We start from the raw sequence: 68,472 nt of genomic DNA on the forward strand, positions 1-68,472 counted from the left end.
AAGCGCCTACAGTTTGCCAAATGTTACTCGGACTTTCAATGGGACTGGGTTATATGGTCAGACCAAAATAGAGCTTTTTGGCAACAAACCTCAAAGGTGGGTTTGGCGTAGACAGAAAGATGCCGATCAGAAAAGTATCTCATACCCACTTGTTTAGTATGGTGGCGGAGCTTTGATGTTGTGGGGCTGTTTTTCTTCCAAAAGCCCTGGACATCTTGTTAGAATACATGGTATCATGGACTCAAATACCAGCAGATATGAAAAGAAAACCTAACAGCCCCTGCCAGGAAGCTTAAAATGGGCCGTGGTTGGACCTTCCACCAGGAAAATGACCAGAAGCATACCTCAAAATTAACACAAAAATGGTTCACCGACCGCAGAATAAAGGTTTTGCCATGGCCATCACAGTCCCCCGACCTAAATCCCACAGATAAGCTGTGGGATGAGTTGAAGAGGAGAGTCTACAGACGTCGACATCGGAATCTGAAGGATCTGGAGAGATAGTGTATGTAGGAATGCTCTCAGAGCAGTGCCATGTGTTCACCAACCCCATCACGAATTATAGGAAAAGAGCTGTTATCTTGGCAAAGGGACGCTGCACAAAACATTAAATGAAGGGGTGCCAATATTTGTTCCATGATAAGAATGTAATGTTTCTTTCAATTATGTTACTTCAATTAAAGGTTAGATTTTTGTGAATATTTGGAATGAAAGATCATGAGGATAAACAATAAAGGTTTTTTTTCTCGTTTTGCTCATTTTTACTAAAGGGTGCCAATAATTCTGGGGGGCACTGTAGCCTATAGGCTATTTCTCAGTCAGTTGAGCTGAAAATCACATTTCAATATAAAGTAAATGCATCAGTAATTAGTTCAATAAACTATTTCAATTGTATGTACCATCATAACCTTTCCTTGCTAAAAACTTGTATTAAAATCAGACTGACACTGACCCCCAGTCCTTAATCCAGAAAGTAGATTTTGTAATTATTTCGGAGTTCAGTCCCCACTTTCCAAGCTTCCACCAGAAGGGGTCAGTAGCGTTCACGCAAACATGCATAGCTGCTACCCACGTGACTTAAAGTGGAAGTTGGAAGAGATACATGCGTTCTCTCAAAATGTCCGCGCCCGGGGAAGACACGTTTCCTTGCGAAGATGGAGAGGCTGAAGATATGGAAGGGAGTGGGAGCGATGAGGATGAAATGGATGAAGAAAGGGAAGATGGAGCAGGAGAAACGAAAGTTTATGTGCCCGGTATGCAGCCGTTGCAGCCCGGAGAGGAGCTTGAAATGGATCGATCCGCTTACCACATGTACCACGAATGCCAGACAGGTTTGTTGCTACACCTATGGGAACTATGGAATGTGGTGTTATTCAGTATTCAGTGTCATTCAGTGATGGTTTTTGGGCAAGCGATTCGATTGCCTGTCAACGGGAATATCTGTTCTAGTTAACTCATATAGCCTCTTTAAGTCAGAGGCACAGATTATTCGTCACATGAATTGCTAGTAGTCCTTTCTCAGCATTCATTGTACTTGCTGGCAAATACGCTTTGGTGAGTAGTAGATGTGACGAATAACGTAGTAATGTTTCTGACGAATTTTGGCAGCGCAAGATTGTACTCCCCCATTCTTGCGTGGTTATTGGTTGACGTGAACCTTTGCAAATCCCTTAAGTGACCATTCTTCTGTGTGGCTGGAAAGCAAGCTGTAGCTTTGTTACTGATTTTTTTTATTTTATTTCCCTGCAGCAAGTTGATCCCCATGTTTACACCTACACAAATTGGTAGAGATGAACTCAAGCTGGATTGAACATTTTTGCTGTTTAAATTGATTGATTGACACTTGATTTTGATTTTTTCTTTTCTCTCTGAAGGAGCACCTTGTCTAAGTTTTGATGTTCTGAGAGACGGAGAGGGAGATGGAAGGGAACAGTTTCCTCTGTCAATGCTTCTGTGTGCTGGAACACAGGCTGACGCTGCGCTCAGCAACAGGTACGGATCTACACTTTTCCTTTATCAGGTGTTAATCCAACACAAAAATAAAGCATTGTCTGCTGGTTTGGGTAACGTTTTAATACGATTGTGAGATCGGTGTCTGTTTTGAATATGCACACATATGCCTCTGTTTAAAGTTTGTGGTGTTTTCCCTGTGTATATCCTGTGTGGTGGCTAAAAGGAGAAGATAAATAAATGTCCAAGGGCTCTAATCGAATCTCTGCCTTCCCCGTTTTCAGACTCATTGTCATGCGAATGCACAACCTGTATGGGACACAGAAGGCCAAGGAGGGGGAGGCCGGCAGTGATGAAGAAAGTGGTGATGATGGTGATGAAGAGGAAGAGGACAAGAAGCCCCAGATGGAGCTGGCGATGATGCCGCATTATGGGGGTATCAACAGAGTTCGAGTGAGTGTTAACATCTCTGTTAGGTTTTCTTGGCAAAGATTATTTCCTGTCTATTCTCTGGTAACACTTTGCCCTTTCTTAACCAGGTGACTCAGCGAGGGGAGCAGTCACTGGCTGCTGTCTGGTCTGACAAGGGTCAGGTGGAGATCTTTGACCTTCGACCTCAGTTGGAAGCCGTTCACAGCTCTGCAGCGATGGCTGCATTTATTAAACGGCAGAAGGAGGCAACACCTCTCTTCAGCTTCTCGGGGCACATGTCGGAGGGGTTTGCCATTGACTGGTCACCCAAAGTACCTGGTGAGTGTGCGTTTCTCCTGCATCTGTAAGTCATGGCAATTTCAGCCTAAATATTAATGGGGTGCATGGTTATGCAACATTCAGTGCAGCTTCTGTTCTCTATCACTCTTATCGAAGGGCGCCTGATCAGCGGCGACTGCAAAAAGAACATTCATGTCTGGGAGCCGCGGGAGGATGGGAGCTCTTGGCAGATTGACCAGCGGCCGTTTAGCTCTCACACGAAATCTGTGGAGGACCTCCAGTGGTCACCCACGGAGGCAACGGTATGATGGCCTCCTGAGGTTAATCCTATAAAGTAGGAGATTAATGGTTCCTTGACAGTACCACAATTCCTTGACAGTACCAGCAATGTTCAGTTAGGTATTTTGAAAATGAGAAGGGGCCCACCTGTTCCACAAACATGATGACAGAGACAGAGACAGAGACAGAGACAGAGACAGAGACAGAGACAGAGACAGAGACAGAGACAGAGACAGAGACAGAGACAGAGACAGAGACAAAATTGGTTAGTGGCTATAGTTACTATAGTATAGTGTACCTGCAAGGATTTTGCATATTGTTTTGAAAAAGTGATGTGATGAACATTTTATCAGACATTTTTCTTTTACATTTTATTTATGCGAGTTGCTTCAGGTGTTGCTGATTTTCAAATTTATAATCAAACCAAATGGAGAAATGTATGTATTAAACTTTATAAAAAGAGGTTCACAAGTGGAAGAACAGTATGGATTAGGGTAAATTTGTGTTGCAAAGTGACCATTTCCTGTATTTTCTTTTTTCTATTCTTTCCCCAACCCCAAGGTTTTTGCTTCCTGCTCTGTGGATCAGTCTGTCCGTGTCTGGGACACCAGGGCGCCACCAAACTCCATGCTTTCAGCTAACGAGGCACACTCTTCAGATGTCAATGTCATCAGTTGGAACCGAAGTGAACCATTCTTGCTTTCAGGAGGGGATGATGGACATCTGAAAGTATGGGACCTAAGACAGTTCCAGGTCGGTACCTGTTGTGAAGTTTAACAGTCATATTAATGCACCCTGTGTCACAGATAGCTTCTCCAGCTCCGTCTCCAGTGTTGGCATATCACTTGAAGTGAGACTAGAGCCAAGACATAAATGGCCAAAAATGTTTGCACTTTAATGTGCAAAAAAGTACAATTAGAAGTGTGTGCACTCTTGGCCCTGCTGTCATTAAATCTGGAATGACCTCTCAAAACCTCTACTCAGTCATACTCCTAGCCTTGGGGCGCTGTGGCACTGATTCATTCATAAAACTGCCGTTACCTTTTAATATTACTTCAGTAATATCTGGCTGCATCAGTTTCATGGACAGCTCCTATTTGGCAACGTGCATGGTATGAAAAATGAGATCTGATGGTATAAAACATGAATGTGAATTATCACGTTACATTGTTATCCCTTTCCAACATTTTTATTCTTGACTTCCAGCAACCCCTCAACTTTAATTTTTCAAATCTACTGTAATCTGCCCACAATTCTTTCTTTCCTTTGCTTAAGTTTGTTTGTTTGTTTGTAGTGAGTTCTTACATCGTCTGTCTTTGTTTATCTTTCTCTCCACACTCCCTGTTCCAGTCTGGCAAACCTGTGGCCACATTCAAGCAGCACAGCGCCCCCATCACCTCAGTAGAATGGCACCCCAGTGACTCGAGTGTTTACGCCGCCTCTGGGGCGGACGATGTGGTCAGCCAATGGGATCTTTCTGTGGAGTCATGTGATGTGGGAGCGCGGGCAGAAGGGGTGAAAGATCTGCCGCCACAGTTGCTCTTCCTGCACCAGGGTCAGACAGAAGTGAAGGAGATCCACTGGCACCCACAGATACCCGGAGCCCTCGTCTCCACAGCACTGTCAGGTTTCAACGTGTTTAGGACTATCTCTGTGTGAGGTGTGTGCGTGTGTGTGTGCGTGTGTGCGTGTGTGTGTGTGTGTGTGCGTGCGTGCGTGTGTGCGTGCGTGCGTGCGTGTGTGTGCGTGTGTGTGTGCGCAGGTGGGCATGATGGAGAAATGTGCTTAGAGGAAGTATATGGTTGTGCGCGCGCAGGTGGGCATGATCGAGAAATATGAAAAGTGTATGTGTGTGTGTGTGTGTGTGCGCGCGCGCCTTGATTTCATTTATTTTCTCTATTCTCTCATGGAAATCAGCTCAGTACATTTGGACTGTCCTCACTACAGCTTGTTCACTTCATGTGAAAAATAAAATGTATTTGATTACATTTTCACTCTGTCTCAAAGCATAATAGTCTTAATTAGTTAATAGTCCTTGTCTGTCATGTACCACAATGTGGCATACAGTTGCCACCAATACAAAGGTTCAACTTGTGTGTTGATAATGTTGATTATTCCATAGCTTCAACAACACACAGACAAGTGATAATATGAAGCAAAAACTTTTTTTGCATCAAACTAACTTGAGAAACCTATGAATATACTTTTAAGTGATTTTTCCTGCCTTCCAACAGAGAACAGTCAGTGTGGGAATCCTCCTCTTATGTACAATGCACACTTAAAACAATTGCCTGGTAGACATGCCCCTCTCTTCCCAATATCTTGACTGGTTGGTACAGCTGGATCGGGTCTTAATTTTAGTTGCTGATAACACATCATACATCACTACACAAATACAGAAGTAGACGTACCGCATAGCGGTGTGTTATATGACTGCAGCAGAAAGGGAGAGACTGAGCAAGAATTAAGTGAAATAAGATATTTTATGTTCCAAGAAAAGTGTGTTATCTTGAATGATTATTGTTGCCAGAAACGTAGGCTCAAAAGTTTGTTGTGTATCTTATTCTGAATGAAAATGTAAGGAACTATAGTTTGTGGAGGTTTTGTAGAGATACATGTATAACCAACTATATGAGCTTCATTGTGTAACTGTACTTGCGATATATATATATATATGTACAAAGTTTTGAAAAATATACATGTCTTTATAAAATGTAGATATGCATATCCATATAAGGCAAGAATATGTTTGAATACAGTACTAAATGTAGACTAAATGCTGCATATAGAGGTAACGGTATTGATATTTATAACAAGGCAGGGGTATACACTGTTCTAACCAGCAAGCCGCAAGCACAGGCATGTATTGGCTGCTGGTGGACATTTTCTCGAGCAAGCCAAATGGAACTTCAGATATTGAAATGTGTCAGTTGCAGTGCCACTTATGGAGCTAATGTTATGAAATTGTATGTGCATCGAAACAATGCAGCCAAGTATAAGCATACCAATCTTCAAAATTTTAGCTTAAAGTCATCCGTGAGATATTGAAATAATATAATTGAAATTCTATAAGAAATGTGGTATCGACGCAGTGTGTCATGAAGTTTGAACAACACATTGGCTAGTGAAGCAGTAAATCTTTACATTGAACATTATTCTGCATGTGGCGCTGATAGGTGAAAATTCACCCTAGTTACCTCAGGACTCCAGAGCTGCATATAAGTATATTTATTAGACAAACAACAATTGCAATCGGGCTCACTCCCAGCACAAGGCTGAAAGTGAAGCAATGATAAACACATCGCACAAGGTTTATATAGACAGAAGTTGAGCGTTCAGCAGGGATAATCACGTGGTGGATTTCTCACGTCCGAGGCAAGGATGGAAGTTTTGCAAGGTCGGAAGAAGCACAGTTCGACCCTTCTTATCACTTCTGGTCTAAACATGCTCTTGTACATATGCAGACTAAGTGGCACCTAATATTCTAAGTTACACACGCACACAGAAACACAGAAAAGCCATGTTTCTGTTTTCATAAGCACATGATTCATACAAGGAATTAATAATACAAGGCACTTGATTATTATATTCTTAAGTCATTAACAGTGTTTGGAAATTATCTCCATCAGGCGCTACACTACATCATCTGTCATAATAAGTAAGTCATGACTGATGCACATCCTAGAGGCCAACTTGCCATAAAAATGTTGTAATTTTTGATGAAGCAATTGTTGAGCTATTGGTCAAAAAGTGCTTTGAGCCTAGCCCACTTAATGGAGCCCTAGCATGGACACGCCCACCTAGGGGGACAACCCTCAGATATGATGTCATCTACCAAAATGTGTTGGGGGACCACCCTGCAAAGCATTGGCCTTCAGAATAAGATCGACAGAATCCACGATCTATTCTGATTTGGCAAATCAGCTATTTTGGTCCCTTATACAGAAGTGGGAGTTTGATTACCATACCAATGTTAGTGGTCAGATAGTTGTGTACTTCTGTGTTCCTTGGAAAGGTTAAATATAACAAGATTCAAAATTATAACCAGCAAGGCAACAATTGGTCAAAGCTGATGGTGGGAAAGAGACTATTTATTTATATATATGCTCATCGTGTGGTCCAGTGTTAGAATCTGAAGGCTTTAAAGACAGACTAACCACCAAAGGAAAGATGTTAAATTATGTAGGCCTGGGAGAGGAGAGGTTTTAATGAATACAGTATTTTTAGTCATATGTCAAACCTTTCTAACCATTCTAGTCTGTAAATTGGTCAACATTTAATTTCCCTTTTTAATGTAATGATTGGAGAAGGGATGAAATTAAATCATAAATCTTCTGTTAATAAAACATAATTAAATTTTTCTTATTGTGCATGGCCATGATTTGGACAGACTTCCCATACCTAAAATAAGGTATAACACATGACACGTCTGCTCCTGGACTTGATCCTCTGACATCCGCTTCCCTGGCTTTGAGGACTAGGAAAATCTGGGATTTTGTCAAATTGTTTACAGTGACATCCTGCTTAATCATCCAGCATTAATCCAGCAGGGCAAAGTTGTTTTTTAAGAGTGCAAAGTCCTCTTAACAAATCAGGGATTAAGAAGATGCAAGAGTGTGCCACTCTTGGATAGTCCTTATAAGGAAGTTGTTATGAATCTAGTTATAGAATATCAAGAAGTTGCTTTCTTGAGATATAGGCCTAAAGATTATGTTTCACAGCAGGCAGTCACAGTCATCAGTGAGTTATTTTGGAGTGCTGTGCAGAACACCTAAGGTATGTGTTCTGATTGGATCCATTTTACTCCCAACTCCCTTGCTGTCATACTCAATACCACTTGCTTTGTCCTAGGGTAAGAAGGTAAAAATTCTATAAAACTCACTATAACTCTTCTGGGATTTTTAGAAAATGCATGGATGTAGAAACTTTAACCATGGTGTGAGAGTTTCTCAGCTTGCCTGCACAAGGCAACCATCCATCCATCATAACTGTCTTACCAATGGCCACCTTGCTCTTTGTAGACTGTTATTTAAGGTTACAAGCGTCAAAACCACTGTGGAACTGGAACAGCTCAGCCAGCCTTCAGAGATTGGATTTGTCTTTACACATGAATGAAAAGCGTATACATTTTCATAATGAATTTTATTACAAATTCTGTTACATTTAGTTGCCGTTTCAGATGGCTCATGTGGATGTATCGAGTTTAGAACTAGTACAATGAGTAGTCCAGCCCCCTGAAAGTCATCACCATTTCCAAAGACAATATAACTTATTTTTTTGCTTCCGTTAAAATAAATACATTAAAAACTGAAATTCAAACCCCTGTGCTTTTGAGGTCCAGATTAAGGCAGTCGGATGACAAATTATTCACAAATGATACAGAGGTGCCACTTATTTGACCATAACTACTCATAAATATCACTTCCTTTGAGTGGTCAAAGTACAGATCTCATTCTGGATATAAAAATCACTCTAAGGGTCATCTACCATGTGAAATAACAGGAAATGACTAAAGAGACAAGGTGATTCAAATGTTTAAGTGAGGAAAAGACCCCAAGAAAATATCCAAGTGTTCTTATGTCCAACTGAGCACCACTGGATCCATAAGAAGAAACTGGGAATTGCATCACACCACCCAGATGTTGTGTAGAAAAGGGTGTCCCCTATACAAAGTATCCAAGGAAGATATTACCTGCTCAGGGAGGCCACCACGGTCAAGCTATCACCCTGAAAAATCTACAAAGTTCAGTTGCTGGAATTAGGGTGCAGGAGTTCACAATCGTAAGATCTGTCATAAAACTGGTCTGTACTGGAGGGTGGTAAGAGAATAGTTTATTTTTGAAGCTCCACATTGAAGCATGTATGGAGGTGTGGGGATATTTGTCATCTGCAGGATCTGGAAAACCTTTTTAGAATGGTTGGGAGAATGAATGGAGAACTAAAACTGAGGCTTGAGAGAGGGATTACCTACCAGTAGGACAATTACCCAAGACACAATCCTAAACCAACACTGGAGTGGCTCAAAAACAGTAAAGTAAATATTCTAAGTCCTGATCAACATCCTACTGAGAATCTGTGGCAGTACAGTCCAGGACCACCATCCGATGAACATAGGTGTTCTAAAGAAGACAAATGGGGGAAAACACTGCAGAACAAATGTGCAAAGCTGGTACTGATTCGCTTCAAAAGACTTAAGGCTGTTACTGCAGCAAAGGGGCTTTCTACCTAGTATTTATATAGGTGTTAAATACTTATGCAAACAGATTATTTTAGTTTGAAGTTGATTTATTTTTATGTGATTGAAATACCTTATTTCGCTTTTAGAAATATACTAGCATAAGTGTTCGCAGTGAAAATACTGATTGGGAAAATATGTGGAAGTATCTTTAATAAACCTGGAAATGGTATTGACTTTCATGGGGGTTGAATACTTTTGCAAGCCGCTATAGATTATACTGTATCTTAAATAAACTTGAAAAGGATGTGGAAACAAATGGTTATAGCTATGAAGCAAGAAAGATTTATTTATGTAACCGGCAGATTTTAGAAGATCACAAGTTTAGGTGAGTTACCAAGAATATAGAGCTTTAAACAACACAGAGCCTTGCCATTGATATAGCTTTAAACACAACACAGCCTCACCATTTAGCCAATATAACAGATCTGAAAAAAAAAATTAAATAACATTTTATATTAACATTGTTACCAAAGCCCTGATCTGACTTCATACTATGAACCCAAGCTAAACAGTTTTACTGTCTTAAAAATGGCTAAGTTTTGTACAGATTTTGGGGAGAGGTGAGTTGGCACACAAAAGCCTCTGTACAGCTCGACACACTACATTCGCATAAAAGTGATGATTCAGGGTGAGTCACAATGATCGCTTTCAGAGCCAATACGCACCAGAATGTTCAATTGTGTAAACCATTCACAGTTTCCAAAATGATATGTACTTGGATAAAACTGCTCTCAAAACAATGTTTGACTAAAAATAACTTTTCAGCACAATTAAAGCATATTTCACCCATGAAGGTTATGTTTTGAAAGACAAAGTAAATCACTAGGAATGTACACAGGTTTATCCTATAGTGCCCCACAGGTATGTCCCAGGAGCATTCCAGCATTCACAAGAAATAATTCCTGCTATTATGAGAAAGTTTTACCCTCTGCGTCCATCTTTTAAATGGTGGACTCTGTCACATCACACACTTTGTACAATATACCAAGGCAACTTTCAGTACAAAAATAGAGAGTATGGGAGAATACAGAAAAAAAAAACATTTTTCAAGGCACCAAATATAGCATACTATAAAACTATACATGTTTATTATGCGTTTTCTTTTCTTTAGAACTAGACTAACCTTTGGTTTAAATGCTATGACTATAATACTATTAAGGCATCTTTATTTGTTTGGAATGGTTTAAATTGTTACACATGTATTTTCCACTGAGCATTGATCATGAAACTTCCAGTTCACTGAAAGAAACTAAAGTGCCCCAAAACTGCCCTCTGAGAAATGTTACTGTGTCACAATTTTCTAAAAACAACAGGTAAGACTTTTATCATTTTGTATTGATATGACTGCTCCAATATCTACACAAGAGAAACAAGAACAGCTGATGTATCTAATGTTTAGTTACTGGAATAACCTGAATATACAAATGTATTTTCTCAGTTGTTCAGATGCTGTCCTTTCAAGATCCTGTTTATGGAGAGACTGGTTTGTAAACTTAGTGTTACTATGATTTTTAAAAAATGTTATTGCTGCTGTGTCAGAGAACTTTCAACTAAGCTTTGGTTAAATCTCCCTTTCTTGCAATTTGTTGTTTAGACAAGTATACTGTACATGATTGACAACCCATCAGAGATCTTACTCTATCTCCTCTCTGATTGGGTCCTGTGATATCAACTCCTCACATTTTACAGGCCGATCTCATCATCAAACTCATCCTCAAATGTGTAGCCACGCTGGCCGTCAACTCCTCCTTCCTCTTCCGAATCTGTCTCTGACTGCTGCTCATTTTCCCTCCTTCTATCCAATGGGGCAACTCCCTCATATTCGGAACTGAGAGATGAGGTGGAGCTCGGTGGGGATTCAGCTCTGTGATTGGCAGGCTCTGCTTCTCCTGACACCTTCTCAGGAGACACCATGCCATCTTCCTCATGCTCCACTTCTGTGGGGCTGGGGCACTCCATCTCCTCACCCTCCACCTCCTGGCTGTCTCCTTCATCCAACTGACCGATGATCTCCTCCCTTTTCTCGCTGAACCTCACTTTGGGCTTGAGGCCTTTTACCTTCCATCCATTTTCATCGTTTAACTGATCCAGGCCCTTCTCTCCATTTTCTTCTCCATCTGCACCCTCCATCCTCTTCTTCTCGTTCACTTCGTTCTTTGAGTTTACAGTCGAGTCCACTCCGGCCATCTCCATATCCAGGGTGCCTTGGCTGGGACTGAAGACCTCCTCCTCATCCCCATTGTTGGCTGTAGTCCAATTGGAGTCCAAACTCAACCCATCCATCACTCCCAGAACATCCCCCATGATGGAGGGTCCCAGATCCAGGTCCAGGTCAAATGATGACACAGACTCTGAGTGCTGTAGCTTGTATGAATCTGGGGTGTTAAAATTACCATCTGGTGAATCATGGTTCAGAAGTGCCTCAGAGTCAGTGGTTGCCCCTGTAGATGCTGGGTCAGGGCTGGAGGAGTCTGCTGAGGCGGAGCCTTGGGTGGCAAGAAAGGAAGTATCTCCAAAGGCATCACCACCCCGACCAATGTGCATGGTGTGGCGGAAATCCCCAAGTGGGGCGGATATCATGGTGGGGTCTAAGCGCGCCCGTGCAGACTTATGGAGAGGCATGGTAACTGTGTTCACAAGAGAAGGAGAGGGAAGGAGATTGGTTGAGCATCATTTGACAGCTTGGTACGGTAAATATTTTACATGAGGCCTAATTGCTTTGAGATTTTTGTTTTTGTTACAGAGAATTCAGAGAAAACATCCACAAAAGATCACTTGGGCTGACAGCTCATAAACCATACACACGCACATGAAAATTAAGATCAGAGTTGCGCAAGAAGTGTGAGAAACGAATTGCGCTGTAAGCTGCTGCCATGCTCAGACTTGTAAGTGAAACATATGCATGCAACGCCAGCACATACTTCTGAAACCTTTCCCCAGGGGTGAACCGCGCATCAGCGTCTACAGTTTCAAGGGAACCATATGAAAGCGCTCTTAGTGGGTCGTTATAAAATAAAACGATGCATTAATGTGTGATTAAATCAGTGATAACACGGTAAATCAGTAGGAGTATGGTTTCAATTTAAAGCACGTCGAATGCGGTCTCTTAACTGCCAGGCACTGTCAAAACTTTAGATGCAAAAAAACTTTCTGTTCTAGTAAAATTTAAGATACAAAGTGTTACAAGTTATCATTCTATCGCCTACACAGTCTAAGATCTGAATGCAACAAAATGAACTAGCGTACTGAATTCGCCATTTTAGTGAACCTTGGCTACCTGAGAAATAAATCAACAGCAACAGCTGGAAACATAATCCTGGTATCTCGGAGACAACAACTGGAATTAAACCGATAGGCTTTCTGTTCCAAGTGGAATATTTTCATTTCGCTATGGTGTTGGCTGTTTTAGAAGATAAGACAACCCAACCGTATTTACAAAGATATCGCTGGCTACTATTTTTTTTTAAAGTTACACCAAATTTAGGCAAGCGTTTCCTTATTCGAATATTCCCTCTCCCACACCCTCCCATATCTTAAATGCGAATCTGCAGCATTAAGGCTACAGCCTGTCCCGTCGGAAAGACGACAGTGGAAAATAGAAATATTGAAAGAAGTTGACCTCTTTGGTCAACTTTGAGATAGGAATTTTTCAAAAGCCAAATAAGTTAACTTACTTTTCTGTGTTTATGTTTGTGATTCGCTTCCGCCCTCCTCTCTATCCTGCTTTTCATCTGGCCTTCTTACCCTATCTTTACGTTCTTTTCTCGCTCTTTCCAAACGTCGTTTGCTTCTTTCTAATATTTCTTTTTTTTTCCCCACTGGGATGGGCAAGGAAGTGACGCGCCTTTCCTAGGGAGTGAGGGAAAGAGTACTACGTAGGCTAGGCTACGAGAGCAGACGGCAGATGTTGGTGAATGCACTGCAAGGCAAAACGACAAATTCGAATTTATTAAGGCTACCAGAACGTCCATAGTTATCTTCTTCCTGAAACAGCATTCATGGCTGAATTGTTTATGCTTAAGAAATAAGTTTAGCCTTACCCTTTTCTTTCACACTAAAAAGAATACGATGTCTGCTTTTTATTGCACGCGTGCTTTACCAACTACAAATAACGTCATAGTATGGAACGCTGTCTGTCAACATTGCTCTCCTGTTCAACCATTTCTATGGGTAAACACTGTGTAGGTCTGTATTTGACCTTTTATTCAAACTAACTCGAACTTTTTTCTTCTAACTATTTTAGCAGCCTCCTCTGCGTTCTTCTCAGTTGGCAGGAGTCACTGGGACATATTTCCACTTCTACTCAGACAATGATAAAGGATGGAAATATGTATATTTCAAAGAGGTAGGCCTACCCTCAGATGCACACATAACCCTCAGATGCCCAGGGCAAGTTAGTTGACTACAAAAAGAATGAACTGAAGTGGAATTATGGAATGAAAAGGGTGAAGCTTTGAGATAAACATTTAGTGTTGACTAGCTTTCACCAAGACCGAAAGGGAACCAAGAGTATTCCTTGTATTCCCATATGTTAAAGCAGCCAAAAACAATACAGGATACCCCCACCTCCCACCCCTTCTTTCACTCTCTTACACACATGCACAAACACTCGCTCAGTCTGTCTTTTCTTTCTCTATGTCTGTTAATGGTAATGTATATTTCTGTACTGTATTTTTTGTCTGTTCCGTGGGTCCTATGTCATCTATATAGCCCAAAGTTAAGGAATTGAATTTGAGTTAAGACATACATCCTGGAAGTGGGTCTACAGCTGTGAGAGTTTGGACAGGAAACAGGCTGGTGTGGGGATTGGGGTTGAGGCAGAAAAGTATGTATTGTGTGTGTGTGAGAAACGTCATCTTAGTATGAAAGGTATGGTGTGAATAATCCTCTATTTTAATCATACAATAAACATGCAGATAAAAACCCAAACAAAGAAACAGAGAGTGTATTATTGACAATACGAAAGCACAGTAAGGGCTAGATAAGAGCTCAGATGTAAGGAATTTATGTGAATAGCAGGAGCCATGCTTGATCTAAAACTACTATGTTACATGCAGTTAATCAAGCTTTCTTTACTACTGCCGATGCATTGAGGATTCTGTTCAGATGGCTGTGACCACAGGGGGGTAACGTACTTGTTTTCTTTATCATGCACAGATCATAATAAAGGTAAAGGGTCAGGTATTTATCAGACACTTTTGTCCAAGGCAACTTACAAAGACACCCTGCCATGGTCAGGACTCAAGGTCAACCGCTTAGAAGGCAGCGACGCTAACCACTGTACCTCTATGCAACCAAAAGATTGCTCAGAAATGCCATGGAGTACATGACAGTGCCTTAACCATATATGTGTTGTAGGCCACTAGGACCTCTTCTTACCTTGTGAAGGGGAGTGTTAACCTTCTCTTCTTTCATACAATACAAAATAATAGACCTGTCATGCTTAGAATTGTTAAATTGACATCTGACATAACCTAAAACTTAATTTTACTGAAGGGGATGAGTTTTCAAATGAATTTAATGGATACATGTGCATTTGGATTCATAATCAGCAAATGTGTTACCAAAAAAAGCCATTATCAATTACAAACAATACAGAATGCAGCAGCACGAGTCCTCATTAAAACAAGACGGAGGGCGCACATCACACCAGGATCAAAATCACTGCACTGGTTACCTGTTAGTTTCAGAATAGATTTCAAGATTGTCCTACTAGTCTATAAATCACTCCATAGTCATGCACCTGAATATATAACAGACATGCTCTCAAGGTACACACCCAGTAAATACCTGAGGTCTTCTGGCACTGAACTCCTAACAGTTCCAAAAGCCAGGACAAAGAGAAGCAGCTTTTAGTTTCTATGCCCCCAGCCTTTGGAATACTCTGCCGGAATACCTAGAATGGCTGAAACGGTTGAAACCTTTAAACGTGCACTTAAGACATACCTCTTTAATATCGCATATCACTCGCTCTAATATTTTTCTGTTTTTTTTTTATCTCAGGAAAATCTGTGTCTCCCCCCGTGAGGCGCATTGTGTTACCTCCTGGTATGAAATGCGCCGTACAAATAAAGTTTGATTGATTGATTACGTAGGCCCTATTTGTAGGGGAGTTAGTGAGGAGTCTGATGCTGGGGGGGAAAAAAACATGGGAGTAATAATTGTTAGAAAGTTGCACGGCTGTTGCAAAGGGTGTGTGCTGTGCATCAATAAGTCAATCAAAATGATGATATCTATCGCTATTGCGTTAATGGAACTAAATATCTGGACCCAAACTAAAGCTGGCCCAGCAATGGTCGTCATTGCAGTTTGCTTCATATATCTCTAATGCAAAAATATATTTACTCACATGACTGTCATGTAGTGCGTATTTTTAATTATGAGTTTACGTCATTTTGTGATTTTTTTTTTCATGAATATCACTTTGGCAACTTGAAAATAGTTTCACTAGTTTCGAAGAGATTCTAAGCCTAGCCTAATTTTTTTAATTCAGTGAAGACTACTCCACTCAAACCCGTGTGAGAAGTTAGTACCTCTGCCTTGGTACTACAACGAATAGCAAAACACAATCTCATCATTAAGATACTTTCAGATCTTGCCAACTGTTTTTACTTTGAAACATAAAAAACATTCTATCTATCCTACAATAAACCCGTTCTAGCATTGGATGGAGCGATGGGAACCATCGATAGGAACGCCCACAGGCACCCTCGATACAGTGATCTCGAAGCTCCTCGTCACGTTTAGCAACCATTTTGTTCATGGTGCAGTTATTCGAAGCTGTAGAGCTATCTTCCTCTGTGTTTACGTCCCGAAAAGAGCTGAGAAGATGGCATCACTCGGATAACAGTTACGGAGTCGATTATATATATATGAATTCGATATTCCCATAGGTTTTGGTTAACTCGATAAACTCAAAGATAAACTGTCTCAAGTGCAGTTTGTTTTTCTAGTGTTTTTTAGGTCGTCAGACTGAAAAAGCTCAAGTGCTAGGTTTAGCAAGCTAACTGGCTAGTTAGCTAACTTGCTAGTGGCGAAATGGCGGCGAATACAACGCAGTCAGCACCTCCAGCTAACTGGTATGACCCCCGTATTTTGTTCATGCTTGATGGTATTTAGTTATATGGGTGTAAAACGGACCACATTAACGTCACATGCAGTGTTTCATAGTTAAAAGGCAGCTAAGGGTAAGATGCATACCTTGAGCTCAACGTTAAATTGGCTTGCAATGTAACGTCATTACAAGCTAACGTTAGCTTATTACGCTAGCCATCCTGCTATAACAGTTTGCCATGTTTGTCGGTCATTACCAACTGTAGGATAAATGCTAGGGCCTGTTACTCATGGCTAATATAATCTTCGTGTTTTCTTCATAAACCCACTTATTGCTTCGTAAATAAGCTACTAAAGTAAGTGCTAGGCACGTAATGTATGCTATAAAGGAAAGGAATAACGTTAGGGAGTGCATGTTGCTGAAGCTAGCTAGCTAAGGAATTTGTACTAACGTTACAGAAATATCTCTAGCATTAAGTTACCTCGTTTAGGGTAATGGCGTTACGTCGGTGTTGACCTTGTTAAGTGTACTTTGCCCCGATGGCGTTTTGTTTTAGCATATTATGTAAACAAAGCAATATAACGCCTGTAATTCATAGGAAAAATGAGCGGAGTCGTTAAGAATTAATTTATCGTATTAAGGTCCAGACGTACCCTATTTTTTGACAGCTAAGTTAAAACTTCCTTTTGACAAGTAGAATCATCAATACATCTACTAGTTAAAATAATTAATTTACCTATAGGGACACTGCCCGTTTTCTATTTTGACGTTAACTAGTCTATTTGATGTACAGGTCTAATTTAGCAGTTCTACATTTGCTTTACACATATCCTCTTCATTTACGTGTTTCAGTCATATCTTAACTTAAGACACAACTTATTACAAACGACCCTAGATCATGTCCAAATCTTATCAATGTCACGTCAAAATCTCGTGGACATCAATGTGTATCATTGGGTGGGTACCAAGCACATACCAGGCTCGCCCGTTAAACAGAATGTAAACCTGCTTCCCCAGTCTTTTTGAACAAGGGAGACCTGATCCAAAAAAGAGCAGTGTGTTTTTAAACGCATAGTTATGCCACAGGATTGTGTCCCATTCACATGTCAATGCATTGATGTGTTCACCATTTTTCAAGTAATAGGAAAACTCTAATATGGAGGAGCATGTTTTTTCATTACTGATTTAGATTAATGTAATATTTAGTTTTTTGTATAATCCAAGATTTTTAAAGTGATTGCTGGGGTTGCTGTAAGTTAATGTAAACATTTTCAGACTACAGTTTATGTTGTCTGTAGCACATAAGTAACCTTTTCCTGAATACCCAATTCTCTCTACGTGGATATAATAAGAAGTTGAGTTCACCGGAATTTTCAGATATATCCCGGAAAGAAACAGAGTACCTAAACAGTTTACTTGGCACCACTTGCCGTACCAGTGTAGTTGGTACTACAAATCTCTGTTTGGCTCACTTAAAATTGAAAGTAAATATATACAACCTGGCTAGACACTGGTAAAGTACTATGAAATTAGAATGATGTGAAATTAGCAACACTATTATATAGGCACACCTTATTTCACATACAAATTCATCACCAGCTTTGTCTCATGCTAATGAAGCATTTATATAGCCGGTCATGTATACTGCTACATGATTGAAGGACAGCCTTTTACAGAATTTCTATGACGTGATATTGCTTTTTCAGTTTGTACAATGCCTTCTGATTGCTGTGTACTTTGATGGGTAGGTTTTTGTAAACCTTGTTTTCTGCCACTGTTTAGGCCATTTTCTGGTGCCCCAGGCACAGACACCCCTGTACATGAGAACCCAGAGTGGGAGAAGGCCAGGCAGGCCCTGGCCTCCATCAGTAAGAGCCAGAAAACAACTAAAGCCGCTCAGGCAAACCGCCCAAACGTACAGGTGAGGGAACCAATGGCTTCAATGTTTTTTGTCATATTCATTGTGGTTCATGTTGGTTTGGTTAATCTTCTAGTTCTTATATCTAAGCTGTGAATGTCAATGTCTAGGCTGACTTTTGTGTTATGTTTGGTGTGTTTTAGGCTGGGCAGTATCAGCCCTCTGCAACTGATCCAGCTGCACTTCAGCAGCAACAACAACAGCAGCAGCAACAACAACAACAGCAGCAACAGTATTTCCAGTGGTACCAACAGAACCAGCAGCAGCAGCAGCAGCAGCAGCAGCAGCAGTACGGCGGGTATACATACCCATACAACTACTACTACCCTCCCATGGCTCCGGTAAGTGTGTGTGTGCATATCTAAATGATTATGGTTATTTCCCTGTTTGCCATAAATCATGTTCTGGGTTTAATTTGCTAATAGTCCTGTATTTTCAGTCAGTTTTTACAAAGTATCCTTACTTGGTAGATTTTACATTCGAAGAATTAAATCACATAAATCAGATGATTCTCCATTTGATTCAGAACTGTGTCTGAAGTGTCTGTGCTTTCCTTTCTTCAGTATGGTGGAGGTTATCCTCAAGGTCAGTATGGTGTTCCCGGGCCGTACCAGCCACCCACCACCCCAGCTGGACAGGTAACAGTTAGTCTTTAGCATCAGTTTCTAAACTGGTTCTTGTAATGGAAGACATACAATATGATTTCAAAGTTTACATGCTCTCTATGTTAACGGGTTTGCTCATTTCCCTTTCTTTGTTCTATTGTCTACACAAGCCTCCTGTCATGCCCATGATGGAAGACCAGTCTTCCAGTTACCCTTCCCAGCCCCAGCCCCCTCTGCCCTCTGCCCCCCAGCCCCCTCCTCAAAGCCCTACCAACTCAGACAAGCCCCCTCCCCCTCCACCCCCTACTGCCCCCCCTCCTCCCAACTCCCAGTACCCTCAACCACCGTCCCAATCCCCTTACACTCCCAACGGAGCCATGCCCTACCAAGGGAACTACAACCACAACCAGCCTCGCTATGGCCAGGGCTACCAGGGCCAGGGCTACCAGGCCTCCCAGCCAAACACACAGCAGCAGGCCCCCCAACCAGGACCGTACGGAGGCGCAGGAAGGGGTGAAGGAGCCAAGAAGCCCAACAATCTTAATAATGTCATCAAAGGAGGACAGCCACTCTGGCAGCGAATGAAACGTGAGTATTGATATCACGCTGAGCATAATATATTGAATATAATGGACTTAAAATGCTAGGTATCAGTTGTTGTAGTGTGTAGGTTTTCTTTCCTGGGTGGTTTCATGGTAAACATAGTCTTACGTTGATTACTAGTTTGACCTTACTTGGTGTGAAAAGAATGCACATACTTCATTTGATTACTGGGTTGTAGTCTCTCGTGTGCTGTGGTTGACATTCCCCCTCTGTTGTCTGCAGAGTCTCCTGGAGCTGGAGCAGTTAAGTTCAACATTCAAAAACGCCCATACGCTTTGACCGATCAGAACTTCCCGGCAGGCGAACAAGACCCGGCATTGGCTGCCGCCACGGGAACGGTTGCGTCAGTTACTACTGCGGTCACGGCCACAGCTGCAGGAGGTGTTCAGAAAGGGTGGGTGTGTGCAGAAGCTGTAGTGAGATTAGGAGGTGTGTTTTGGATTTGAAGGAGTAAAGGCAAGCAGAAACAACTTTTCAAGCCCAGACTTCTAACATGTCTGTTCACTGTTGTCAGGCCAGCCCTTCTGTTTCTGAAAGGGTACAATATGCAGTTCTATTCAGATCAAGCATGTCTGCCAACAGTACAAACCTTGTTTTGAAATCAAAACGGTAGACATCAGCAGGTCTGTTGTCTTGTCATAACCTGCTGCACAAGAACAAAGATTATCCCGCTCACACAGATATCCTCTTGCTGTGTCGTTAAGTGACCAGGGGGTTTGTTATCTGGACACAAGTCAGTTGATGAGGTTTATGTAATCAGAGGGCAGTTGTGGACCTTGGTCCATTTTAAGTGCAAAAAAAATCATTGAGAGGTTAGTTCAGTGATATATTTATTCTTACTCATCAGTTGTCACACATTTGGTATCGTAGTGGAGAGACATCTGGCTTACAAAGGACAGCAGAATGTCAGCAGAAGGGCAGGTTTTGTAACTTCTTTCTTGTCCCTCTGAAGGCCTCAGGACTGGCCCCAGGCCATGAAGGAGTACGTGCAGCGCTGCTTCACTGCCTGTGAGTCCGAGGAGGACAAGGACCGCACTGAGAGAACGCTGAAGGAGGTCCTGCAGAATCGCCTGCAGGACGGCTCAGCCTACACTATTGACTGGACCAGAGAGCCGCTGCCAGAGTGAGTCCCCTCCACAACATTGGCTGTTCCCATTCATTGTTATGTGACTTTTTATTTTTTTTTGCATTGTTTTGTTCTTTTTTGTTTGTTGAATTGCTGTATTGTATTTCTCTGGCAGGCTGAAGACCAAGCAGTCCCGCTGGGAGGCCGTGACCCCTCAGCGCAACCAGGACATGTCCATGGGCAGAGGTGGAGCCACACGAGGTCGTGGGGCCGCAGCCCGTCTGGGGCACTACAGGAATGTGTTCACCCAGAGAAGCCCCTCCTCCAGCTCCTCGCGCTCCTCCTCCCGGTCGCCCTCCCCCTCACACGGTCGCCATCGTGACCGAGACAGGGGAGACCGACGCAGACGCAGGTGAGTGAGGAAGAGAGGGGGAAACTCTTATTCTGTGATTCTAGACTGACTGGCTCAACCATTAGCAATGCTTATGGTTTAGGAGATGGTCATCGTGTACACAAATACAGTTCTTTCAGTGTATGTGTATATACGCTCACCAACTGATGTGGTTAAAAAGTATGTCAATGCTAACATAAATCTTATTGAAGAGTAGAATACAGGAATATGATCATTTTAGTATTTAGGCACAGTTAATTTGCAAGCCCATATGGATATATTCATAACGTCAGATAAGCTAATAACTAGATTTGCGTTGTGTATTGTGAAGATGTCCGGGACACTTACACATTTGCTTCCTCTCCCCTTAGTGACTCAGATTCCCAGTCTGACAGCAGCTTTTCCAGCGACCGGCCGCAAATCTCCCGCCGGAACCAGAAAGGTGGGCGAGGTCGCGGAAATGATCGGGATCGGGGCCGAGGTGGCGATAGAGGAAGAGGAAGAGGAGGGAGAGCCAACAGAGGAAGGAGGTAAGAACATGTGCTGAAGCCATGTTGGATGAATTATATCTTAAATTAATTCACATGGTTTGTTTGTGGTGTAAAATGAAATTGCGCAAGTCATTAGAATGAACTTGCTAGACAAGCTATTTGTGCCCTTAATCTTATTCACAATTTTAGTCCATGAGTGGAGCGCTTTTCCACAAGTTTAAAAAAAAAAAAAAAAACCTTATTGCCATCTGTTTCTCTTCCCAGAAACAATGATGACTCCACTGGGATGGGCAAGAAGCGGAAAGGCGGGAACGCTGGCCTGGACTTCCATGACCCCATGCGGGAGGCCAAGAAGCAGAGCCGTGCAGCACGCTTCCAATCCAAACTGCGCTCAGAGCCACTGGTGCTGAACATCAACTCCATAGATATGCCCAACGCCACTCAGGAGGGACTCAGCTGGGAGGACTGCCCAATTGTGGGCACCTGCCAGGACATCACCAAAATCTACCTGCGCCTCACCTGCGCCCCAGACCCCTCCACCGTCAGACCTGTGTCGGTAAGTCAAGAGCTGGACACCTCATGGCCAGCCTCGGTGTGGTTTAGTAAGTCGTATGAGACAGATAATTCATAGATTTGCAACCACAATGTATGTGAAACGACATACAAAGTTTGTAGGGGTGGTAGTGTGCATCTTGTGTCATTTGCTTGAGCTTGGGGAATATAAATAGGCACATGGTAGGTGTTTGACTTCAAATCAGAGCCCTTGTCACTTCTGTTCTTTTTATTTATCATAAAAACTAAAAAAAGATGGAGCCTTTCTTCCCTCTTTTGTAATGATCATGTTGTGTTTTCCTCTTCAGGTTCTGAGAAGGTCTTTGCCTGCAGTAAAAGCCCACTGGAAGACTAAACAGGATTACCAGTATGCCTGTGAACAGATGAAGTCCATTCGACAGGACCTCACAGTGAGTCTCCTGCTCCACACAGTCAGCCTCATCTGAGTCCCTTAATGCACCACCTCATGTCTGACTCATTGTTCTGTCTGCCTTTAGGTTCAGGGTGTGAGGACAGACTTCACTGTCGAGGTCTACGAAACCCACGCCCGCATCGCCCTCGAGAAGGTAGGACTGATCAGAAACCAACTCTCAAGCCAGGATGCATCTAAAATACAAACAGACAGACGGGATACTGGGCCAGTGAGTCATTTTGGTGGGGGCGGCGCTAATGCGTGTGGTGTTCTTTCTCATCAGGGTGACCACGAGGAGTTCAACCAGTGCCAGACGCAGCTGAAGGCTCTCTACAAGGACTGCCCTTCGGAGAACCTGGGAGAGTTTACTGCCTACCGCCTGCTCTACTATATCTTCACGAGAAACTCTGGAGGTATGCCGGTCACACCGTTGGCTAAATACCGGCTCTTACTTGTGTGGATTTCAAGTTGTCGCAGTTTTCCTCATATTAGCTCACAGTTGCTGGAAAGGTTATTGGAGCATCTGGGCATTTCCCAGCAGGCAGTTTGTTGTGCTTTGGTCTTCCCATTGCTGATATACCTCATACAAGAAAGGCCATTATGACTGCTTGGTCACTCTAAAAAAAAAAAAAAAAAACCTTGTCTTAGAAATGTTCAGCCTCCATTTGTGAGGTGTTAAGTGTAATTTTCACATCCTTTAATTCGACGTGTGTGTTTGACCCTCAGACCTGACGACTGAACTGGTGACCCTGACCCCTGCTCTACGAGAGGACTCTTATGTGTCTCATGCTCTAGCGCTCCGTGCTGCCTGGGCCCTAGGAAACTACCACCGCTTCTTCCTGCTCTACCGGAAAGCCCCGCGCATGGCGCCTTACCTCATCGACAAGTTTTTAGAAAGAGAGAGGAAGCTGGCACTCGTAGCCATACTCAAAACGTGAGTGAAGCAAGGAGAATCTGATTTTACTCAAAACTTCTGGTTTAGGGCATATTAAGGAAACCAGTTGAAGTGGATTAAAATGACCATATTTGTACTGGCTTTGGAAATGTTCGTAATCCTCAGAGGCTAAACTTTTCTTTCTTGTCCTCTCTCAACCCTTTCCCCTCCCCCTGTTTTTTCTTTTCTACAGATTCAGACCCACAGTACCGGTGGAGTATGTCCAGTCTAGCCTGGCCTTTGATTCTTTAGACACATGCCAGGCCTTTCTGACGAGTCTTGGGGTGTCTTACCTGCTCTCTGACCCCACTATGATAGACTGCAAAGCCAGTTTTCCCTGTGTGGCTGCTTCCTGATCTAGGGGGCTTTTGGGGAATGGGATCCTGGGAGGGGGGGAATAAGAGCGCTTTCACAAGAAGAGATGGCAAGGCTATAAAAGGGACCTAGTTCAGCACTGCCTAAGCCTGGAGGGACGTAGTCTCACACACAAGTACACACAGAGCTATGGTTAGACAGACTCTTCATCATCATTGTTAGAATGGTATAGACAAAACCTAGCTCTCACCTGCCAACATCTTAGATACATCAGACACCTTCATTATTGCTAAGAGGAATCATAGGACACTCCCTGACAGCAGTGACTTCATATACTCACAGTGACCCACTCAGACTGATGAGCATAGCATAGGCCCATGCACTCAAGAACACTCAAGTTCTCCCAGTCTTAGAGCTTGTACACGAGGTCAGCCCAGCAGACAGGCAGCCAGAGGCAGGGTAGTCTCAGGGTCCCCCAGGTCACAGCCCTCCTAGAAAAACTATCACTAAGCTAACAGTGTTTTGTTCTCATGTTTTTTTCTTCCCCCCTCAAGCCAGCAGCCTCAAAGCTCAAGAGAAGACAAAAGTCCTCCAAAGCCCAAAGAAAGAAAAGCTCAAGAGAAGAGTTCTGGTGAAATCCATGTCCTGTTTCCTGTTGGCGATGTGGTCCATGTGTCCAGCCTAAAGAGACTTACACTCTTGCCCCACAGTGCTTGCAGGGATCTCCAGCAGCAGTCCAGGAGCCCGTGTGAAGAAGATGGTGGTTTGTATGCCCTAACCTGCCCCACACACCCCGTCAGGGATGTCTGCAGTGTACCCAACGCCATGTAATGATGGGGTGTGGGGGGGATATCGTCTTTTCTCACCCTCCCCTCCACTGTGCCCCCCCGCGCCCCCCCCCCAATTCCTCTGCCCTGTGAAGCTGTTTGTTGACTGAGAAAGCCAAGAGGCTTGAAGCTAGCCCCTGGTGCTAGTGGGCCATGCCTGGTGCAAGAGCCTCTTCTCCACCCAGTCACCAGGGATCACAGCTTGAGGAAATTTGGTGTTGATCACTCGCTCATCCACCTCCCACTCCCCTAATTAAAGTGAGCTAGTGTAGCCGTGTCACACAGCTGGTGCTAGGCATTGACTTTGTAATGGATGAAGTGTGCCCTTTGTTACGGGGACAACTTCCCCCCGTTCACATGCTCGCACACACGCAGCCACCCGGCCACTTATGCTTAAAGCCCTTACCGATGCCGCAATCATTTAGGAGCAGTTCTTCGCCCACCCTCGACCTGCTGCAAGTCGTCGTAGGCCACAGTCCTAGCCAGTGTGTTCAGGCTTATCTCCACCCCTCGCGTTAAGATGGCAGCCCAAGTTTTCCACCCATGTAGAAGATGGATGTCGCTTGCCGCCCTTCGGAAGTGGCAGCTGCCCGATAGTTCCCCCGTGGCAGTTGACGGCCGCGGCTCTCCATGATGGCGGCCTCCAGGCTACCAGCCCCGCCATTACCCAGATGGCCCCAGGCGTGGTTCACCCCTGTGTGCTGGTGCGGGTGCCGGTAGCTGCTGTCCATCACCAGGCCACCACTCGCCCAGATGGTGGTTGTTCCAGATCCAGGCACAAGCTGGAAGGCTTTGGGTTTGTATGTATGTGCTGCTGCTACACATAACACCTCCCCCATGTCCAAAGGCTGATCACGTGTGCATGTCTGGTAAGAGAAAAAGGGACTGTGCTGGCTGAAAGGAGAGGAATGGATGATGACGCAGCAAGTATTCTGATGTGCTCGTGCTGTTTTTAAACTTGTTTGCGTATGCACACTGTCAGAATTTCTAATCAAATGTTTAACTGTTTTCAGAGTCTAAATGTTGCCCACAAGGAAAATGCAGTATTAACGCTTGCCAGTCTTAAAACAATATTTTCTAAATTAAAACCTGATACATTTTTGCATTCAGTAAAATTGATTAATTCAGAAGACCAGAATACTGGACCTAGTCTTACACCAAAATATCTGTCTCTGGATGCAGGATTAATTATGGGTAGACTGGTTCAGGCTCAGAGAAGAGTGTGTAAAGACCAGTGTTGTTATCCAACATTTAACATTTTGATCTTGTCAGTTTCTCATGAAGTAAGGTTGTAGTGGTTTGTCTATTTTGCTTATTTGAGATTATTTTGGTGAATTCTGGACAGTGTTTCTTTTAAGAATGTTAATGAGCTGTAAACAATCTGCTGGTCAATTGGGTCTGAAGCTTTAAATGTGTCCCTCACCCATAGTTCATCTTTCATTCAGTGCCATGTTGCCAACAGCATTGTTGGCCACGTAGATTCGGACTGTCGCAACCCCCTCTCCACAGGCTGTAGAAGTGTAAATAGTGTACAGAATGTTTTTCTTTACATTTTCTTTCTTTTCGTATTTTAATTTGTACTTTTTTCTTCTCTTTTTTTTTTTTTAGTGGGTAAGTGTATGTGTGAAGCAGAATGAAGTAACAATCTGTGCTTTGGTGTGTCAGCCCAGACGCAGCTGCTCTCTTTTTGGTGTAAAGTAAACAGTTCATCTCAGGCTTCATATTTCATTGTCAGTAATGATGAACAGAGATGGCTGAGCTGCTGCTGGTCTGAAGTACCAAACAGAGATTGTGCTTGCTAGGGCTCCAGGCAGCCTGTAGATGACTCATGTGACAGGTCTCAGTGAGTGTTGAAACGGTAATACAGTCAAAGCTGATCCTGCCCCTCATGAATAATGTTGACTAGAGGTCAACCTGCAGTACGCCTAGCAAATAATGCCACCCAACAGACTAACTTTTCTTTACAGGGATTGTAATAAAGTATTGTTTTTCCTCAATAAACCAAATCTTTTTCTTGTCCTTTTAAAAAAAGCTAGCTTTGTTTAGTAGCATGCTGTCACCCCTCACCCGCGTCTGTAATGCCACCGAGACATTCCATATCACTCCGCTTGTTATTCTATACCTGATCCTTTCTGTAAGCGTTTCTCTTTCTTTTTTTCTAGTTTAATAGAGGCTCTCATGGTATCTGTTGATTTCTTGATTATCCATCAAACTTTAGGAGCTTTGAGTTTTAAGGTATGGTTCACAGACTGGCAAGAGAAAGATTTGGTTTAATGCTACCAAACAAGCACCTGCTGTTGCTTCTCTCTGTCTAGATGCATTTGATAATTACACAGATGTGTTGGTGGATTGTTCCATCCTGATCCATTCATCTCCATGTTGAGTGCAAATGGCAGTCACTGAAAAGAAAAAAAAAATCACTCCTTGATAAGTAACACAATGAGAATGCGTTTGGAAAAGACTTGAACTATTTCTGTCCCTACCTACCTTGGTGGCATTTGATCCATGAGACAATTTTGTCACAATGACACAAATTGGGAGTAGTACTCGTTTCTTTTGGGGGTATTTTTTTGTTAGGAAAACATACCCATCAATATTGTGTAACTTTGCAGGAGCAGTTATGTTGTTTTTCTTTTCTTTTGTTTTCATTGTACATTTGAAATGTGAGTGCATTGCAAAGATAGTTGTACTCTGTGTTCTTGTCTTATGGCTTCTACCCTTTTCTCTATCTGTGTTCTTTTCTCTCTCCCATCCATTTTCCCTGATGTTTTACTGACTACAAGATTGTTCTGTCTCTGCAGTTTTCTGCATTTTGGGAGCAGAAGGAGGTTCTGAAATTAAAGGGGGAGAATGCGGTGAAAACTGGAGAAAGCGGTGGGCACTGGAAGACTTGCACCAACAGCTTATGTCTCTGCCATGTTCTCAGCCTAATCAATAAATGCCTCTGCACGTGAAGATTGAGTTTTGGTTAATGTTAGCCATCAACTGTCTGTGTTGTGTTTTTATCTCATTTCCAACTAAAACACTACATTCTCCTAGCCAGTCAGTAACCAAGACTGCCAGTTAACAGCCAGCTACTGTTGTTTACCTGTAGCTTCAAGACATGGATTTAAACTAAGGAATACTCTCACTATAAATCTATTAATTTCCCAATGTGTGTGTTTTCTTTCAATCTGACAAGGGGTTTACTGTTTGTTCAGAAATATCTGCATCCATTGTTTGGTTTTCTTTCTTTCTTTTTTTTTTGCCCAGCCCTTCTGGTAGTATTTTGCCATTCTTGTTAGTTCATTAGTTAATACAGTAACTAGCTTAATTGAGAAGTTAAAATATTAAGTGGTGAACTTCACTAAGTTAAAGGAAATGAAGACATTGATTTGGTTTTTTAGAAACGCAATGGATCTGGACATGCAGTAACTCTACAGATGTTAAAGTTGAGATGTTTCCTTTTATCATGATAAGCTACATTTAATTACTCAGAAGCTCCTCTTTATTTTCTGTTGGCAGAATGTCAGAAATATAGCTTTTTATTTATTTTCTGTAGTTGGTTGTTGTCTGTAATTGTGCTCTGTGACATTAACTCCGTCAGTCTGCCACTCCCCAGCTAAACACGATTCTAATGCATTTGGAACAGACCCACTGTTCTTACCCAGCCTTGCCCACTGTTTTATCTGTTTTATTTTTTTACCCCTCGGTGAAATGCTTACATTCAGTACCTTTTGTATTTCCCTCTTTCATGCCATTATTGCTGTCAACATGGTGAAATTAATCCATCTGCCATTGACTAACAGCACTGATCCTCCCTGGAGATTTAGGTGAAGCTTCTTTCGGCCCCTGTCATCACTGTTTTAACCCCATTCTTCCACGTTGTCCCCCCCCCTTTTTTTTTTTCCTGCTCAGCGGTGTTTTGTTAGTAGTTTTGGCCAAGCATCTTAACCGGCATGCCTAGTCATGTGAATGTTCTTGTCCGTGTCCCTTTCTTCGCCCCATTTTTTTTTTCTCTTTCTTGCTTTCTGTTACTTCCTCATTCTTTCTCTGTCTTCATGCTGATTTTGAGCCTGTGTGCTATCATCTTTCCTTTCCTCTCCTCCCTCTCCTTCCACTCTGTGGAGTATGTGTTGAGTAGTCTTTGCTGAACTGTATGTTGGTACTACTAGCACATTCTCTCAGTAGTAAGTATGGCATTTGTGCTGCTTTGGTCCCGTTTCTCTTGCAGCTGACTCCATGGAACTCGTGAGGATGTTCTTATTCCCACGGGGAAACATGTATGTCTAACTCCTTTGATCCTCCTCCTTATTTGGATATTTTTTCTTGCTGTTTTTTGTAAATATTAATGTACTGTACATATGTACTTACGTTCTTCAAAAATAAGAAATAAAGGAAATTTAGAACATATTTAGTGTTGTCTTTGTAATTGCATCCAACACTCAGCTGTACACATCATTACTGAATTAAGGTGTGTGTGTGTTTGTGTGTGGGGCTAGATCGTATTGACACCTGTCCAAATTAGAGGGCTTGGTGGCCGGTCTGTAAGGACAAATCAAGGGTTGATGGTGTACTGGAAATGTGAATTTTGAACATTGTTTCCTGGTGTTGTAAGGAGATATTGTATAAATGGGATATTACTAGGTTTTGAAAACTGAAATGTAATAACCCAATTTATTACAAGAGAAAGTTGTCCAAAGAGTCAGCCTGTAAGGAGGACCATAATACCAACCACAAGAGAGCGATGGGAGACCAGTAATCTATATTCCTTATTACAGGCGTTTGTTATGGAGTCAGGTTAGTTTCTTCATTTAACAGTACATTTCATGCAATTCCCATATGTATTTCTTGATTCATAAATAAACATAAATAAAAAATAATCATACCCTCGAATTTTTGTTCAGGTGATTGGCTGAAACTGTAAGAAACATCTGATAAGACAGAGAATTATGCCCTTTTGAGAAAAAGGCATTCATGAATCAAGCTCCGACAGGAAATAGCGTTTATATTTTTTTGAATCGTGAAAAATTCACAACAATCAAGATGTACTGTTTTTATTGTTCATCAAGTGTTTGTACTATGTCTCTTCATCACTACCGTTGGCCACAATACAATATGATTGACATGTAATGGACATCTCTCTCTAGACACAGCTACTAGGGAGAGAGGGGATCATACATTGAAGTAAAGGATCAGTTACAATGAAGAGTAATTACAAAGTAGCAACGTACATTAAAGACACAGATTGGATTGGCCTCTTAGTTGACACTGCTTTAACAAAACCCTGGTAAACTTTCAAGTAAAAGGAAGGGGTGTTAGGCCCCATGGTGTTTTTATCGTTTTAAACACTTGAGTGGTGGTTAGTACAAACATTCATGTAAAAGTTTAAGTCTACACCATGAAGTACAGTGCAATACAGTGTATAGGTCAATCTTCTGTCCCTTTAAATTACATAAAAAAAATGTAAGGAAAGGCATCAAAGGCTGCAACAATCACAAAGACACTTGGGAGGAAATGATCAAAAACAAAAATAATAATAAAAACACTGAAGGTGAGGGGAGGTCTAAGTGCATGGATACGAAGATGAAGTTGGCCACCATTTCATCACCTCTGCGTCTCCTTTTTAGGCTTTTGCGTTGATGATGTCGACAATCTCTGGTTTCAGAGCGGCGCCGCCTACCAGGAAGCCGTCCACATCCTTCTGAGAGGCCAGCTCCTTGCATGTTCCCCCGGTGACGGAACCTAGAGGAGAATGGGGAGCGAGTTGCTACAGGATTAGACATGTGGAAATCTGGTCTTTGTTTGACACAATCACATAAGAGTTAAACCATTTAGTATTGTTCATCTGAAAAGAGTCCCTACAGACTGTAGGCATGTTCACATTTAATACAGATCTGTGTTCTCTTAGAATGGTACTGGGTCATAGCAACTCCATAAGGTAGTACTGACCTCCGTAGATGATCCTGACAGAACTGGCGACAGCCTCAGAGACGTTGGCCTTCATCCACTGCCTGAGTTTGTCGTGAACATCCTGGGCCTAGTCAGAAGAATACTTATCTAAGCACACTGTTCTGACCAACTGATCTCAAGACACACTAAATGCATAAAAACACACTATAACATTATAGAATGGCATAGTTTGAGTGACTTGCCCTTCACAACAAGACATACTTCTTACTAGTCATAACGTAAAAGTGACATCCAAGAGCAAGAGTTTTCCCATTGGGCTGAAGTTAAGGGGCTTACCTGCTGTGGGGAGGCTGTTTTGCCAGTGCCAATGGCCCACACTGGCTCGTAAGCGAGGACTACCTTGCTCCAGTCCTTGACGTTATCTGGAAAAGATTTGAGTAAAGTTATGAACATGTTTCAGGAGCAAAATAATGCCCTTTTCCAGTGTCATGACCTGGATTAGTGTTACTATGCGAAATCAGACTTTAAAATCCTTTTTTCTCCAACCAAATTAAAGTTCAGCTTTGTGTTTCATCTCATTGGCGTAATCCATCCACTAAACTGGCAATGGGGCTCCTACATACTTCTTGTGAAATTGAAGGCAGCCTTAAAGAGTTTGGGCCAAAAGTGAGCAATCTAACTACTGAGGAGGCCAAAGGCAAAAACCTCAAACACCAACAGCAGCACCACAGGCACTGATAAAAAAGGCTTGCAATCAGGCTAACTGTCGTCTTTTGGCGATATAGTTCCTGTGAAAGCTTTTTAACATTTTCACATGTGCATAGCCTAGGCGGCTAGTTGAATGATGGGTGTGTTTATCTGTCCTTCACATGATCATATACCATGAAAATTCAGTGGCAAATTGTTGCATACGGTCTCTTCATGTAAAGTAAAACCTTGAACACTGATTGGTTTTCTTCCCATATGAAATATTTGTATGTGTTTAAAATACAAACAATGGTACAACAATGCAAATATGACTAAACCAAAAATGACTTGTAGATAGATACACAATTATAAACTTATATTTTGAACTATTATTGTTCCACCAGTTTGTTTAATTTGAATGAAATTGGATTTACAAGATACCTGCAATGACCTTCGTCTGTGCATAGACAACCTTCTCAGTGATGCCAGCTTCCCTCTCATCCAGCTTCTCACCAATACAGGCAATCACTCCCAGACCACACTCCAGGGCATGAGCAACCTTCTGGCCAATCAGCTGTCAGAGACACACATACATTCAATAAGAGAGGCTTGACAGAGGTGGAGGTGGGGGAATGGTGTGTTGACACAGTTTGTAATGTCTGTGTTGGTCCTAAATATTTTACAGTCTGGTCGTTTTAATCTGTGATGAACCAAATCCGCTCCTTTCAGTATTTTGCAGTACACCACAAATATATTACTACCACAGATATATTATTGTAATTCGAGATTTTAAAATACAGGGTGGTCTTCACAGATGATATACCTCATCACTCTCTCCAAAGACATGGCGCCTCTCAGAGTGTCCCAGGATCACCCATTTCACTCCACAATCCAAGATCATGGCAGGGCTGCAAGAGTAAAAATGACAATGATAATGCAGACTAAAAAGGAGAACGTACTTGTGGAATGATTTCATTCGTGCTTGTGGAATGATTTCATTCAAGCATTTCATAACACAGGCTTGGCAAGATGGGCTTGGCAAATACCTGGTCTCTCCAGTGAAGGCACCCTTGGCAACTTTGTAGCAGTTTTGGGCTGCCACACCAATCTTAGCATCCAGCTTTGACCTGACAAAGTCAAGGTAGATGGTTGGTGCTCCACATACCACATCTACACAGACAGAAAAAAGGGTTAGAATAATATATATTAGACAGTGTATTATTCCTGCATGGCAACAAACAAATGGAAAGAAAGACCAGAATACCACCAAATATGGTATTGGTTCTAAGTAATAATAGTTAATATTATTACTTAGAAATCTGTACCAAAGTGCAACTTGATTCAACATAATACCAACGTGTACAATGTAATGTAGAATGTAATCTGAGAGATAACTACACCTACTTAGCATTTTTTCATTGTGATATCATGATGTCACAAGAAACTCCGTGAACTTTAGAATATGATGGTGGCATAAAGTGTAAGGCTATCTTGAGTCAAGTGGGAAGGTCTATATTAAAACGCCTAGTGTTGGTCTAACCGCTAGTTGTAAAGGGCAGTCACTGTTAATATGTCCTTCTTTGTAAAGGTCTGAGTTCAACATAGAAAGGTCATCCCACTATAGCATAAGGGTCAGAGTGGAACCAAAGGGCAAGGGTCGACAATTGAAAGACTACCTTGAAATGTCCCTGCATGAGTGGCATTCATGTTTGAACTTTGACTTTATGCCTAGAGAGATGCAGGCTCATATTGCAGTTCCTGAGCGCACGAGTCCCGTTTTGAAATGACCTTATCGGCTTCACAATGGGCGCAAAACGTATTTAAAGCTGTACTTTGACAACAGAGCAAAGTACCAAGATATGAGGTAAGGCACAAAATATCGCAACATTTCATTAAAATAGTGCAGTGGCAGCTGTTGTTTCAACGGAAGGTAATGCAAATCTTGGATTGTTTACGAGCAAGGCAAAAGAATACATTACAATATCTCATAATCACGGACATTAAACGTGATACCCTGGCTGCTACGTGCTGCTGTACACGAGCCCAACGTCAGTCTACAGCAGGAAATGCTTCACTTCATTCATCCTGTTGGACAATCAAAGGCCATACAGCGTACTATAGCAATCACAGAGATTTACGCCGTTTTCTGCCAACCAGACAATAAACTCCACAGCAAGACGACAAAAACACTGTAAAGCACAGACAATGTGCAGACTACAATGAATATCGTAGCATCACAGGGCAAAATGTAATGTGAAATCTAAAATGTCCACCATTTTGATTACAACCCATCGGCCTCGACTTAGTCGAAGCAGAAGTCTGGTAAATCCAGCTGTCAAACGCCTAGTTTCTCTGAAAAGGTATACTGCAAATAACGCATGCTAACCGTGGTACAGGTTGTAGAGGGGCGGGCACATTTTGTTCCATGCTCAATTGTTCAGTGACAGCTTTCAGAAGAATATAGAGTACATCGGTTATACCAGGAATTTACAGTTCTCATCCACAATAGATTGCACAATAAAACACTTGACCAGTAACGCACATTACACAGCATGCATCGTCCTCCAGCTGTGGCAGACATACGCACCAGTATCAGCATTCAGTTTGGCAGCGTTCATTGTCTTAATGAGTTCGCCGAGACTTTTCTTGTCTCCGTTCATTTTCCAGTTGCCACCAACAAAAAATTTCCTTCCAGTCATGATTGCAGATTGGTGATTTGTAAGATTTCAGAGGCAGACTGTAGACGACGGACACCGTAACACTGTGGAGAGAACAGCGACCTTTAATGTGCAAGCAGCGCTTATATTAACAATCAACTCCTCCTCTCGGAGAATATCATTGGTTTACAGATGCACGCCCGCCGGATCACTTCCTTATCGAGTAAAATACGGATAGGAGGGAAGGAGGGAGCGCAAAATTGAATTGAATGATGAAGTTAGTGGAATTTTACCAAGTGGAATGTCTGAGGGTTGCGTGCATGCATGCATCGAAATACAAACATAAATTTGTTGCAAAAATGTGTTTCTTTCTATGCGTTCCATTGCATGTCTGCAAACATTCCCAAAAATCTGTGTGATGAGTTTTTAATTGAATAATGTCAAAGATACTCAAAGAGTTTAGATCTTTATGCGATGGGCGTGACTTCGGTTACCTAGTCTACCCACAAGGCCTTTCGTTCAATTTTATCGAAATAAATGTTTTACAACAGCTAAAATAGCCCTGGGATATCATGCGCCACTATCACAATTCGAGTACATGATTACTATATGCACTTTATATCCAGGCCATTTAAACCAATATCAACTATTATTTTGCTCGACATTTTACCACTTTGATGACACAGGGTGCAAATGATCATATACCATTTTCGCCCTCTACCGAGCTATTGGAATATTTGCTTTTAAGTATTTGTCAAGTAGGCTTTTTCTTAAAGAAGAAGCCCCACTGAAGTGTCAAAAGTAAAAGGAAAAATTGACTGTTCATTGCGAAACATTTCATTCGCGAAATCATTTTAAATTTGGAAAGTAAATATCGGTTTCTGCATATAAGTTTACTGATAATTGTTCCTAACGTTGGAGACGTACTTAGCTCCTCCACCAGGGCGCGGAAGAACGCTTTGAGTAAACTGGAATAGTAATCAACTAAGATAGTTGGTGAAAATAGTTTTTTGATGAATATTATTGTGTATCTTTATTAGTTACGCATTTTTAATTGAATTAACACAATGATGGTATACCAGGTTATAACATATTACGTGCCATATCAATTATGTTATGACTATTATGTAGTTTCACACTGCTAAAATTTTAAGTATACTCCGGGACGCTACATTAGTGCACATGACGCAAATTTGATAATGATCTGCACAGACTGCACAGCTCCAAAAATATTGTCAGTGCAGACCTAACTAGGCATGTGCACACAAGTTTTAACACTGGCTCAAGGTCAAAAGAAAAACAAAATCAATGTACATTATTTATTAATTTAGCAGACGCAATGACTTGCATGGCGGACATTTTCATTATATGTTTCCCCTGGGACTAAAACTACGGGAGACCTGCCCATAAAATAAGGGTATTGTTTATTTCAGGGTTCAGCAAATCATAGCTGATTAGTTTACAATAGTATTTTGAGGTATGTGGCTGTTTAGGTAGAGATTATGAAGGGGCAAAGAAAGAAGAAATTTGACTTCTAAAGCCTTTGCTGTAGATTCACAACGTAGAAATCTTATTTCCAACCACTGTGATTCATTTAGTGTGTGTGCACGCTCAGAGACATATCCGCAACAGCAAAACTAGTATACTAAAGTTTGGAGTCACAGATGTGCACATATGCGGGTGAATGCAGACGTTTTAGACACTTAAGCTTTAAGCCTATGCATAGGCCATGTTGCTTAACATAAAAGATGTCACCCTCAAACTGATATGCTCAGTCCTTTTTCAGAGCGTTGCATTCAAAATCAACAATGTGCTTTTGCATACTGAGCGAAACAGCAGCATAAATCCTCTATTTTTTCTCTTTTTCAAGCAGCGGAGATGAGCAGGCTAGGCTGATTTCACATTTGGCTAGTGAGTTCACATACAGGTTATTCGTGGACACGTAGACCTAGCATTTGCCGTCTAAATTCAGATGACAGTTTTAGCTGTCATCTGTGCGTTGAGATACATAACCTTTCTCCACACAAATGAGAAGCAGAGGGGGCTTCAGAGAGGGACCCGTGAGAAAACTCTGAAGAATCAAATTGCACACTGAAGGTCATTGGCACTGAGAAAATCATGATCAAAATGAGGGCGGGCTAAAGGAGTGTTAGGGGTGGAGAGAGTTATCTACGTTGTGCAGAGGGCAGGTAAAGGAGAGAGTGGTAGACGTGTGCTTCATATAACCTCGGAAACAACATCGGAGTGACTTCCGCCCACACGAAAGATGGCGGCCCCCTTGATGGAGGAATTGTCCGACTATTTGGGCTCCCCAGAACCGGCTGTTCGGCTGATGCTGTCCATTTTGTTGGGTGAGTGTAGTGTATCGAAGTGTAACATTGTTTGTAACAAGACTCCTCTAGCCGTTAATATTTCAGTGAAAGAGTTTAGCAGCACCACACTCTAGCTAATGATAGTTCATGTCTATGTCTAGCCCGCTAACCCACAGGCAGCTTGTCAGTTAGTCTAGCCGGGGAAGTAACATTAGCATTAACTGTCAGATACTTATTTTAGGATGACAGTTTACAAAATCGAGCCGGGTAACGATTCTTCAGACCAACTAGCATGGCATAGTATTCCCAGATATCAATAATGATATATTAGTGATTGTTCACGTGAGTGTCAACGCTATGCAGACGTTAAGTGGGTAGATAATGTTTTGTATCTGTACGCGTTGATGCCTAGAAAAAACCCATGGCTTCACATTACATATGACTTACACGTTCACATATGTTGTCAGGCTAGATAACTCGTCCAGAGGGCAGTCCTGAACTTTGATCTGACACATTGGAACATTTTGATCTTTTAGTTATCTGTATCTGTCTCTAAGATACGTTATATCTGTCCAACAAGTTGTTATACCCAGACAGAAAATACATTTCAACTGACGATGCGATCTCCGTTCTTACCTTTTAAAACTTTATATAGGCCGGATCTTGATTAACCTATTTCTTCACTCCTATAATGACGTTACTCGCAAACCACTGGACTGTTATCAGTGTTATCATTGGTTTGAGAGATAGCGTTTGAAAGTCTAATGTAGCGAATCTCTGCCGATGTCAATAATTGTCAAGCTGTGTAACCACCATGTGTGGTGTACTTTGTGCAAAGTAATTGAAATGGACTGTGTTGGGCTCTGACCATCAGAACACCATCTCTCAAACTAGCAGAATTTCAAAGCTTTTGAGCTGAGAGCAGTGTTGTGTCACATGCACTAGCAAAAAGTCATATCCCTGACCTAGTTCTTTTGTCTGCTGGAACAAATGCATACAAAATTGATATTTGGTCTCTCTGCTTTTTACAGGTTACCCTTTTGCTGTTATTTACCGGCGATATTTGTTTAACCAGTCCCCGTGGATCATCCACCTCTACCACGCTAGCACTGGACTGGCTCTGGCAGCTTTTAATTTTGGTGAGATGAATAATGGATGGAAGGATGTCGTGCAGTAAAAAAAAAACACAGAGGAGCTAGAGGAAAGGCTTGTCTCCACAGGACGGTCTCGGACCATAAACCACTATTTTAATTCTCTAAACTGCACTTAAGAACCTAACCACAGTTCCAGATTTAGCCAGGGATTTATGTTCTTGTCCTTAACATCAGATATTTGTTATTATGCCATTGTGTTAATAGTGTGTAAGTCAGTGCAGCCTCAAGGCAATACAAGTTTATTTCTATAGCATATTCATACCTTGAAGGCCTTGCATGCTTTGAATATGTATGAAGCATGGAGGAGTGGAGGAATGTTTGGCCTGGTCTGGCATGCACAGAGACATAGTGGTGACCAAAGTTCATGTCAATGATTTTCTTGGTGACTGGCCACAAGCAAAGATGAAGGATGTAAGCTGTTGTCATGGCAATAATTATCACTGGGTAATACTGGGTAATACTGGGTGATACTGGGTGATACTGGGTGATACTGGGTGATACTGGGTGGTACTTGGTGATTGTGGGTGATTGCATGACAGGAAATGCAATGTGGTCCTATGAGAGTGAGTTTGATAATGGAATGAAATGTGTAACCAGTTACTGAAGCCTCACTGTATGCTCTTCTTTCCCCTGTCTTTATCTCTCTCTTTCTGTGATTTAATGCTGCATTTGGACATAACAGCAGGTCTGTGTTTCTTGGGTTAAAATACTGTGTGGGTCTCCCTTTTTTCTTATCTGTTATCTCTCGAGTTGAGGTTTTATTGGTCCGCTTTATTGTTTTCATTTTTTTTGACATTCTACAGAACTGTTGATTTGCTTATCGTGGTCATGGAATTTCTGTATCTGGCAAAGTTCCCATTGCTTTCTCCCCCTTTGCTGCATTGGGAATGAATGCCAGCCAACAGTTGAGTTGGACAGGTCACACATGACTGCACTAATATCTAACACCTCCCCTCCCCTTTTATATCTTTCACCTTTCTCTATCCCATGCTTTGTCTCTCTCTCTCTCTCTCTCTCTCTCTCTCTCTCTCTCTCTCTCTCTTCTCTCTCTCTCCTTTCTCTCTCTCTTCATGTGGCTCCCTAGGCTCTCAGGTATGTCACTCTGCATTATGCATTGTCATCCAGTTCTTGATGCTGAGGCTCATGGGAAGGACAGTGACCGCCGTTCTGAGCAGCTTTGTCTTTCAGATGGTGAGGCTGCCATTCCCTTCCTCATTCTGTCCCTGGCTCTCTCTCCCTTTCCCCCCTCCCTCATCCACTCACACGGCACTGTTATGCAGGGTATGCGCAGAATGTGCACTTGACGGCCTTAACTCTTTTGCTGAGCGGTGTATTGTTCTGTGTGTGTTGCCACTGTGCTTTAAATTCTCTCTATCTCCAGCTGTTAGAATGTCATGCCATGACTATATCATGGCATATGTCTAAGCGCCATATTTTATGCTATATTTCAGTTTTGTTTGCCCTCAAATGGACTTTGTTTTGTGTGTGTTTGAATGATCCCCTGTCCTCTTTCCTACAGACCTATCTACTGCTAGGATATTACTTCACTGCCACAGAGGAGTATGATATTAAATGGACCATGCCACACTGTGTCCTGTCACTCAAACTGATTGGTATGCTTTTTTTTCTCTAGTTAAAGTGAGAGATTAAATATACTTACTTATTTGCGCAAAAGTACTCTCCCCCTTTCTTTCCTGTTCTTTTGTGTGGTTTGTTTTGTTTTGCATTTACACTTTTTAATTTCATTAATGCAATTTGTCACATTCTAAAAACTATAATTGCGTTTTCATTTTTAGTTTTAGAAACTTGCATACCCAAGCTAATGAGTAATGGCTACAAAAACAGATACTAACGATACGTGTTTGGCCAATATGCTCCTGGGCACTAGCAGGGAACAGACCCAGTCTTACTTTGATCCAACTCTCACCATCATAATCATAATCATAGAGCTCTTAATGACATAGTGACTGATTTCCATTGCATTCTCTGATTGCAGGTTTGTCATTTGATTACTATGACGGTGGAAAGGAACCAGTGAGTTTACTCAAGCCTATTCCATCACTAATCAGTTCTGTCAAGTATTTGTGATGTCTGTGATGGTTTGCATTACACTTTCACCACCAAGTCTTTTTTTTTTTTTTTGTCGTTATTAACCCCTCTCTGTAAACCCCCCTTTTTATTTGTTGTTTGTTTTTGGCTCTGTGAGGGAGTGCTGGTTTTAAATCAAAAGAACATGTTAACCAGATATGAGCTATACAGTTATCAGTGAGGCATTCGGTTAGACCAGAAGTACTTGATATTGTGAAGGTGAAGCGTAGTGTTCATTATTAAACCGAGTGTGTTGCAGTCGGTAGTCATCAGTAATCAGTTGCCATGTACGACCTCCTGCCTAGCTGGTGGCGAACACCGTGTCCCTGTCTCTCTCATGGTCCTGTTCCTGCAGTCTTATTAATCAAGATTGTTTTTTGTGTCCTTTTTTTATATTCATTTATGCCTTATAGACCAAATGGCAAGGTACAGTAGTTATGGGCATGACATCAATTGAATTGAATTGTCAATATGGAGCCGTTTTCTTTCTTTGTCAGACCGTGTCATCCCTTTTGTTGATGTGTAATATTGTTTTTTTTTTTTGTTTTTTTTTTGCTACTTCTTGCTCTCTTTATCTTCTGCTCACTTACCCCATATCCCTGCCTTGGACTTTTTTGTCTTTCTCTTCCATGTCTGTCTTTCCTTTTATTAGACTGAGTTGAGTGCAGAACAGCAGAAAGGTGCACTGCGTGACGTTCCCTCACTGCTGGAGGTCTGTGGATTCTCCTATTTCTATGGAGGTTTTCTGGTTGGGCCTCAGTTCACGCTACGATCTTATCAGAAGTTGGTATCTAAGGAACTCTCTGACACTCCAGGAGAATTACCCAACAGGTGAGGCTTCCTCCCCGCATTAAGATGGTAACTAAGTGGTGTATTAGTTTCCCCAATTCCCTCTGATCGTTTTGAATACAATAGCTTGGGTGTAACATAATAGGAACATGATACAAAAGACCAGAAAAACCAGAAAGTAGTTTCTGTTGCAAACATTGACAGAGAATGGAGGGTTTATTTAGCTTAACCAACAGGAAACCCTAGCCACAGTTTTACCTCTTTTCATATTCTACTGCCAAATTTAAAGATTCAACCCGGATGTGACGTGGGAAGTATTTTTCTGCCCACTGTCTCAGAATAAGAAACACATACACTCACTCCAACATACACACACGAACATGCGTGCAAAGACGAAAAGAACGGTTAATGCTGAAAGGAAGTGTCTCTTTTGCTTAATTATCTTGCATCATCAGCATTTCCGTGTGTCTACATCAGGTTCTTTATTCCTCTTTTCCTCTGTCTCCCCTCCACAGTGTGCTACCGGCCTTGAAGCGCTTCACTCTGGGCCTGGCGTGTCTGTCCGTCTTCACCTTCGCAGGCCCGTACTACACAGACGCTTACTTTCTTACAGATGAGTTTGAGGTTTGTTACACTAAAGACACTATGTATACATGCAAGTCAACAAATGTACAGATCAATTGATCATCTTACACTCTCCCTCACCCCGTTCCAACCTCCCCTCAGGCTCAGCCTTTCTGGTACCGATGCGTGTTCATTCTGATCTGGGCCAAGGTCAACCTGTACAAATATGTCAGCTGCTGGCTTATTTCAGTAAGTATAAATTCAGCAGTAACTTCAGTGTTATTGAGAAGGACTGACGTGGATGGGTAACGATGCTGCTCAGATAAATGACTTGCTCTGAGGTGGGAGCTGCTGGTTGCTGAGTTGCTAGTAGCTGTAGACTAGTATTGTTATCTGCACTACTTAACTGAGTATCATCCCCAGCCATTTAAATGCTGTTGTCCTCATGGGTCACACTGATGCGTTTAGTAGGGGAATGGAGACGCGCAGCTAATGAGTCATGTGTGTTCACACCCCATGTTTTAGTGTCACAACCCAGGACTGAAATGCCTGTTCTTTTGTTTATATGGAGATTAAGTTTGTACTGCCTGTGTGTTCTACATACCTCTCTTGATCTGTTTATTGTTTAGGAGGGAGTGTGTATACTGGTTGGGCTTGGGTACAATGGGAAGGACCAGGAAGGGGTACACTTATGGAATGGCTGTGCAAACATGAAGATTTGGACATACGAGACCACGCCCCTCTTCACAGGCACCATCAATTCTTTCAACATTAACACCAACGCATGGGTGGCAAGGTCAGTGCTGAACCTCAGGTCCCAGTAGATTGATGCATTTGTTATTTAGTTGAATTCATCCTGTAAGATTTGTGTAAAGGAACTTGTATCTAATCAGTTATTTTTAACCTGACAATGATTGAACAGAACTTCTCTGCTTCTCTGATCCCCCCCCCGCCCCACACCCCCCTTCAGGCACATCTTTAAAAGGTTGAAGTTCTTAGGAAATAAAATGGCGTCTCAGATGGCCACCATGGTGTTCTTGGCTGTCTGGCATGGCCTCCACTCAGGCTACGTGCTCTGCTTCTCTATGGAGTTTATCATTGTCAACGTGGAGAAGCAGGTAACTGTTCCAAGTGTCACATCTCAAAGTGGAGATGGCCTTTTCACTTGAGAGTTTTATTCCTCCATGTCTGACAGGCCTTTAAAGGACAAAGCACTAGGCGACTTCTAGACGCTACTGTGGCGCATTGAGCGAAGCAGTGACAGGCCAATCAGATTGGCACATGGAGATGTGACTAGCACACTGAGCACACTCTTTTCTCATTGTTGTCTGTTCTTATGGAGCTCATAGATATAGCAGTCAGTAGGAAAGTAATGCATTTACAGTGCAATCGATCCATTTTCCACTGCTTAGGAAAGCACAATTGGGCAATTTTGGGATAACTTTGTTATATTACTGTTGCTTTATTCACTAGCACCTGTGTTGGCCTGGCTAATGTAGGGGCATCTTTGGTACTATATTGGTTTCCCCTGATTTGATGTGTTGTTTTGTGAGTTGTACCTTTATAGTGGAACCAGATTCAGTGGAGTGGATTTTTTTGTTTTATTAAATGCCAAGAGTTTGTATCGAGTTTAAATATTTGAATAGGGGGATGGAAATCCCACAGAGCCAGAGCAAATAATGATAACAGGATTTTAAAATGGTAGCCTTAGAAGACACCTTGGAATGTGGATTGATACGTGAAAAAAGCCAGGCTTCCTCATTCCAGATCATGGTTGATATAAAAAGTCTGTGGTCAAAGTAGAGAATTTTGTGTAAAGACTTGCTGATAAATGTCTGCCAAATCTAACTATATGCTTATCTTTCTCTCCCCCCTCTGTCTTTTAGGCCATGGCATTAGTAAAGGACAGTCCTTTGCTGACAAGCTTGGCCAACAGTCCCCTGTACCCCTTCATATATGGGGTCCAGCAGTTCGTCCACTGGCTCTTCATGGGCTACCCTCTGGTGCCCTTCTGCCTTTTCACCTATGACAAGTGGCTCAAGGTACAGCACAGACAGCCCCTGGAGAAGGACTGTGTGTGTGTGTGTGTGTGTGTGTGTGTGTGTGTGTGTGTGTGTGTGTGTGTGTGTGTGTGTGTGTGTGTGTGTGTGTGTGTGTGTGTGTGTGTGTGTGTGTGTGTGTGTGTGTGTGTCACAGACAGCCTCTGGATAAGGACTTGATGAGGGGCTGATTGCGCCCTCTTGTGCTCTCCCTCTGTGTGTGTGTGTGCGAGAGAGATGTTATGTTTTATGGTGCCCAGTTTTGGCATCAAAACTATTAAGAGCCACCGGCTTTGAATGCCATGTGACCATAGTACCCAAAGGTTTATACTGATTGGTCACACTTGGGCATGATTAAAACAAACTTCTCGGCACCAAAATAGCCCATGCTAACTGGCTAAAGCTAAAGCAGAGCCTTTGTTGCTGACACGTTATCGTTTCACTACGTTATCACTACCTAACATATGCTGTCTTTGTTTGTTTTTGGTCTTGCAGGTGTACTCGTCTGTTTATTTCTGTGGTCACATATTTTTCTTCGCTGCCTATCTCATCCTGCCATATCTCCGTAAGGCACTGGTGCCTAGGAAAGGAGAGAAAAAACAGGAGTAAAAGAAATTGGTAAATGCCGCCAACTGTCTGTTTGCATGATCATGTCTGATATCAAACTAGGTAGTTCTTCAATGCAATGGTAACATCCTAAATGATGGAGACGTTTAGAACTGATTCAGCTCTAATCATATTTTGCTATTGAAAAATGTCTGGTCCAATACCTCATGCTCCTTTTAAAGGTCTTAAGGTCTCTCTCTCTCTCTGTCTCTCTGTCTCCCTCAGGTCTCTTTATTTGGGATCCTGCCGCTAACTGAAGGGAATTCAGACTTGATAATAACATGAAAGTGTTTTAGGCCTTTAGTAATTTATACATGTATATAAACTGTACATGTACAGATTTCTTTCCATTTCATATATATATTTTTTTTTGTTTTGTTTTGCTTCATGGGGGGATGATTGTTGTAAATGTGAGACGGTGGCCCTGGCAGAGGCTGCTGTGCCAGTCATCTCTAGCCATTGACAGCATGCATTTCTCCACGTGAGAAACTAATGAGAGATAAGGGGACAGAGTGGAGGGCTGTTGGGATGAACACACTGATGGGAGGCATCGGATTTCCTCTTCATTCAGAATATGACTCGCCAATCACACGATTGCAGCCTAGACGAGGCTCCATTGTCAAATTTGTGTCCTTCCTCCCAAGAAGAAGAAGAATGGGGTCTAAGATAAGGGCACAACATCAAATGTATTTGGCACTTTCAGGCTTACTGTAACATAGATTTCTATTGCTGGAGGAAGAAAAAATAGATTGCTGCTGTCTTACAGGGAATGACTATCTTAGTGTAGAACATTTTTCTAAACCCCCTTCGCCAATTCTCAGACTCACACTAAGCACTGTAACATACAACAGACACACAAGAATGAAAATTGCCTTGCCTTATTAATGAATGTTTTAATATGTTTTGTTTGTCATTGATCTTTTTTTTAATATTTTTTTGGTGAAGACTTGATTTTTAACTGTTGGTGGGGATAGAATTCAGTTTTCTAGCTTTTAGATAAGACTTCACAAAAGGGATTGTTATTTGTTCATTTGTTCATTTCACTCACATCCATTTCGAAATAATTCTCTCCATTGCTCCATTGGTTTGTTCCATGGACTCCTCACTCAGTTCTGTATGTCTCTGTTTGAACTGGAGCACAAAGCAAAAACAACAACAACAACAACAACAACAAAAACTTTTACAAACTAATTACCAAAACTACAGTGTTTTTGTATAAAGAAAGTTCACCAGGATTCTCAGCAACTTCAGTGAGGGGGCCAGCTCAGGTCCCCACTTACAGACGAACTGGAGCAGGAACTCACTGTAGCAATGAAAATATTTTATTAATATTTATACTCACTGATTTTAAGATTCAGTATGATGTGAATTCAATGTTATTATTCCAGAGACTACTTTTGCCTTATTCCTACCAAATGTACAAAAAAACAAGAAAAAAATGATTTTAAAAGAAAGCTTTTTGTAATGTTCATTAAAATGCTGGATTAAAAAAGATGCTCATCGTGCTGCTGTCTTTCTGTGATAATGCGCGGTCCACGCTGGCCTATCTGTCTAGTATGGTAGGCGATATGACGTCATTTTGCAGTCTGGGAGGACTGGAGGTGGCAGGAGAGGACTGACTGGACCGCGAGAGCATCACCCCTTGTCACTCATTTAATGGCAACGAAATGGAAATTAATATTGTGCGGTTTGTCTGTGACATGTAATATATCACGCTTTAGACCCCACGCACACAGTGCCACGAACAGGCTCCGTTAAAGCGCACAGTGCGTTGTCAAGAAGGGGAGTAGCCTATCTCGTGGGCCGACAGAGAGAGAGAGAGACGCAGTGTGGGCGGGTGAAGAAACGGAGTGAGAGGGAGGGGACATCGGCGTTATCGCACCGTCGTTTTTTTTTCTGCACGGCGTCTGCTGAAAACAAGGGCATTGGTCTCCTAATAGCCTAGCACTTCACCCCATCCCAATTTCACAGTTATTTGAGATCCTGACCTATACTGAAGATTGGCGAAGCACTGAGGTGCTTACCATTACCTGTGGTCTGCATCCGTGTCGGAGGAGGACAGCAAGGCGCCAAAGGTGTGTTTGTGTGTGTGTGTGTGTGTGTGTGTGTGTGTGATGCTGCGAAGCAGCAGTTTTGGGTACCATCATCACACCTCGCGGGTAACGATGAATTCCAATGTCGTGTGAACGTTTCCATAATTGAATGACATTATGTTAATGTTTTCGAAATAATGAGGTTAAGGACGGCCATACCGATGCGTTGGAATGAGTAGTAATTTATATTTTCTGAAAACTGATCAGTTGTCGCATTTAGGCTACACATGCCTGTGCACCTAACGTTAAGATACTTAATTTATCAGTGTCACGTACGCTAATCCTTGAGTGTAAAATTATTTTATCATAGTTGGAACCTAGTCATATTGTTGGCGTGTTGTCGATTATGCTATACTAACGTGAGTTGGATGTGATTTTCTGGATTTATGGATGGATTTTGGCCCATGGGGTATTTTACGCATTCTCCCACAGGCATATAGTTAGGCTGTAAAATCGTTAATATCAAGCACAGTACCTACCAAATGTCGTTACACTAAGGGTCTGTAACATTACTAGCATAAGCCCTTTAGTACAGGGCAAAAGGTGCCTAAATAAAACATGCATATCCTTCACCTAGGCTACATAAGTGTAGGTTGTTTGTGGAGGCAATGGCCTGATCACTGTCCTCCGTGCACATCACTTGACGGTAGCCTACAGTGAATATGATCTATTTAATTTGTTATCATTTGAGATGCTTGTAGCCCTACACCATCACTGAGTTAGTTGTTTTAAATGCAGACCCCTGCAGTTGCAATAGTATGGCCTCTGAGGCATGGCAAGGCAAACTACTTGACAGCCTTTTGGTTTTTAGGCTATGCAAGATACATACATATGGGTATACTGAACTAATCCTCAAGGATTGCAGTGTCACTGTGATATTGATAGTTTGTGTGTCTGTGTGTGTGTGTCTGTTTGTCCTCTCGTTTATATGTCTGTATTCAAGTGTTGACCGGTTTAATGCATGTATGCCCCCCCCTGCCCCCTCCCCTCTGCCTATCCCTTCCTCCCTCAGATGGACAGAATGAATTTTCTCTCCTTTCTCCTCCTTTGCTTGACTTCGGTTGCCAATGGCAACAAAGGTCAGTTGCTCTCCTTTTGACTGTTGATCATGGCGTACAATTATTGTTTTGCACCTGCTACTCAACAGTAATCTACTGGTCAGTCATTATTTTTAGGTGCCCAGTCTGTTCAATTGACGTGGACTAGTTTAATGACATATTCTATCCACGACTTCCTTGATTTAATGTGATTATATTACTTATATTACTATAATTAATATTGTGTTGTAATTATGAATTCAGCACCAGGTCTACATTAAATCACATTGAAACGTGTCTCCCCCTAAGTGTTTCTGAAATGTTACCATGCATGCTTATGTGGTCTTGTCATCAATATTAACCCGTGAAGTCATTCATTAGTATCTTTTAATATTCAGGTGGGTTAGCAGTGCCAGCGCATTGTTTCAATTCCCACTAGTGAGACCACTCTGAAGGAGACTCAGAGTCAGACAGTTTGTCTTTAGAATGAATAAGAAAGGCAGGGAGAGGAGGAGAGAGAATGATAGGGAGAGCGAGTGGCAAAGAGAGAGGAGAGGCAGAAGAGAAGGGGAGAGAGAGAGGATGACGGGGGATGATAGAAGGGTAAATTCGTATAGAGGAAGTGACAGAGAGAGCTGTCAAGACAAGGGTTGAGGTAGCGCTATCCATAACAATGACTGGAATGGATGAAGTCCCTCAATCCAAACAGAGGCGGCTACTGGGATGAACACTGACACCGAGCTGGAGAGAGGAAGAGAGAATGAGCCAGAGAGGTGGGGGGGGTGGGGAGGGTGGGGAGAAAAGACCAAACAGAGTTTGTGCCAAATACAAAAATTAGGGAGAGAGGCAGTGTAAGAGGAGGATAGGAAGGCAGTGAGTGAGAGAGAGATAGGATGGGAAAGTGCTGTCTCGTAGTCTGTAATCCGGGGTGTAATCCATGGCCCTGATGTTCAGATTAATGCTATATTGCAGAGGGAGGTTGTGAGTGTGAGATGAGGTGGGAGGGAGAGAGAGAGAGAGAGAGAGAGAGAGAGAGAGAGAGAGAGAGAGAGAGAGAGAGAGAAAGAGACAGAGAAAGAAAGAGAGAGAGAGAGAGAGAGAGCATGCAATGGCGAAATAAATGACAAAATAAGAGGCAGAGATGAACGATGAGGGAAAAGATGAAGTGGTCAGTCCGTGTGGATGATAAATATGAACATGAGCTGGTTATCGTTAGGGTTCGTCTATATCAGCTGAACATCCGTTTAGAACCTGACCATTTCTGTTGATTAATGTAGGCGTTGAATAACAGAGGCTCTAATAGATAGCGCGTTTTTTTTTTCACTAATGAAAGCACTACCATAAATGTATGATTTTTTAAGCAACTTGAGAGCATCACATTTAATTGCCCTGCTCAAAATCAAATTGAGCCTTTTGAGAATTAAATAATTGATTTCCTTTTAAAATGTTTTCTCTGCAAAGCTCCCAATTTAATTTGGCATTTTGTACGTGTGGTGCCAACGGCAAGTGGCAGTGGTTGGTGTGAATGATAGGTGCAATATAGCTGTGTGTGCGTGTGTGTGTGCGTGTGATGTGTGTGTGTGTGTGTGTGCGTGCGTGTGACAAGGTGAAACCTCCCCACACTTCATTATGCTGCCAAGCACAGACAGGTGTGAAGTGGCTGCAGATATTTGTGTATGCGTGTGTGTGTGTGCGTGTGTGTGTGCACGTGGGCATGTGGGTGAGTGTGAAAAGAGAAAAAGGGAGAGAGTGGGCATTTGTGCAGGCGTGTGCATGACTGAGAAAGATTATTTATCCTTCTATGTACAGTGTTTGTACTGATAGTGTGTGTGTGTGTGTCTGTGCGTGATGATGCATTAGCTTTACTCGCTTCCCCTCATAAGTGGGTGTTAAGAATAGACTATAGAGAGGATGCATTTTTACTTTGTCATTGCTGTTTAACCCATGGTCCCATCTGGCCTCTGCACCATTCTCAGCAAATAAGCACAAGCCATGGATCGAGACAGAGTATCAGGGCATTGTCATGGAGAATGACAACACAGTCTTGCTCAACCCTCCGTTGTTCGCCCTGGATAAGGATGCCCCTCTTCACTATGCAGGTGAGAGTAAAACACATTCTAGATCTTTCTCTGGCTTGTGCATTTCATCTGGTCTGTTTTAGAACCTTATGTTTGTGTTTCAGATGTCCTTTGAGTTCATCTGAGTTTCCCTTTATCTCCATTTTAGCATATTTCTTTTTTTTGTTGATTCCTTCTTCTGCCTGCCAGCTCCTGCAAACATCTTTCGTGTTCTTTTAGCTCCACCCTGTGAAGCTACCTCACTGGTCCGTTTGTGTCTCTTTTTTATACAGACGTCAAGAAACGGTTCAAAATGTGCAGAGAGATTACACCAGATGAAAATGTTTTTCCTTTTTTTATCTGCGGTGTTTGTTGTGAAGAGCTGACTCTCTCCCTCCCTCTGCATCATCCAGGTGAGATCTGTGGGTTCAAGATCCACAACGGTCCCAGCGGGTCCGGCTCAGCCCAGTTTGAGGCTGTGGTTCTGGACCGCTCCACAGGAGAGGGTCTGGTTCGGTCCAAAGAGCCTCTGGACTGTGAGAGCCAGCGGGAACACAGCTTCACTATCCAAGCCTACGACTGTGGAGAGGGTCCAGATGGGGCCAACACCAAGAAGTCTCACAAGTCAGTGCTTTTATAGGCTTTTCCACCCTAAAGCCAATACTGTCAAAAAGTACCTGGGACTAAATATCCTTGCCATAAAAAAAGTGGTTGCCAAGGTTTTCTGGGAATACAGTGCTCTAGCCAGGTGGCAGTGACTATGCTGTAATAATTGAGACCCTTACTGTCAACACAAGAGGGTTAACGTCCTGTACTGCCTGGGTGCATGTTGTCTACGAAACAAATAAAATATATAATAAAATAAAAACATTTTTTTAAAAAAAGACAAAAACAAATGAATGGCTAAACATGATTTTGAAGTTTGTTTAAATGGCTGTGGTTAACACATGTAATCCCTTAGTCAATATTCATTCCACAATGTCATTACTACCATAATGGCTACATGCCTTCATCTCTCTCTCCCTCTCTCACAGGGCCACAGTTCATGTGCGTGTTAATGACGTGAACGAGTTCTCCCCTGTGTTTGTGGAGCGCCACTATGAGGCCTCTGTGCCAGAGGGTCGCCTCTTTGACCGCATCGTCAAGGTGGAGGCCCTAGATGCAGACTGCTCGCCACAGTACAGCCAGATCTGCTTCTACGAGATCGCCACACGCGACGTGCCATTCGCCATTGACAACGACGGTAAGAACTACAGCTCCCAGAATGGAGTGGGCAAAATGCGCCATGCTGATAACCTCTAGAAGAGGTTTCACCTCTGGAGGTAGTGTAAATGTAATATCTGAATATGCCGCATTGATGTAAGAGCAATAGGTACAGAAGAGAGAGGGTGAGAGGGTGAGAGGGTGAGAGAGTGTAGTGGACATTTTGTTCTATTATGCGAGAAAGTGTGTGGAGAGAGAAAGGGAGATGGAGGGAGACAAGGAGCATGTGTCTCCTCTTTAGCAATGACTCTGCATATTTTTCTGTGAAAGAGAGCAGGTCCCCTGCATGGTGCTCTGGGGTATGTAGTTCTTTTCATCCTTTTGTCTAGGCTCAAGACAGGACATACAGTACACAGTGGCTTTTTGTCAGGGCCTTTGGTGAAAGCTCCTCTATTGTGTCTCCCCTTTATTCATATTATGTTCCTGTCTCTTTTCCTTTACCAATGTTCCCTTATTTGTGATATCACATTATTTTTTTTTGGTCATTTTTTGTGAAATTGCATATTCTTGCCCTTTTTGTACAGGTTCTGCCCTAGACTTTGCAAGAGTGAAATTGTCATGTTTCCTGTCTGTGTTATTGCCCTTGTATGTCTTTTTCTCTTTCTGCTTAACTAACTGTCTTTCCCTCCTTTCTGTCTTCTGTCTCTCCTCCCCTGTTCTTTCATCTCTCTCTGTTTGAACTGAGTTCATGTGTGTGAGAAAGAGGATGGCTGTTATAGCTTTGATGAAAACACTCTCATTTTGAGCTCCTGAATCAGAATTCTGTGTAAATGCTCTCCTCTCTCTCCCCTTCCCCTTTTTCTCCCATCCCAGGGAACATCAAGAACACGGAGCCTCTGGACTCAAAGCGCCAGCGCGTTCACACGTTCTGGGTCACGGCTTATGACTGCGGGAAGAGACGTACCCAGGCAGATGCCCAGGTTACCGTAACGGTCAAACCGTCCTGCAAGCCTGGCTGGATCGGTAATCAATGCACACTGCTTAATCAATGGCCTGAAATGTATTGCCTTTATGTCTGTGTGTGTGTGTGTGTGTGTGTGTGTGTGTGTGTGTGTGTGTGTGTGTGTGTGTGTGTGTGTGTGTGTGTGTGTGTGTGGAGCAGCTAGATCATTTGAGTGTGTGAGAGGAAGATATTAGGAAATGCAGAAGCATTTCTTTGTACTCATATATCAGCCAGCCTTGTACTATGTGTAACTGAATAGCAGGTGGCTGCACCAGCTGACTGTTTGTAATCTTCCAGGATGGACTAAGAGGGTTGAATACACACCTGGGTCTGGTAGTATTCCACTCTTTCCCATTCTACACCTGGAGACATGCGAAGAGACTGTTTGGAATATCCAGGCCACCGTAGAGCTGCAGACTGGACATATTGGCAAGGGCTGTGACAGAGACAGCTATTCCGACCGGTCTGTGCGTAGGCTTTGTGGTGAGTTCATTCAAGGCCTTTTAAAAGATCAAAAGCTGCATCATCCTCACAAAGCTTTGATATTAATAGTTCAATAATGTTTTCTACATTTAAAAGAAACAGAATGTACATGAAACAAAAATGTGTTCAACTAACTTTATGATAGATATTATGTGGCTGCACAATCATCTCAGATTATAGCATTTAGCCAGACCTAGCATCTCTATTACTGAGGAAAACAGGGGGTCAGTCCAATCTGTTGTTGCTAAGTAACATAGACTGGAAGGTAGGTACTGGTCTCATTAGTGTGCATGATAATAGAAAGCCAAGGTGGAAAATGCAGAACAGGCATTACCATTTTGCAGCACTTCAATATGCTGACAGGATGTTTTGGCAGGCCTGCCACTACTCTGTTTGCAAATGTTATTGCTACAAGGTCTTCAAGGCAGAGACTAAGGAGAATAGTTCATAATGGCTAATCAAAAGGATAAGATGTAAAGGAGTTGTCATATTTTCTCCATTTGAACTGTGTTTTTGTATTCTGTCCTGTATTCTGTACAGGTGCCGTAAGGGGAGAAGTTGACCTGCTCCCGCCTCCTTCCCCGGCAGCCAATTGGACAGCTGCCTTGCCCACGCTCCCTTCCTCTGATTCCTCCCTCGTCTTTTCCTTCAATGGCTCGTCCCACATCGCCATGGTACCTGACTCTGTCGTCTCGGGGGTGTCTGGAAATCATTTCACCCTCCAGCTGTGGATGCGCAGGGGGGGAGCAAACACACAGCCGCCGACGAGCCAGGCCAAAAACTTCCGGAAGGAGGAGGAGACCATCATCTGCAGCACAGTCAAGAATGGTTGGTTAATTTCCTTCATCAGGTCATCACGTCCTAAGGTGTCAGTTCTCATACTGCTTAAGTCCGGGCCGTTGTGTGATGGATGTATTTCTCTCTGCCTGAGAGCACCGCCATGCATGTGCACCCCTCCCCCCTACACTCCCTCAGCTTGATGTACTGCCTCCTGCCAGATTTACTCCCCAAGTGGGAAACACCTTATTCCACTAATCAGATGCCCCATGCAGATCTTGATCAGCAGAATTTGTGCAGGGATAAGGGAAAAAGCCTGGAGCCAGCAGCTTGTTATTAACACTCCATTCTCTTCCACCCCTGTACCTTAGTATGTTTTTTTTTTTTTCTTCTTCCTGCTTTTTGCATCAGTCACCCATGTCGAAATTAGATATGGGAATATTGGGCTCACGGCTCTCTGTGTCCCTCTTCCGTTCCCAGATGACTCCTACTCCCACTACTCACTGTCTGTGCACGGCTGCCGCCTCTCCCTCCTCTACTGGGCCGACGTCTCTGCTGACCGGCCTGTCAAGTTCCTCTGGAAACTGGAGCAGGTGATTTCAGGAATGCTGACATTCTGGGGCTTAAACACTGGATAACAATACTGTGTTTCTTTTTTCATGTGTGGTCTGTGATGTGCTGCAGACACTGTGTGTGTGCGTGTGTGTGTGTGTGTGTGTGTGTCTGTGTGTGCGTGTGTGTCTGTGTGTGCGTGTGTGTCTGTGTGTGTGTGTGTGTCTGTCTGTGTGTGTGTGTGTTCATCATGTGGGGTTTAAGTGATTTGGGGTGGGGTAATAGGTCTGGTCTGACAGATGAAATTAAGTAGGTTGGATTAATGGGGGCACCCAATCTGTTCACGAGAGGAGTTTAACCAAATCTCCCTCCCTCTTGAATTTGCCTCATTCTCTTCACCCTCTTGATCTCGCTGTTAACCTCTCGCCTTGCTCCATCTCACTTTGGGAAGGTTTGTGACAGTGAGTGGCATCACCTGTCCCTCAGTGTGCAGTTCCCCTCCGTCACACTCTACGTGGATGGGGTGACCTTTGACCCTGCTCGTATCCATGACAACGGTGCCATCCCCAACCCTGTCCCACACCAGCGAATGGTCATCGGTGCTTCCTGGGGTACGTATCAGACTCTTCACTCACACTGGTCTGGCCAGATCTCTTGTCAATCAATGCAACATTATTAACAGCCAATTATGGCCTGGCAGCCACACCGGACAGGAAGTGTTCACTTTCCTTCATCTAATTATATTATTCGAGACACAGGCCATCTGCATCTCTCGCTCTATTTATATCCCCCCTCTCATCAATTATTCAGCTGAACAGAGCAACAGAGAGGGCTTGGTGCCTTGCCTGTCAGTTAGGCCCATGCCGATCGCTAAAAGAGGACACATTGTCAGTTAATTACCTCTGAAAATACCCCCATCAATACTGGTGGCGTGGTAATCGGGCTGTAGTTGAAATAATGAGCCTTTGCTTTTGCCATTCGTTATTTCTGTGTCTCTTTGTCTTCCCTCCACCCACTCCATCTGCTGTACTTCTCTTTACCTCCACTAACACCTCCATCCATTCTAATTTACTCTTTCTTTCTTCCTCGTGTCTCTCTCTCTCTCTCTCCCTCTCTCTCTTCTTTTCTCCCTCTATCCCCCAGAGCCTGAGGATAAGCAGAAGGAGATCCTGAACAACACCATTCCTGAGGGGAGAGACACAGGTAAGTGGGAGCCAGATGTACGAAAGTGAGAATGTGTGTCTGTGTGTCTGTGTGTCTGTGTGTGTGTGTGTGTCTGTGTGTGTGTGTGTCTGTGTGTGTCTGTGTGTGTCTGTGTCTGTGTGTGTGTGTGTGTGTGTGTGTGTGTGTGTACGAAAGTGAGAATGTGTGTGTGTCTGTGTGTGTGTGTGTGTCTGTGTGTGTGTCTGTGTCTGTGTGTGTGTGTGTGTGTGTGTGTGTGTGTGTGTGTGTGTGTGTGTGTGTGTGTGTGTGTGTGTGTGTGTGTGTCTCTGTGTGTGTGTGTGTGCACATGTGTGTGATTGTGTGTGTCTCTTTACCCAAGGACTGTGGGTATATTTTCATGATGTTCAGAGATGTACTCAGGGTTCTGAGGGGCAGTGGTGGAGGCGGAGAGAGGCCAACACCCTGTCAGTCACACAGATAATAGAAAATAGGAAAATGGAAAACAGGTATGCGGCTCACATTTGTAATCCTCGCACGTTCACCCCCGATATGTTTTGCTGCTCTCTGCTCTCACAGTCAAATACGTCGGTGGCTACCGAGGCCTCTTGTCTGGGGTAACCGTGCGTCCAGGAAGTGTGGAGCCTCACAGTGTTGTGGAGTGTCTGTATGCCTGCAGAGAGGGGCTGGACTTTGGGGATCTGGAGACGCTAGGCTCTGGCATGAAGGTAATGAGTTTGTTAGTGAGGGTCCCAGGCCTACGCGCACCAATATTAAAGAACGCTGACAGTGGTGCTAGCTGATGAGAAGGAGACAGAATCCATTCTCACAACCATGTGATTGACATATTAATTAAAGTGGTAAATCACATGCAAAGCCCCCCCCCCCCTCCCCTCATCTCTCTCTCTCCCTCTCTCTCCTCCCTCTCTCAATGTCATCTTCTCCTTCTCGTGCAGGTGCATGTGAACCCCAGTCAGTCAGTGCTGGTACTGGAGGGCGATGACATTGAGAGCTTCAACCGCGCCGTTCAGCAGGTGACCTACAGGAACTCTCTTCGCTTCGCCACACCTGGGGTCAGGCCCCTCAAACTCACCACCTCCCTTAGGTAAGACACCCTTTTGATGAAAGGCCATTTCCTCTAAAATATGCCTAGATTTGAGTATAAGCCCGTGTAAGCTAGTTTAAATAAGAATGCTAATGAAATATAAAATTTTATCAAACATGAAAATTTTATGTTTAATAAAGTTTTCTACGACATATGTTAAAGAATCTTCTAGAAAAGGCATATTAGCATATGTACGCCCTCTGCCCAAGAAATGAACAAATCTAGGAATAGATTATGAGGAAAGCCCATGAGCCTGTCGTAAGCACTATGATAAGCACCCGGCAACCATACAGCCTGAGCAAGAGGAAAACAACAGTAACCCCATGGAACCAAAACTCCTCCTCCTCCTCCTCCTCCTCCTCCTCCTCCCCCTCCTCCTCCCCCTCCTCCCCCTCCTCACTGTCTGGTTAGAACCAATTTCCTGACCTTGTACTCTGTGTATCCAGCCTGAAGTCAGCCTCTCGCTGGAATACAGATAGACGCTCTCCCTTGTACAAGCAGTCTCTGGTGACACGTTCAGCATAAACATCGACCTGCATTATCAAGGTCAAGCATCAGAGGAGTTGGCCATTACAGCTTTTGAGTTTAGGTCTTTTTTAAAAAGGACAAAGACTGGCATGTGTTTAGTGTGAAAGAGTGCTTATTGATGTCAGTTGACTGATTTGAAGGCGTAAACAGTAATAATAATTAAATCAAATCAATTAAAATGACCGGCAACTTAAGTGTAACCATTGCAATGCAGAGGCGTTTGGTAGTTAAGACAATCATTCTTACAAAAATATTATGATATTCTGCATTAATATAAAAAATGATAAGCCTACTAGTACGGTGCCTTATTTTTATTGAAGAAGATATTGTGAAAAACACGCTATACAGGTATAAATGTCTTATGCCAAGGCTTGTGCTAAATATTGAAAAACGAATAATAAATGGCGAAGTGTGTTTTTGTACAACAACTTGTGTGTTTTTTTTATGTCAGATCTTCCCATTATCAGTGAACACACTCCATACATTTAACTGACACCATTTATGTTGCAGTCTATTTTATTTGTCCCTGTCAGGCCATTAAATTTGACCAGTCCTATAGAGTTTTATGAGACCATAAACATATTAATTGGAGAGGATGAGGACTCCTCAGACAGTAACAGTGAACTATGCTGTGGGAGCTCAAAGAGACTCTGATAATAGTAGGAACTGAAATGGGCAATACATATCGAGCCTGCTGGATTGAATGTCATTTTTTAGAGCTCGCTTCTCCACTAATCAGATTTCAGGTCGTGGGATCGTGATGTCCAGCTGGTGAACCAGCAGTCATTAGGCTGAGCTAAACATGGCCAGCTGCTCTCTAATAGATATACTTTGTAGACATGCATATGCACACACACACACACTCACGCCCGTACGCACGCACACACGCGCGCAGACACACACACACACACACACACACACACACACACACACACACATGCACACTCAGAGATTTAGCATCAAATAAGAACTTTGGAACCTTTGGAATAATATAATTTTTTTATTTGTAATCAGGCATATGCACTCCCAAGCCCATACAAAATACACATGTTGTTGTTTTCCTATTGACCTATATCTTTAAATCTCCTTCCACATGCCTCTGTCTGTTTCAGGTGTTTCAACGAGGAGAGCTGTCTTACTCTCAGGCCATTGGAGGGCTACCTGGTCGTCCTCCAGCCCGACGCCCCCCAGATCTCCCTGTCTGGAGTGGGGCCTCACCTGGCCAGGCCCGCTCCCGAGTTTGAAGGGCCCCGCGGAGTTCCTCTATTCCCTGAGCTGCGCATCGTCTGCTCCCTCTCCCACGCAGTGAACACGGCCGCCCAGGGCATGGAGGGTGGAGGTGAGCCTCACTGAGCATCCATGAGCTCCCGAAGGGCTCTCAGCTCTCTGACTCATAGACTAGGAGCCATTTTTTAACTGACTGCTTTGACTGTCAAAAATGGCTGCTAGATATAATAGGGAGCGGAGGCGACCCTTAATGTTTAACAGACAGGGTTCATTCATTCATTCACCAGGCTCTCTTTATCTGCCTCCCTCATGTGAACTTTACTCTTTGAGATCGAGTTGTTCTTTACTCAGTGCTAATCCTCCCCCCTTCTCTTTGGGTCTTATCTGAGTTGCCGTGTCATGGAAGTGGTAGCATAACTTGAGATCTGATGCCCCATGTTGTCCCTGTCCTTGTCTTTTGTGTGTCTCTCAGCCCTTATGTCCGATGCTGTGGCCCATACCTTGGATGGATGTGAAGTCCAACCCTTAGGGGAGGAGTTAAGCCCAGAGAAGGAGGAGCTTTTGGTTGATATGGAAGCAATCAAGGAGAGGGGACTGGACATCATTAACACAACAGCCTACATTGCTATCACAGGTACTGTGTGTGTGTGTGTGTGTGTGTGTGTGTGTGTGTGTGTGTGTGTGTGTGTGTGTGTGTGTGTGTGTGTGTGTGTGTGTGGTTCTGGATACATAACAGTCGAACACCGAATAGTCAATCTCATCCCTTACTCTTCCTCTATCTTTTTCTTTCTCCTGTATTTCTCTTCCTCTCTCCCTCTGCTCTTCCTCTCCTCCTCAGGTGCTGAGTCGATCTCAGTGTACGAGGATGTTCTGCGCTCCATTCATTATCGCCTGGCCAAGGGCTCTGCTCGCTTCGAGAGGCGCTTCCGCCTGTCCTGCTCAGAGATGAACGGACGCTACACCAGCAATGAGCTCACTCTGGAGGTATACACACAAGGGGCACCCATTAAACACACCACCATGGCTCCCCATGGATGACATGACGAAATGTCTCTCTCTTGTTTCTCATAATGTCTGTTGTTTTTGTTTCCTCCTTGGCTTTGTATCTCCTCTGTCTGTCTCTGTCTTCCCCCTTTTCTGTGTCTCTCAGGTGAATTTCCTGCACTCTCTGGACAGTCTGTACCATCCCTCCCACTTACTGGCCTCTCAGCAGCAGTTCCTGCACCCCTCCCACCACACAGGAGAGCTGAGTGGCCACACACTACCCAACCCACACCGCAACTCAGGTACTCAGACTCAGCGCCACTGGGCCTCTGGGTTTGGAGTTATGTGTTTGTATTGGAGAAGGTCTATGGACCGAGGGAATATCTGCAATAGGATTTGCAGAGTTACTGGACAGGTTTATGTCCATCCTGTGTGTGTGTGCGTGTGCGTGTGCGTGTGCGTGTGCGTGTGCGTGTGCGTGTGCGTGAGCGTGTGCTTGTGAGAGTATGTGTGTGCCAAAAGGTTTCTCATACCGCTGATATTTCTACTTCTGCCTCTAGTGGTTCCAGGTGCAGCCACGGTCATCATAATGGTGTGCGTAGGATTCCTGGTTGTCATGGTTATTCTGGGAGTGTTCCGAATCCGTTCCATCCATCGCCGTGGAGAGGGTGTCGGGGGCGGAGATAAAGAGGGCAGCAGCCAGTGGGATGACTCTGCTCTCACCATCATTGTCAATCCCATGGAGGTGGGTGCAGCGCTCATGTTGGCCACTTGTCACATTAGCTGGTTTTATTTGAGATCAGGCTTATCTCTTATTACAGTGTGAAACCTAGAGAGTAAAGAGCATAGCGTACCATATATTAGAGTGGTGGTAATGTCTGTGTGATGTCTGTAAGTTGTCCACTTTGTTTAAAACTTAAAGACTGAAATTGAACAATCCTTGTCCTGTTAAGTCTTGTCTCCATTTTTGTTTCTCTGTTTTAGTCCTACGAGTCTCAAATGGGAATATCTGCTGACACAGAGGGGGAGGGAGAGGAGGACGAGGAAGTGGCAGACTCGCCTGATGATGGCAGTGATGACCAGAGAATTATCATCAAAAAAGATGGCAGAGATGCCACTCGGCGTTACTGAGCCTACCAGCTACACTTTGAAAAGCCCACACACCTATGGATACCACGGACACCATCACACCCACACAAACTCGGCACACACGTGTCCACAACGAGCCTCTACACTCTTCTCTGGAATGTATGCTTACAAACACCATGCACAAATCACCAGGTAATGCTTACATTTGAAAACATAATTATCGGAGATGCCAAACGCATTTACACTTCTTCTCAAAATATGAAACTATGGCACAAAGGTCTTTTTGGACATGAATTATCTAGAAATAATGAACTTGTGGTCAATACTCATTTATTCATCCCTATCTGAAGGCCTTGTTAGGAAATGGTAAAGCAATTATAAACAAACACAAAATAAGATCTTCACTGTACAGTTACAATAAGTATATTGGCCTGATGTTGTCATTTTAGTCTAACACAAAGTTATCTAATTGTACACTCCCAACAAATGGCTTACTTGTCATTTTGCTGCACAATCTCCTCCCCTTTCTCTCTACACATTCCTTTACTACCAAATATGTGCCCAGTATAGATGGTGAATCAAAAAAGGATCACGAAATGGCCAGTAACAGTGTGTCCCAACAAACCCCCCCAAGTTCTCCCCAGCAACCCCAAATCTGCACCATAACTTTAGCACCAACTGACAACTCAGTGCAACACAACACATGACACAGTATGGCATGTCATAACACAAGATAACACAACACAAACCCTCTGCTGTATCCAGAATGTCAGCTCAACCTGGGCAGTTTTGATTGTATTGAATTTATGTAAATATGAATTATTATTATTATTATTATTATTATTATTATTGTTGTTATTTTTGCATCTACAAAGGGAAATCTGTGTTATTTGATGGACAGTTTCAGTTTTTTGTTTTGTTTTTTTATTTTTGTATTCCTGTCACGCATATTCCAATATTCTGGTGGTCATTTAAAACCATAATAATAATAATAGTAGTAGTAATAAGAATGATAATGACTGGCTTGATGAGTGTCTATTCATTTGTGTGTTGAATTGTGTAATTAAAAAAACTTGTTAATAATCTGAATCATGCTGAAACAGAAGGCACATTGCTCAGTTTTGTCATCTCCTCACACACTCACTTCTTTCTGTCACTCTTTCTCTCTCTCTCACTTTCTTTCCACACCAAGCTCAAAATTCTATCTCCCTCTGTCTGTCGTCCTCCATTTCTCTTCTCCCCCCCCCCCCCCCCCCGTCTTGTCTTCCCTCCCACCCTCTTCATCCTCCCGGTCTGTTTAGTTTTTCCGAATGTACAGACATGTGTCTCTTCACTTTCACCTCTCTTCCTCTCTTTTGCCCCTGTGTGTGTCTTTAGCACTGTCTGTGTCAGTGTACAGTGATAACCTGTCAAGTTTAAAAGCCTGTTTGCTTTTTTCCAGTGTAATATTAAGAATGGATAAAATTGCATTAATAACGTATATTATTACTATGGTTACTCTTGGGACATTTAACTGTACTTATTGATACAATGATACGGATTATATTGATTGATTGTTATTGATAACGTCTGAAAAAAATGGCAAAAATTCATAATAAAAACACTCGGACGACGTCAAAGTGTGAAATGTGTAAATGATTCTTGATTCTTGGTAAGATGTGAAGTGTATTGCAGTTTCGTTAGACACTTATTAAAGTGCAGATTGACATGGTTTAATGTCCAGCAACCGCAACACAAAATCTTGTGCCTATCTCGTGGGCCTTAACACCTTAATAAGGATAAATATATTTGAACAGCAACATATGAACATCTACTACTATCTAACAATATCTATATCTAAGACAATATCTATTTGTGTTATAGAGCATCTAACGTAGCAACAAATGATAACAAAACTCCGCAAAGGTTAACACTGAGTCCTCACGTATTCTTAACCTGTCCACTGCATTATTACCCTATTGTTGCATCCACTTTCAACCACTAGCCTACATTCAGTAATAGTTGTTTCCGCAACCAGAACTTGAGTATCATGGTACCAACTCATTGTTAAAACTTTGCTAATTAATTATTTAGTTTGATTGCAACCGAGGAGAGGAAGAGAGGCTTATTGACTGGTGCCAGAGCAACCATCTGTCTGACATTCATGCCTAATGTGAACTTGGACACGTGTTGACAACACTCCACTGTACCTCAGGGCTTTGCAGTTGAGACAGATAAGAGCTCCAAGTTCACGTTACCAAAGATCTCATCTGGATCCTCGTCATCACATCAATGACAAAACAAAAAAAAGGCCACCATTATACTCATCTCCTAAGAACCAAACAGATGAGCCCCCCCATTCATCTTACCTACATTCTACACAGAGCTGATAGAGAACATCCTGACTACAGCACTGCTGGGGTAATTCCAACACTGTGGATGGCAAGGCTTCTACAGAGAACATTGTTAGGGTCTTCCTCGGGCACTGCACATGCAAAGCCACCAGCACCACCAGACTCCATCCACTCCACTCACAGACGTTGTAGCCCCCTGCCTTCTGGCAGGACATACAAGAGCTTCCAGTCCGTCACCAGCAGACTGCAAATGGCTTACTACCTCAGGCAGCACCTTTTACCTCCCAATAGTCCTCTTACTTAACCACACACATGGAGCTCCCTGTACACTGAACTGTAGGACACATACATAAATACATACATACTAAACTCAACACCTGATGACTGCTGGACTCAGTTGACTCACTGTTATGCTGTCCGATTTATTATTACTTTTGCTGGCAAATTGTTTTCTGTCCATGTATGGTCACTGTTCACATTGTTTTTCTACCTACACGCTCAAGCTTGTATCCTGTCAATACTTGCACTGATTTTTGTACCCTGCAATGTTGCATTGTATTGCAGCCTATGTTGCACTATGGACCTGAAGGGACACAATTTCATAAATATTTTTATTTTTGGTTTCTTTGAACTTATTCATTCCTGAAAAACCAACATTAATATTTTCAGACACTGTTTTTGCCACTGGGTAATTAAAGATCACTTACCTGCGAGGTATTCTTATTAATAAACGATTTGACCAATGGAGGTTTTGTATATACTGTGGAGTTTTGTATGAACTATAGTATAGCTTAGTTTATAGCTCAGACCATAATGCAGGTGTGCTTGCAATCACAAGTAAGAACAATAGCCTGTTGAATTGGATAAGGCTTCTGTACGTCTGCTGTGCAAAACAGGCATTTCTTTGGTCACCGTATCTTTAAAAAGTCTGCGGTACCCAGTCATGTGAATGCATTTCATACACATTAATACATCCGAATAAATTACACAGATTAAAATGTTTGCAGGTTCAAGTCATAGGCCAGCAGAAGTGGCGTTTGCGTAATTCATTGCGCAGACCTGGAAACTCAAACGACCCAACACTACTGGTTCATACGTAAGTAGTGTTCGTGAATTGAACCATAGGATAACATAGTGCAGCTGCTATCGCTGTTCAGTTAGTGGGTCATGGGGGAGGTAAATAAAGAAAGATTAAAGAGAGCTAACTTATAAAGACAAGCAAGAAAGCTCATCGCTAGGCCAGCCGTGGGGTTTGAGACGTTTCAGCTTCATCTTTCCGGGCCAATTGTTTGTATGCCTGTGATTTTGTGTTTTGGCTGTATGCACGCTATTATTCGTCAAGACGAGTGATTTTCAAGGGAGGAAAGGAACGGTCTATCGTATCGCCAGTAAGGTGGTGAGTTGACAAGTCAAGCTACATTTTTGCTTATCAACAAGCTAGCTAACGAGTTGTATCAGATTTTGCTTATAATTAGCATGCTCGAATTCGTTGGTTCAGATTGATTCAGCCGTCATGGCTTCTTAACAGGCTAATGTGTTAGCTAGCAGCATTGTCAGTCGCCTGACACAGTAACTTGATCATCGGCATGTTCTCTGCATTCATCAGCCAAGGTAGCTCTCTGTCTAGTGTAGGTATAATGCAATTTGTATCCACAAAGGCTCTTTGAAGCCTTACGTTAGCTAGCTAGCTATATATCTATCTATCAATCAGCTAGCTATCCTACCTACTTAGCTTGTAAACTAAGCTTTCTGCTAAATGGACAATGCAGATTACATTTACATTTATCACAGGTATAGCTAGCTTGCTAGGTAAGGTTTGCTTGCTGTTCAAGCGGTTCCGTTAGTGAGAATGACCTGTGGGTCGTAACATTAGATCATTGTTGTGTGTGTGTGAGCGTGTTCTCGGGCGAAACATTGAACTCAGGTAGATTCAATGTTGACAGGTAAACGCAGCCATCAATCCGCAGTTTTGTGTTTGATAATATTTGTAGTGCTTGCAAAGCGAAGCACTATATATATTGTTCTTCCTAGGCTTTGTCTTATTCTTCCAACCGACTTCTGCGAATAATTCAGCTTAAACTGCCTAACGTGGAAACTTCAAACTTAATTTCCTAGGTCTTTTAAATTACACCTTAATAATGTTATTTTCATTGTTCTGACATTTTTTTAGTAATATATATATTGTTGTATGTATATATTTAAGGTAAACGAGTTAAAATGTCCCATTCAACTGGATGGTGTACTCGTCGTGACTTCAACATAACAGTCAAATGTCACTGCTGCAACTGTCAATCTCTCTGACTATCTGTCTATCTCTTCATTTCTTTCTTTCTATCTATCTTAATATCTTCATCAACTTCCTTCAATTCTTTCTGTCTAAACTATGTGTCTCCCCCCCTCTCTATCTATCTATCTATCTATCTATCTATATATCTATCTAAAGAAATACAAATACATATATATATATATATATATATATATATATATATATATGTATATGTCTTTGTATTTCTTTGTCTCTCTGTCTTTATCACCTTCCCCATCTCAACTGCCCTCACACAGCTCTGATTTTCTCTACTTCCCTCTCTCTCTCTGTGTGCGCATGCATTAAATATATTTTCAACTTTCTAATCTTTTACTTGATCATTGTTGTTAATTTGATTTTTATTTATTCTTTTACTTTGAAAGCACTGTTTTTTCGTTCAGGAAATGCAACTCTAGTTCTTTATATTTCCCATTGCAATTGAAAAGAAATGCGTAAGTTGTTTCTGTGGTGTAGAGATTGTAAGCGCATCCATGCCGTGATGCACTTGACACTACCTCATGGAGTTTGTTATTGTCATGCTATAATCCTCTTTATTCAGCTAATCTCTAACATGGTTATGTCAGTGGAAAATCCATTTACCTGTTAATGATCTGTTTCTCACGGATTGGAATTTTCAAATACAAATGGATGTGGTTGAATGTGTGTAAATAGTAGTTCAGGTATATACAACAGCTAATTAACAGTCTATTTTCATTCTTTCACACAAATTGCAAAATGTCAACACATCTATGCAAATAACAAAATTAAGAAATACAACAAGTTATTAATTGTCGGCCTAGTTTTACCCTCAAATGGGACACCATTATTCATTGTCTTGTTAACAAGTTCTGTAAATCTGTACAGCACAATTTTCAGTCATAATCTGTTATTTATACAATTTGGAATAAAGACATTCCAGAAAAGGCAGGTATATGATGATGTTGCCAGAGAGAGTATTAGGTGTGATGTGGATAAAAACGTGTTGCCAAACAGACAGGAGCAACAGTGTGTCTAGTCAGGTGGAATTCACCCACATTACAAAGCAGTGTGTTTACCTCCAGTGGATTTTGGAATATATGTACATTACATTTTACATTTAGTCATTTAGCAGACTCTTTTGTCGAAAGTGACGTCCAAGGGAGAGAACAGTCAAGCTACGAGCAATAGAGGACCTACTGTAACAATAAATACTATTTTACATAAGAATTAGAAAAAAAGTGCAGGAATGTAACTGCTGTAAGTGCAAGTTAAGTACTGTAAGTATGTAAGGGTTTTACGTTTATATATAGCCTTATATTTTTGGGACATGCTGTTGTACTGTTTTAAGAATGTTACAAATGGTCAGGAATTCTGCCAAAGCTGTAGAGGTCAACTGCGAATGCTTGACTTGTGGGTTTCATTCATCATTATCATCAGTGTAGTTACAGTGTAAAACGGAGAGACAGAATGCCACAAACAAGTCCACAAGTAAGAATTTTATGTTTTTTATGTGTTCCAAGGTCTGACTGAGACAGAACCGGGTTGTCATGGCGATGCGGGAGCTGGTGGAAGCGGAGTGTGGGGGAGCCAATCCCCTCATGAAGCTGACTGGTCACATGACTCAAGAAGGAGGGGCTTGGAGGCATCGGGCAACACCCAATGTAAGTTAGAGCAACCCATTCTATTCCATCACCATATGCAGATATTTGTCTGGTCATGTTGTAAGCATTCAGGCCTTTCATACATGCTCATGAATGGTATGATATGCTTTTGTTGTATATTTGACTAATGTCAGATCCTGTGTGTTCATTTAAACCCCTAGATTCCTCCTACACCTATTGAGATAGCAAGTGAGGAAGAGGTCAGTATCAGTCCTAATTGGCATGGGATAATAGCTGCCATGATCATACAGCGAATACATAGATCCTAACAATCTCCCCTCTCCGTGTTTAGTTGGTCAATGAGTTCCTGCAGGGCCCCTCACGGCCTCCTCATAGTTTTGACATGGGGCAGCTCCTGGAGGAGATGCAGCAGATTGACCAGCAGAGCTACAGACAAGCTCCACAGCGAGGTGAGCGCACACTCAGAGAAGGAGAGGGTGTTTGGGGCTCTGTCCTGCAGTGCAAGGCATACTGTCACACTCAGCATACACACAGTGGTACTTTAAAAGACCTTCTTCATGAGCTGTTCTGTCTCTGTCTGAAGCCCCTGGGGTGGCTGCGCTGGCACTGTCCGGTGACTGGGCTTCAGAGTTCCTGCCTGGCGCTGATGCCGCCGCCGCCGCCGCCTCCGCACCAGGGCAGGTGGGCCTGGGCGAGGGAGCAGATGCTGATTGGACAAAGGAATTCATCAGTGAAGTGTCAGGTGAAAAAAAATAAAAAAAATTCTACCTATTCCATGGTGGTTTACACCATCCTTGTTTGAGTTTAGCTAGCTAGTCATTAATCTTGTAAGTATTACATGTCCTTTATATCCCATATTTTATGATTTTCTTATTTTAAGGTGGTTTTTTTTTTAGTTCCCTCTGATGAACCTCTTTCTGTGTGCTGACTTCAGTGTTTCTAACCACTCTGTTTTTCTTTCCACCCTCCTCTCTGTCAGATCCTGGTCGCTGGGCAGAGGAGTATCTGGAACAATCAGAGGAGAAACTGTGGCTGGGAGACCTTGGAGAGAAAGAGAGAGATAAAGAATGGTGAGAGAACATGTCCAAGAGACAGATAAGAGTGAAACACTGTGTATGTGGGTATGTGTGCGTGCGTGTATGTGTGTATGTGTGCGTGCGTGTATGTGTGTATGTGTGTATGTGTGCGTGCGTGTGTGAATCTTCAAGCTAGTTATAGTAGTTCAAGAGGTTAACTGGCATTTGTAAGGAAATCAAGATATTTATAAGATGGCGTGTAGTTCTAGATCCAGAATGAAAAACATTGTGGGTCTGAAGAATTTTTCGTGTGTGTTAGTGTATGAGGTGACTGAGAAAGATGAAAAGCATTGGTCGGATGAAAAAAGAGAAATGGTTTTCATGTAAAAAGCTGTGTGGCGGAAAATCTTGAGATTTGAGAACTGCCTTCAACAGGCATTTTAACCTCACTCCAAGGTCTGTTATATAATTTTACAGTGAGGTACAGGCCCGGTGTTCGCTGTGAACACATCCTCTGGATAATCATTACTTTTTCCGCCAATCAGGACACAAGAATACCAGCCAGGAGATGAGCTCAAACAAACAGCCAATGAGCTTCTTGCCAAAGTGGAAGACCCTAAGTTGCAGAATACAGAGGTAGGTATATTCTGTCTCAGATTCACACAAATACTTTGGTGTTCCTGTGATAATGGTGTAGTTGTATTTGTGTTATGGTGTGTACCAAATCTTCTTTCAATGTATCACACCTTTGTACATTTGTTCCCTCATTATATCTCTTTAGCCAGTCACTTCATCCATTAGGAACCATTTAGCATTTCAGTAGTGGATGTTTGGCTTGTGTGTTTGTTTTGTTGAACATTAACGATGTAACTGTCTTGGAGTTCATAGATATTTTCATATACATGTGTCTCTGTGACACACTGTTGAGTGGTCCAGTAGCTGTAGTGTAATCGGCAGTGTGTTGTTGTTGTTGTTGTTGTTGTTGTTGTTGTCGTCTGTGTGTTGTGTGTGTAGTTCCTGCGGTTCATTAGGCAGATTGGCGAGGGCAGTGTGACTGTGGAAGACAGTACAGGCAAGCAGGACACAGATAAAGCTCAGGCCAAGGAGGCACAGCGCTGGGCCTCCAGCCTAAACCAGGTAGGAGCCCTCCTTCCTCTTCACACGGAGGAACAGTGAAGGGTTCAGGCGCAACCGCAGTCCATGGACATACCATGGCTGAAGCATGTATGCTTGCCGGAACTGACTATGGTGTACAGCAAGTCCTTTCCAACTGTTGCATCCATACTATGACTGGCCTTGAGCCTTAAGCCTTGAGATTTGTTCATTTAACATGCTCAGATTTCGCCCTTGGGAAACAAGGATTATTGTGGTCTACATCTCCATAGTTACATTTATTTTCCCTTGTAACTGTGACTTATCCTTTTCCTCCCAACTTAACCTGTCATGACCTTTAACCCCCACCCTCCTTTACCCTTCAATTAACATCCATTCATACATAAATAACCCCACAAACCTCCTCCAAAAAATACCCTCTCGCACTCTAAAAACACACAAATCTTGCCCCACGACCGTGTCAGCTCCTGGAGGAAGTGCCACTAACTGTGCCAGTGGAGACGAAAGAGGGAAAGGTGGAGAAAGACAAAACAAAAAATAAAGAGGCACGGCGGTGGGCTAAAGTCGTCAGGCAGGTAGGACCCCGGGAGCCTGACCACCTGGGGAACGTGGTCCTCCAGCCGCTTAGCACAGCTGCTTTTTATCAATCAGCCCTTCCTCCTAAGCCGTTTGCCTTGCCGTTTTAGTTGCATTGTGCTTAACGTTCTGTGTTCAGAGATGATTTCATCTGCTCAATTAAAAGCATTTCATTGTTTGTCAAAAGATGTACATACAAAATTAGAAGAAGAAAAAAATCCCAGCTACGTAGTGGTTACAGGCAGCGCGCATGTATGCCAGCATTCCTCCTTATCTGGATGTAGGTGAAACTAGTCCCAGTGGTGCCTGAAGCGTTGCGTAAACTGCCTTTTCCTGACCACTCGAGTAGAAAACTGCAGATTGCCAAGGTGAATGTAGTCTGTCTCTCATCCCTCCTAGTTCCTCTGTCTCATTCATCCTTACCTCTTGCTCTCTCCCTGGTTTTATCTGCTTCATCCTGCCAGCTTGTGGGGCTCACACTCCAAACCTCAGACATTCTCACTGACATTTGGCTATTGCGTACCTTCTGCAGGTGTCGGTGGATTCTGCTGAATCGTGGGTAGATGAGTTTGCCACGGGGGGACCAGATTTCCAGCAGGCAAAAGCTGCAGTGGAGGTGAGAGCGTAATGAGTCAGCCTGTGGGGGTGCTAGAAAAACAACTTGGAGCTTTACTTTTAGTTTACTTCAGTTTTTGACGCTTTCCTGCAGCAGTATGCTCTGGACAAGCTATTTAATTGCACAAAAGGTATTCCATGAGCGCTGATATTCATTGTAACAGCATGGTATCATTGTATTCCTTGTCACTTAACTGTAATTTTTTTCCTTACTAACCTCCAAGTGGTTTATGTGTTGTTAGAATATTTTAAACCTTTTTTAACCTTTTTTATGACTAAAAATGATTACCAACCTAACATGTGTCCCTGACTTCAGTGAATAAGCCTCATATGAAGTATCATTTTTCATGAGCCTTTTAGTAATGTTTATTACTGAGGGGCTATGTGTAAAAGATTTGATTGATTATGTGTGATTGTGCCTTCTTTCCTGTAATGACCTATGTAGACTTGATAAATGTGTTACGATCCATTATTCATTAA

At 42.6% G+C, this 68,472-nt stretch overlaps 7 protein-coding genes and 2 non-coding genes across 15 annotated transcripts in view; 6 read left to right on the forward strand and 3 right to left on the reverse strand.

Annotated features, from left to right (window-relative positions):
* The first annotated feature begins 1,070 nt into the window (after positions 1 to 1,070).
* Positions 1,071 to 4,649, forward strand: grwd1 (glutamate-rich WD repeat containing 1). Its single transcript, XM_012821384.3, has 7 exons — positions 1,071 to 1,331; positions 1,875 to 1,992; positions 2,235 to 2,403; positions 2,490 to 2,700; positions 2,818 to 2,963; positions 3,502 to 3,693; positions 4,291 to 4,649. Exons 1-7 carry the CDS (start codon positions 1,103 to 1,105, stop codon positions 4,597 to 4,599), a joined length of 1,374 nt encoding a protein of 457 aa, XP_012676838.2. The 5' UTR covers positions 1,071 to 1,102; the 3' UTR covers positions 4,600 to 4,649.
* A 4,788-nt stretch (positions 4,650 to 9,437) lies between these two features.
* cdc42ep5 (CDC42 effector protein (Rho GTPase binding) 5) lies at positions 9,438 to 13,030 on the reverse strand. The gene is made up of 2 exons (XM_012821396.3): positions 12,853 to 13,030; positions 9,438 to 11,805 (listed from the first exon to the last, which is right to left on the reverse strand). The coding sequence occupies exon 2, from the start codon at positions 11,798 to 11,800 to the stop codon at positions 10,862 to 10,864; it is 939 nt and encodes a 312-aa protein (XP_012676850.2). The 5' UTR covers positions 11,801 to 11,805; positions 12,853 to 13,030; the 3' UTR covers positions 9,438 to 10,861.
* Positions 13,031 to 14,472: 1,442 nt separating this feature from the next.
* On the reverse strand, positions 14,473 to 14,600 carry LOC116222571. The gene has a single exon (XR_004164732.1). It is a non-coding gene; the product is annotated as a U6atac minor spliceosomal RNA (small nuclear RNA).
* Positions 14,601 to 15,882: 1,282 nt separating this feature from the next.
* Positions 15,883 to 28,738, forward strand: leng8 (leukocyte receptor cluster (LRC) member 8). Its single transcript, XM_031576331.2, has 15 exons — positions 15,883 to 16,257; positions 18,015 to 18,153; positions 18,294 to 18,491; positions 18,714 to 18,788; positions 18,926 to 19,343; positions 19,581 to 19,752; positions 20,311 to 20,481; positions 20,600 to 20,836; positions 21,187 to 21,345; positions 21,571 to 21,862; positions 22,167 to 22,268; positions 22,356 to 22,424; positions 22,554 to 22,683; positions 22,997 to 23,204; positions 23,398 to 28,738. The coding sequence occupies exons 1-15, from the start codon at positions 16,217 to 16,219 to the stop codon at positions 23,558 to 23,560; spliced, it is 2,574 nt and encodes an 857-aa protein (XP_031432191.1). The 5' UTR covers positions 15,883 to 16,216; the 3' UTR covers positions 23,561 to 28,738.
* Positions 28,739 to 29,366: 628 nt separating this feature from the next.
* tpi1b (triosephosphate isomerase 1b) lies at positions 29,367 to 33,713 on the reverse strand. The gene is made up of 7 exons (XM_031576332.2): positions 33,513 to 33,713; positions 31,972 to 32,095; positions 31,749 to 31,833; positions 31,367 to 31,499; positions 30,575 to 30,660; positions 30,278 to 30,365; positions 29,367 to 30,070 (listed from the first exon to the last, which is right to left on the reverse strand). Exons 1-7 carry the CDS (start codon positions 33,622 to 33,624, stop codon positions 29,952 to 29,954), a joined length of 747 nt encoding a protein of 248 aa, XP_031432192.1. The 5' UTR covers positions 33,625 to 33,713; the 3' UTR covers positions 29,367 to 29,951.
* A 600-nt stretch (positions 33,714 to 34,313) lies between these two features.
* On the forward strand, positions 34,314 to 34,369 carry LOC116222566. Its single transcript, XR_004164726.1, has one exon. It is a non-coding gene; the product is annotated as a U7 small nuclear RNA (small nuclear RNA).
* Positions 34,370 to 35,749: 1,380 nt separating this feature from the next.
* lpcat3 (lysophosphatidylcholine acyltransferase 3) lies at positions 35,750 to 44,619 on the forward strand. 2 transcript variants are annotated; one of them, XM_031576334.2, is made up of 14 exons: positions 35,750 to 35,933; positions 36,926 to 37,033; positions 37,731 to 37,733; positions 38,133 to 38,239; positions 38,568 to 38,661; positions 39,045 to 39,082; positions 39,789 to 39,967; positions 40,441 to 40,549; positions 40,652 to 40,738; positions 41,119 to 41,285; positions 41,460 to 41,607; positions 42,376 to 42,531; positions 43,024 to 43,146; positions 43,360 to 44,619. In XM_031576334.2, the coding sequence occupies exons 1-13, from the start codon at positions 35,849 to 35,851 to the stop codon at positions 43,135 to 43,137; spliced, it is 1,395 nt and encodes a 464-aa protein (XP_031432194.1). In that variant the 5' UTR covers positions 35,750 to 35,848; the 3' UTR covers positions 43,138 to 43,146; positions 43,360 to 44,619. The 2 variants fall into 2 exon arrangements, with proteins under 2 accessions (XP_031432194.1, XP_031432195.1); XM_031576335.2 differs by lacking the exon at positions 37,731 to 37,733 and having other exon boundaries at positions 35,754 to 35,933.
* A 381-nt stretch (positions 44,620 to 45,000) lies between these two features.
* Positions 45,001 to 60,047, forward strand: clstn3 (calsyntenin 3). Its single transcript, XM_031576333.2, has 19 exons — positions 45,001 to 45,209; positions 46,240 to 46,306; positions 48,241 to 48,363; positions 48,735 to 48,945; positions 49,356 to 49,564; positions 50,398 to 50,547; positions 50,825 to 51,010; positions 51,551 to 51,838; positions 52,268 to 52,380; positions 52,791 to 52,950; positions 53,483 to 53,542; positions 54,080 to 54,228; positions 54,457 to 54,605; positions 56,246 to 56,472; positions 56,833 to 56,994; positions 57,199 to 57,344; positions 57,511 to 57,646; positions 57,905 to 58,089; positions 58,329 to 60,047. The coding sequence occupies exons 2-19, from the start codon at positions 46,240 to 46,242 to the stop codon at positions 58,473 to 58,475; spliced, it is 2,868 nt and encodes a 955-aa protein (XP_031432193.1). The 5' UTR covers positions 45,001 to 45,209; the 3' UTR covers positions 58,476 to 60,047.
* A 1,719-nt stretch (positions 60,048 to 61,766) lies between these two features.
* pex5 (peroxisomal biogenesis factor 5) overlaps positions 61,767 to 68,472 on the forward strand; it is a 10,768-nt gene continuing 4,062 nt past the window's right edge. Inside the window, exons 1-10 of one of the 6 annotated variants that reach the window (XM_031576337.2) lie at positions 61,767 to 61,862; positions 64,571 to 64,711; positions 64,873 to 64,911; positions 65,004 to 65,121; positions 65,256 to 65,414; positions 65,652 to 65,742; positions 66,234 to 66,324; positions 66,703 to 66,825; positions 67,266 to 67,376; positions 67,910 to 67,993. In XM_031576337.2, the coding sequence (XP_031432197.1) occupies positions 64,598 to 64,711; positions 64,873 to 64,911; positions 65,004 to 65,121; positions 65,256 to 65,414; positions 65,652 to 65,742; positions 66,234 to 66,324; positions 66,703 to 66,825; positions 67,266 to 67,376; positions 67,910 to 67,993 (930 nt within the window). In that variant the 5' untranslated portion in view covers positions 61,767 to 61,862; positions 64,571 to 64,597. The other 5 variants (XM_031576336.1, XM_031576338.2, XM_031576340.2 and 2 more) reach the window with 5 other exon arrangements.

This window comes from Clupea harengus, chromosome 11, assembly GCF_900700415.2.
Source record: "Clupea harengus chromosome 11, Ch_v2.0.2, whole genome shotgun sequence".
In the NCBI taxonomy this organism is placed as follows: Eukaryota; Metazoa; Chordata; class Actinopteri; order Clupeiformes; family Clupeidae; genus Clupea; species Clupea harengus.

Coding starts and splice junctions, on each gene's coding strand:
- tpi1b (XM_031576332.2), bottom strand. CDS start 33,624: ATGACTGGAAGGAAATTTTTTGTTGGTGGCAACTGGAAAATGAACGGA. Junction 31,500..31,748: donor TCTTTGGAGAGAGTGATGAG/GTATATCATCTG, acceptor TGTCTCTGACAG/CTGATTGGCCAGAAGGTTGC. Junction 30,071..30,277: donor TGTCAGGATCATCTACGGAG/GTCAGTACTACC, acceptor ATTCTCCTCTAG/GTTCCGTCACCGGGGGAACA.
- cdc42ep5 (XM_012821396.3), bottom strand. CDS start 11,800: ATGCCTCTCCATAAGTCTGCACGGGCGCGCTTAGACCCCACCATGATA.
- lpcat3 (XM_031576334.2), top strand. CDS start 35,849: ATGGCGGCCCCCTTGATGGAGGAATTGTCCGACTATTTGGGCTCCCCA. Junction 38,662..39,044: donor CCTGTCACTCAAACTGATTG/GTATGCTTTTTT, acceptor CTCTGATTGCAG/GTTTGTCATTTGATTACTAT. Junction 40,550..40,651: donor TTCTTACAGATGAGTTTGAG/GTTTGTTACACT, acceptor ACCTCCCCTCAG/GCTCAGCCTTTCTGGTACCG.
- clstn3 (XM_031576333.2), top strand. CDS start 46,240: ATGGACAGAATGAATTTTCTCTCCTTTCTCCTCCTTTGCTTGACTTCG. Junction 50,548..50,824: donor CTGCAAGCCTGGCTGGATCG/GTAATCAATGCA, acceptor GTAATCTTCCAG/GATGGACTAAGAGGGTTGAA. Junction 52,381..52,790: donor TCCTCTGGAAACTGGAGCAG/GTGATTTCAGGA, acceptor CACTTTGGGAAG/GTTTGTGACAGTGAGTGGCA.
- leng8 (XM_031576331.2), top strand. CDS start 16,217: ATGGCGGCGAATACAACGCAGTCAGCACCTCCAGCTAACTG. Junction 18,492..18,713: donor ACTACCCTCCCATGGCTCCG/GTAAGTGTGTGT, acceptor TCCTTTCTTCAG/TATGGTGGAGGTTATCCTCA. Junction 22,425..22,553: donor CCCGCATCGCCCTCGAGAAG/GTAGGACTGATC, acceptor CTTTCTCATCAG/GGTGACCACGAGGAGTTCAA.
- grwd1 (XM_012821384.3), top strand. CDS start 1,103: ATGCGTTCTCTCAAAATGTCCGCGCCCGGGGAAGACACGTTTCCTTGC. Junction 2,701..2,817: donor CTGGTCACCCAAAGTACCTG/GTGAGTGTGCGT, acceptor CTCTTATCGAAG/GGCGCCTGATCAGCGGCGAC. Junction 3,694..4,290: donor GGGACCTAAGACAGTTCCAG/GTCGGTACCTGT, acceptor TCCCTGTTCCAG/TCTGGCAAACCTGTGGCCAC.